Below are 72,089 nucleotides of genomic sequence, written 5' to 3' on the forward strand. Positions count from 1 at the left end.
TCTGTGTCTGTCTCTGTACAATAGGTGGCAAGATGCTCTCCTAAAAGAGGGTGTTTGTGGAAGCCGTTGCCGCTGTTATTAGCGTTACCACTATTATTTAAGATTACAGCAGTTTATTGCATACTGCACAGGCACAGAAAATATTCTTCCTGTTCTGACTGCTATATCTGTGTAGGGGAAACTATCTGCATTTTGTGTTTTGTACCATATAGTTTTTGTAGTTTTATATTCATCTTTATTGGTGGTATTTACCTGTCTGCAGACACTTGCCTTTGTAGAACAATATTTTTTAGTGAATTTCTAGAAACAGTACCATTTATGTGAAGGCAATCTGTCCTGTAACAACCTTCTAACTTCATCTTTATGTATATGCTGAATTTTTGCTGAGTTTTCTGCACCCTGTAAAGTGATAGTGTAAGTAAAGCATGCAATGCGGGTGTCTGATAAGTTCAGAAAAGTTAATTTTCCTATTAGGAAAGACAGAACTAAATTTTAACCTATAAATCATTAATTTGGTCATTCTGGGGAAAAAGAACATGGAGAAGTTGCTCTGAGTTCTCTCTTTCAGTATGCATATACTTTTCCTGAATGATTTTATTACATATTGCATTTGAAAATATAATTTGATTCTTTGCCTTTTATTCCCTCTATAATAATTTTGATTTTTTTTAAAATCCACTAGAATGGATAGCCTGGAAGATGGAAAATAAACGGAGGTACTTTCTCGTCTAGAGAAAGTGAATGGAATTCTCCTTTTCAAAGGAGATCCATGATCAAACTGAAGTCACTTCAATAAGAAATACAAATACTTTTTCTTCAATCAACATAATTTGTTGTTCTCAATTTATTTCCAAAATCTAACAGCACATTTCTAAAAACATATTTTAGTTTCCTTCTTACAGATCTAGAAGATGTGGAATTAATCTAAGCAAACTAATCCAAAAATATGGTCTAAAAAATCTTACTGTGTCTTTCCTATATTTAGAAATGCATTAGAGAGGACTAATCAAGTGATTTCACAGATGCATCAAAACACATCCAAAATCTCTTATCTTTATCTCTGCTGATTAGAACTTGTCAGGAATAATTTCATTCATCTAAGGTATATCAAACAGGACCAAAGCTCAGTCAACTGTGGATTATCGGTAGCTGTTAACACTGATTTTTCTTGAGTGTCTACAACATTGTAATGGTCTGAATTGCAAAAAAATGTAATTTTTAGAATTATGCTAATTATTTGTATTTTGTAACTATAGCTGCAAGCGCAGACATAATTCTACAAGTAATGGATATGACTTTGCCAGCAGCTACGAATGAGGCAGAAGTACTGCTTTACCTTCTTCCTTCCTGCCTTAGCCTGGGGATGGCCAAGGACCAGAGCTGCCCTGGGACCCTAGAAAGATGCTGGCAAGAGCCACCAGACAGTTCAGAGTCTGCGCTCTTCTGCTCCTGGCTGCCCCAGGAGTTTCCACACCAAACAAACTAGTGACCCGTGAGATCATCAAATGGGCAGTTTGCCTGGATAAAGACTGCAGAATTGTTTTTAAAATGCGTGAATTCTCAAGACCATTTCTTGGTATTTGTGATAGGGCAAATAATATTGAGAGAGAAATGAGTTAAATGGACTCTCTAAAGTACATCAGCATGACTCCCCATACAAATGCATGAGTTCCTATAGGATTAGGATAAAGGTTTATAAGAACATATACAACAAATAGACTCTTATGTACTTTGGGCAAAAAGGGGTGAGTTTTCAACTGAATTTGTTTAGTTTGGATAGTTTACACTGACCCAGTGACACATTGATCAGAATAAGTTTATAGCTGCTTGTGTTACTGAAGTGCTACAAAATACTTTGGTAAATCTTGCTTTAGCTTGCAGTAGGACCAGGCATGGCAGACATAAGAAAGGAAAGATTTACTATTCTTATTGTACCTGTGGGGAAATAAAAGCAGATAAGGTTACATGACTTGCTCAAGATCATAGAACAGGTTGGGACTAGCATTCAGACATTGTTCTATGGCACAAACTGATGAGATTACATGATGACTATATAGGACATAAGCTGTTCATGCATGGAAATTTCCAATGCTTTAGCTTATTTATTTCCCACATAAATCAAACTATTTCAAGTTAGATTTCACCAAGTTTATACAAAGTCTTGTTTCAAGGTAAATTCATCTGTTGTTGTGGTCATTCTGATTATTCATATAAATATTATTTCTTATTCTTAAGTATCTGATCATCTTTTTCATATGCACTCTGAGAATCATATGGAACATATTTCTGGTCTAACTCACATAAAAGGTCACTTTCTGGATTTACTTTTCTCTTATGGCTTATTGCTGATGGATTTTTTTCTCTCCAGTCCTTAGATGTTTTCATGCCATCATTTAATGACATTTAAATTCTTTGCAGTCCCTCATGCATTTTCATCCTATACAACTAGTTATCAACTGCAACACCGGTTTTCCAGAATATTAGACTTTATTGTTAATTTTACCTTGCCTTATGTGTTGCTAACTGTTATTGAATGGAATGGTAATGTTATACTGTAATTCATACTGCACACATCCTGGGTATCATGTTACTCAATGGCAGGAGGAAGCTGAACTAATTCATGCTCCTGAATCCACAGCAATATTCAAGGTTAGAATGACACAGGCTGTGCAGGCTATGGCACTCCAGAGCACTGCATGAGCATGCATTTCTTAGACTCTCAAAACTAGAGCTGTTTTCTTTTGTTTAGCTGTCTAATAATTGCAATGTATTTTTGAGGCACCCAGTTAAACACATGTCCAATAAGTGGCACAGCCTAATTATTAAAATATATGTAACAGCTTTCTATTACTGTGCAGTTGCATGTACCTTCAGATAGGGGAGGGAGGAAAAAAAAACCACACACACAGAAAGAAGATGCAGCAAATCTTAAAAGCCTGGGATTTTGCCCAAGAGGAATGAAGCACCTCCTAGCACACTGGTGAACTTTAGCATGCTATTCAGATCCAAAGTTGGGAAGCTAGCACTCACATGAAGAGAAAGGCTACTCCAGAAGCAATTTGGAGCATTTACCTTAGATTCCTACTGTGAATGGCCACCTGGAGAAGCCTTTTCCTGATAGTGTGGCAGTGATGAGCAACTGTACTACTATGATGATTGGGTATCTTTGATATCATATGCAGGTACAGCTGGGATACAAACTACTAGGTATTTGTATAATTATGGTATTTGTAATACTGTTCCTCTGTTCTACACTGTTTGGCAGCTCAGTGTAGCAGCACCTCTTGCTTATACTCTTCCTCAGGTATGACTACCTGCCCTACCTCTTTGCTTGAGTACTGAGGAGGAGGGTGAGCTGGAAATAGATTAATGAAGTGCCTTAAGCCAGTCTGTATGGTGGTGCTCTGCCTTCCTTCTCTCCCTATCTGCTTTGTTTTCCAAACACGAGAAGCATGCCATTGGAGTTCAATGTCTTGGTTCACATTTTAAGATGCACATTAACTATCTACCGTTGCTGGGGTATTGAATGAGTGGGTACTGGCACAGAGCATAAGGATACATGTACGCAGACTTCCTTCTTTTCCTTTCTGTGCCTATATAGCTATGCCCTTTTTCAGATAAGGCATCTGTTCCTGCCCCTTGTTTATCAAGGAGCAAATGATTGCCTTTTCTACTGCAAAGCACAGTGGCTGAAGTAGAGTATGTTGTGGTGGCAGTTCTAAAATAACCTAGAAATTAATGCTGTCAGCTTGGGAATGGGGCCAATTACCCTTTCAGGAGAAATTAGAATACAGCTTTCCTTTCCCAGCCTGGTGTTTTAACCACTACATTACAGTCTCCAGGATCTTTTGCTTGATTTTGCTTCAGCTTGATTACTCTTGCTTCTCTGGCTCACAGAGATTCAGTTTTAATAGATGGGGCAGAGAGTACTTCCAGCCAAGTTACTGGGTTACGAGGAAGGCCTGAGGAAGGAACTGAAAATTGTATTTCCTAGCTATGTTCTTACGTAAAAGTACGCTACTACTTTCATTCATGGAAAATCATGGTGGTGAGGGGAAGTCCCTGATGACTGGAAAAGACTAACATTATGCCTCTCTTTAAGAAAAGCATGGAGAAGGTCCAGGGAACTTTCTAGTTTTCACAACTTAGAGAGGTCAGCCTCATGGCAGTCCCTGCAGCGCTCATCAAGCACGTCCTCTGGGAATCCATTTCCAAGTACGGGAAGGACACGAATGTACTCAGGAAAATGTATTTTACCAGCACCACTGACTGCAATTGACTTTGGGGATGGTCAGAGAACGGTGAATGTAATATACCTGGACTTTAGCAAGGCTTTTGACATCTCCTGCACTGTTCTCATTTGGAAGCTGGGAAAGTACGTGGAGGGCTACCACGGGGTTGAAGACTGGAGACAGCACTGGGTTCAGAGTCATGACTGTGGTCGGCGTCTGTTTGGCAGCCGGTAACTAGCAGGGGACTCCAAACTCAGTACTAGGGCCTGGTATTTTTCAGCGTATTCATCAATACCCTGGCTGATGACAGAGTGTACTGTCAGCAAATTTGCAGGTGACACTGTGCTATGGCAGGGAAAGTGGCTCACATGACAAACAGCAGAGCTTCTGCCCAGGGAGACTCTGTTGAATTTTAAAACTGGCTTAGCAGAAACCTCATGAAGTTCTGGAAGATGTGCAGAGCCCTGCACGTGGGACAGAATAGTCCCAGGCCTCTGTACAGGCTGAGAAGCAACTGGCAGAGTAGCAGCCCTGCTGAAAAGGACCCACAAATACTACAGTGCATGCCAGGCTGAATAGGCCACACACATAAATGATTTTCAGATCACTTTGTGGAGGAATCTTAAATCATACTGTGAGGCCTAATGCAAAGGTGCTTCTCACTCTAAATATTAGTTTTCTGAACTGAGGCCTAAACCATCGATATAGAAATTAGACCCTCAAAACAAGCTCATGCCTTTGCCTAAATATGTCACTTCATAAGAATTCTACTATTTGCTTGAGACATCATAATGTCTTTTTATTAATTCACCTAATGGTTTATCCTGTACTAACTCTATGCTACCTTTATTCATCATCAGCTTCACTACCATTACCTGTCAGAGAAGGGTAACAACACAAAATTCTCTGAATTTATAATTATGTAGGAAAATCAGTAGCTTAAAGTTAGAAAAGTAGTTAAAATAACTATTTCATGTTTAATTTGATGATCGTGACTCATGCCCATGGCTACCAAGCATTTATTTTTAGATATTAATCACTGTCTACTAAAAGCTTTATCAAAGATTATGAACTTCTAAGGATTTGCAGCTACACTCCTTTTGCGTGTAGAATTGGCAGGGAACTGAATGGAATTTGCGTGCACACGAACGGCACGATCGGTAATGGGTAACATATTTTACAGTGTGAGTCATGCAGGGTATTTACCTTGAAATAGAAAGAAAAAAGACAAACTGCCAAAGTATTCCAAATAACGTGTGTAATAGTACAAAACAAACAAACAAAGCTTATATATCAATATGATCACTCTGATTCTGATAACGTTAAGTATCATTCTTGCTACCTTTGTCAATGGGTTTCCTCATCATAACCAGTTCTTTTGTTCATCATTTACTACGTTTACTTAAAACAAACTTTTCTATCTAAAAAAGGTCACACTGAAAAATCTCATGAGCTGGTAAACAAAAAGCTGTTATGCATTCTAAACGACTCGCATATTTTTCAGAATGTTAGAAAAGACTATTAAGCAGTTTTCAATAATTTAACAACTTCAATGTGGGCAGATTTCAGAACGTTAGAGCTTTATGTGCAATCTTTTTACCAAAACCTGCTTCTTGTTTTCTTAGTGTTAGCTAGTACTTAATTATACTAAGTACAAAACTATACCTAAAACTGTGCTACAGAAACCTTCCACGGTATTTTAAGCCTACCTCCTCAAATGTTGCTCAGTTTAAGCAGTAAGGCTATTATAGCCTCAGATCACTGAAGCTACATGAAGACTTTTTTTTTCAGATAGACAATTTTGATATGTCTCATCTTCTTTGTGTCTCTTTTAGGTCTTATCTGGGAGTCGTGTAGTCTACAAAGTTGCACCCAATTATATCATGGTTGGTTTGCTATCTATGTCAAACTAAGTTACAACAAAACCACAAAATAAGCCTTCACTCTTATCCTGATACTGTCTCATTAGCTACAACATTGCACAATTCTATCAGTAATATCTGACTCTTAGCTATAATAATTCACTAGAATGATGTTATTTAAGCTGTCATGTTATGAATAGGAGGTGCTATGCAAATACAGTTGATAACAAAATACCTTCCTTGCTTCTGAAGGTTGACTTTACTGTTTTACTTTTTTTTGTACAGATGACAGATCCTAGCCTAAGCTGCTGTACTTCATGGCAATCTCATTTTTATAACTGCTTTGAACTTTTTTTGTTTAGGAGTCTCATAATTTTCTAACATGATATAGCTCTCAAAGTGACTTTGCTTCCTAATAGTAATTCAGAGGCTCAATGCAAAGCCTACCAACCTGCACCTTTAGGTCATTGATACTTTTGGAAAGTACTTTTGTGCGTAAGACTTTGTATCTTGCAGTATTCTGTCTTCTTTAAAAATCTTCCCAGTGATAAGGGTATAATTATATTCTAGACCTGCTGCATTCTTTTTTCTGTTTTATTCCCTCCTCTCTGTCTCCCTTCCCCCCTCCATTATTCCTCTCGCCATTCCCACCAGTGCTTAATGTTCCTTATGCCAGTTGTAGAACTGATCTTCTGAACTAAGGTTTTGTTCAAACGCAATACCTACAAGTTATTTTTGTGTGTTGATAGTTACTTTGTGTGCTCGGTCCTATGCTAAAACCAAATTATTGTAATCTGTTCAGTTGTAGAATTTATGTATTAGTCTAGAAAGATTAGTATTTTACAATTACTGCCCATAACTCAATCCTTGATTACATTTAATAATCCCTCATTTTAGCAAACCATGCTCTTATTCTTCCTGCTATTGTTTGCTCATACTAAATGTTGTGGTATCTGACAGCAACTTCTCATGTAAATTGGGTTTTTATTTGCGTCCTAGTCTTCAGACAAGAGGAAGCTCCGTTTTCCTCCAGGTCTCACCATTGTCCAATTTCTTTTTTTCTGGAGACATCTACTAGTCTAATATTTGTATCTAGGCTCTGGCTCTTAAGCTGCCGAATCTGCCATTATTTCTTGGGTTTTTTTTAATAATTTCTTTCACTCTGTCAACCTCTGTTTTGTCTCTAGCTAACTCAGCTGACCAGACCTGCAATTCCACCACTCCAAGTATGTTCTATCTATTTCTTCACTGTTAAAAGAAAGAAAGACAGACAGAAAGAAAGATAGATAGACAGACAGAAAGAAAGAAAGAGGAAAAAGAGCTTTCAATTCCAAGTCTCTTGAAAGTTGTGTTAGCATCAGTTTTGGAAGTCTGAGTTTCCACAGTATTTCTGAATGGAAAGGAGATGCAGCTGGGAAAGAAAGGAAAAGCCTAGAGAAGGCTGATACTATTGGCCTAAAGTATGTGGTTAAAAAAATCAACTAAGTAAGGAAACTTTAAAAAAAATTTTTCTCACTACTAATCTAATTTCTGTTTCCCCTCACTCCCAATTGCTTTGCAAATTTGTAATTCACTACTTCCAAAGGTTCCTCAAACTTGTTCTACTGGTTTTCAGAAGCCGGCGGACTTGTTTTGCTAAGCTGTTCAGGATACCGACGGAATTTATTTAATTTTTCATTCTGCTCCTACAAAGCGTCGTGGGACACTCCTTGAAAGGCACCGAATCAGTACGTTGCACCTTACGGTATATTCAGTGCACGCTCCGCAATACTTCGATTGCCTGGTAACTGAAACCACACAGAGCTGCGCGCAAACGAAGGCAGCGTTCAGCGATCGTGCAGACCTCGATCGCGAAGTCAATAGGAAAGCACCTTCTCATAAATAACGGAGTCAGCACCACGAGCTCCAATTCCAATGACAAGTTTTTTGCTTCCTTCCTACCAGCTGGCCAAAACTGGGGAGAGATTCTGGCTTTCTTTGGCCCGGGCGAGGGCCACTTCTCGGGGGCCGGCCAAGGCTCCCCCAGAAGTAACTTCTACCTACTTTTCATCCACACAACGGCCCACGTTTCCAACGGGCAGTTTTTAGGGTCCCACACACAGAGAAAGCTTGAGGAGCATGGCCTCAGCGCGGTGTGAGGAGAGGGTGCGGGCCAGCAGGCCTTTCTGCTCCCTCGTTCGCTGTGGCGCGGCTGCGCCCCTAAGCCCTCGCACAGCCTTGGAAAAGAGATTTGCAGTGGCGTAGAAGGAAGGAGAGAGGGGAGGAAGAAGAAAAAGAAGAAAATGCCCTGAATCACTGCAAGTTATTTTGTGCGGCTGCACTTTTTCAGTCAGTGTAATGAAATTTGCTCAGAAACGGTGTAGAACGAGAAAAGGCAGTGTGAGGAGGAGGGGGGGGGGGCAAAAGGCTCTCGGGTCTAGGCTCGGTTACAAACAGCGGAGCTGAGCCTGGCTGCGCTACCGAGACCTAACTGCGCTGCTCCCGCCCGGCCCTCAGAAGCGAGCCGTCCCGTAACGGATCTCAACGGCTGCTGGGGGGGGGGGAAGGGGGGAGGCGGCTCTCGGGTGCCGCTTGGCGGCGCCCGCGCAGCGCCGGGGCGCGAAACCGCCACGGCGGCAGCGGGACTCGCGCCTGGCCGCGCACAGGGCGGCGGAGGGAGGGCGGTTGTTGGGTCCGGCCGGCCGGCGGGCGAGGGGAGCCGGGGGCGCCCCGAGGCCCGACGGCACGAGGACGGGCAGGCGGCGGCGGAGGAGGAGGAGGGGAGCGGCGCGCACCCGTCTCCCTCCGCCCGGGACTACTTCCCCCGCCAGAGGCGGGCGGCATCCGCGCCCCGCCCCGCCCCGCCCCCCAACGGTCGCACGCGCTGGGAGGGGCGGGGCCGGGCCGGGCCGGGCCGGCGGAGGGGGGGGTCAAGGAGGAGCCGAGGAGAGTAGCGAGCGAGCGAGCGGGTTGGGGCTGAGGCGGGCCGCGGAGCCCGGGTTGCCCGCGGGCTTGGCACGGTGGCGCCTGGGGCGGCTGGCGGCGCCCGGGCGGGAGGAGGAGGAGGCGGTAGCGGCAGCTCAAGGGCCGAGAGGAAGAGGAGGGGCGCGCCGGCCGTTGGCGGTGCTGCCGCGGCGGGGAGAGTCTGGAGCAGCAGCAGCTGCTGCTGCTGCCGCCGCCGCCACCGGGACGACGGCGGAGGTGAGCGAGCGAGCGAGCAGCGGCGGGCAGGCCGGCCGGCCGTTGGGGCAGTTGACGGCCGTTGGGGCAGTTGGCGGGGCGGGCTGTTACCTGCCGCCCCGCGCGCCGCCGGAGGTGGGCAGGGCAGTGACACGCGGGGGGGGGCAGCGGGGTGCAGCGCCGCGGGGCCCGGCCGCCTCGCCCGGGATCTTTGTGTGGAGCCGGGTGTGTGCGTGTGTGCGTGCTGGGGGAGGGGAGCGGGGCACAGGGCGTGTGTGCTCGGCGCCCTGGGCAGAGGAGGCAGATGAAGGGCGGGGGGTAAGTGTGTTTGGGGCGGGGGGGGGGGAGCTTCCCAGCTGCTCACTTGACTTTAGGGTTTTCTTTTTTTTCCTCAAGCGGGCGTGATCGGGCTGCCAGAACGTTGCTGAAGTGACTTTAGAGCCGTGTCTGTGTCTCGGCTGAAAGCAGCTGTGCAAAAGGGGGCTAAAGCGAAGCCCAGGATAAAGGGTGTTGTTTGGGGAAGTGGGGGGGCGGGTGTCGAAACGGAACTCCGCGGGTGACAAGCGCACCGGCAGGCGTGCGGCTGGGTGGGTGTATTAAACTGGGACTCTCGAGTCTGCCGTGCGTCCTGATGTCTGTGAGTCGTGAACAAAGAAGTGTGCAAAGAGCTGCAGGCAGCTCTCGAATGTAAAATAAACTTCAAAAAAAAAAAATTGAATAGAGACAGATTTCAGTGATGAAACCTTGTTAGGTGTAGTGTTTCTGAGATAATGGGATATATTTGTTTGTTCTCAGAAGAAAATACAAGGCTTGCACCTTCTATGGTTTTGAGGCTACTCTCGCATCTGTTTGTTGTTGTTATGTTTTGTAACCTGTGGCTAATTGTAGCTTATACCAAAATTCCTAAAAAATGTTTAATATTAATTTAGTTTCACATTATAGGGTGAAATAATGAATACGAGCCCTTGACTTTATTCTTTGTTGTCTGCATTAGCAAATTACTGAATTATGACTTGCATGTAGGGTTAAAAGTGCTGTCTTCTTTATTTCAGAGCTCTAGGGGAAGATGTTGTCTCTTCTGACATCTTGCGATTAAGATACCTGAGAACAGGTTCAGTAAGAATCCAGGTTCCTGAAGAAGACTATTATGAATGTACTGAAATAAGAAGTTGTAAACAATTCTTTTTCCCTGTCATCTATACCACTTAAGAAACCGTGATCTGAACCACTTCCTGGGCACTTGCCCAGATGAATGAAGTCTGCAAAGCTTACTGTCTGAACTGACCGTTTCTCAGTAAGTGGTACATATCCATGTATATAATACTCTGAAGAAAAATAACTTTCTCTATAAAATTCCCAGAAGGATCATTTTATTGTGGACAGCTTTCTCTGGATTTATATCCAGAGAGATTAATGCCTAGAGTTGAAAGGCATTTAGTATACACTGAAAAGTTGGCTTTCCCTCAGTTTTTCCAGATGTATTGTCTCCTCTGTATACTGGGAACACACACAACTACATAAACTACAGATGTAGTCATGGAGCTGTATGAACTTCTGAGCTGTATGAGAAGTATTATTGAGCGTTGGTATCAGATATTGCTTCATGATGTCAGCTGAACTGTGATGTGTAATGCTAATCATAATAAAGCAAAGCATCCAAATGGAGTGACACCCATCCTGCGAAGAGGCTGATAAGTTTTACGACAAGGGTTAACTGATTACCTTAGTCTCTTGCAACCTGTGTGCAGAAGACTTTCTGTGCAAGATGAATCAGTATTTCCATTCTTCAAGATGTTGAAGGTGTATTGCTGCTTATGACAAAGCCAAGAGAGGAAGCTTTATAAAATGGCTCAAACCAGCTTGCTGCAAGGAAAGCAGTTTTACTGTAGGGAGTGGGTTTTCCACAAGCTTCAGCACTGCCTCCAGGAGAAAGCTAACTGCAGCAGTAGTGCTGCCAACAAACCAGCTCTTGTAGCAAATTCTGGGAATAATACTGGTGTTGTCTCTGGGAAAGGAGCTGCCTGGGGTGTATTGTTGGTAGGAGGGCCTGGTAGTGGGAAGACAGCCCTCTGTACTGAGTTACTGTGGCCAAGCTCACCTGCAAACCTACAAAGAGGCTTACATCGTCAAGCTCTAGCCTTCCATTTCTGCAGGGCCCAAGACTCTGACACACTGTGTGTTGGAGGGTTTATTAGAGGTTTAGTTACACAAATCTGCCGCAGTGGACTGATCCAGGGATATGAGGACAAACTAAGAGATCCTGCTATTCAAAGTCTCTTGCAACCTGGGGAATGTGAGAGGAACCCTGCTGAAGCATTTAAAAGGTAAAAAACCAAACAAACCTAACCAAAATAAAACCCAAACAAAAAAGGCTGACTTCTATTTAGGTTCCTCTTTCCAAAGAGTCTACAAAACAGACAGTTTAAAATATGCTTGTTTTATAGAACCATGGCTTGTTATCTCTATGGATCACTCTCAGAGCTTGCAGACCTACCATGGAAAAATCTAACTTTGTCCTCATAGCTGACGTAAATAAATATTTACTTTTTTAAAACAATTTAATACTAATAGTGAATTTATTTACATTGATGTAGTAATATCTTCAGTTGTACCTTCCACTCTGAAGTGTGTTACTTTGAACTCTGTCCGAAATGCAGGTATCTGGTCAGTGGCCTTCAGGTGTGATAGAGATAGGGCAGTTATCCTTCAGAAACCTGAAATGGACCTTTCAGGACCCTCACAAAAGCTTCTAATATCGGTTTCCGTCAAACAGGAAGCTAGACTAATGGATCTCTGGGTCTGATCCAGCACATCAGTTTTATGTTTGTCTAAAAAATGTAATAGCAAAATAATTCTTAATTAACTCCTTGTGTTACCTCTTGCAAATATGTATGAATTATGCTAATAATCTACTTAAAATCCAAAAATACTAAAAATCCAAGGAGAGGCACTCTAAAGCATTCAGTGAATTAGAAGTTTATCAAGAGGGCTCTCTTCCCTCCCCCTCCACATTTCCCCCCCCTCCCCCCCCAAAAAATACTATTTGAGTATTTGTGTAAGAATGTATATACAAAGATCACTTAGGAGAATCTGCCTTCCTGAGCACAAGTGCTCATCTGCCAGAAGCTTATTCTTTTGGGTCACAGTGAAGGAAGATACAGAAAGCAGAAGGCTTGTCCCTAGCAAAAGAGCTTCAGCTGATGTTGTTGCTAATGTGAAACTTTACTTGGATGTTAATTAAGCCAGGGTTCTCTATTGTTGCACAGTGACTTAACCTTTTTGTAGTGCCTAAAGGTTTAAGGGACTGTATCTGTGGTATAAAAAGTCCTGTCAGTTTTTCTTCTGATTCCCAAGGCAGGGGCTTGGTAAACAAGCACTGAAATTGAACTGTAGTGCTTGATCATATTGGCAAGGTGGTGTAAAAGAACCTTACAGTTCTGAAGACTGTTTTGTTCTTGCCTGGTAGATAAACAGGATGCAAGTCTGCCATTGTTCTCAGTATAGTGTTTTTAAAACACTGCAAATAAACTAAACCCAGACTAATTCTGGATTTTGTTTGTTGCTAAATGAAGATTTAACTTCTAGCAGCTATTAAGGTCCTAATTTGAAGTGTCTTAAGCCATGTCAACTTCTAATGACTAAAACCAGGGTGAAATTGTCTATAAACAGAATAGCAGACTAGCTGTCTAGCTTTAGGCAGACTTTTAAAATCGTGGAAGAGGATTAATCTAATGAATAAAAGTCCATTTATGTTTAAAAGTCTGTTACAAAGAAATCTTGCTAATTGCTGTGGCGAAGTTCTCTCTGAGAGCCTGGATTCTGGCTCTGCTCTGAACATGATTGCCTTGCTCCACAGAACAGGAGCTAGGTGTATGGCTTCAGGTGAAATGCGCTATAGAGATACAGCAGATGACTATATGTCAGCTTTCTAGATGAGATTAATTTTTATGAATGCTTTAATCATTAACTGTTTCAGTATTTAGTTTTTTGTACAAGGTTGATGCGTTTTTACCAGAAAAATAAGATGTGACAAAACATCTGGCATTAGTCTTTCCTTACTCAGATTTTGTAGCAGTGGTTGTGAACTTCTACTGTTATTCCTTTATGTGATTCCTTTGCTGCCCACCTACCCTGATCTGTCTCGAAAGCAGCTGTTGTAGCTAGCCTTCATCCTCAAGTTTCAGATTTAAGGAAGATAAGGTGCTAGACACAAGGTAGTGTGCTGGGAATATAAGTTTTCAGCACTATGGCAAGGGACCAGGAGATGGTTGTTGACAGCCATATGGTAAGCTTGTTTTGCTGCAATCACTGTCTTACAGATACAAGGAACTTTACCCCTGCCCCCAAATACCGTATCGTTTGTTAATGTGATTTTGTTAAAATATGAAGCATGGAAAAAATGCTTATCGAAAGCATAACCTAAGTGTTTGCTAAGACTCATCACTAAGCACTATTGTATTCTGGTCTGGTGTATTTATATACATTCTGTTAAATGCAAGCTGTTATCATGTGAAATGAGTTCTAGAAGGACATAACAGGCAGCTGATTGTCTTTTATATTTTGTCAAGGCACTGAAACAGCATAGAACTCTCATCTCAATGCTCCATTCATGTTACCTTATTTTAATTTTCTTTATTCAATAGACGAGTGCCTTTCTTTAAAGACACTGTCACAAATTCTTGCTCTGCTTTGCGCGGCTGCTCCAGACTGAGTTGCATATTCATGGCCTAAAATGGAAAGACTTCTCTTTATAAGTACTAAACAAGATTACACTATTCTATTTTTATGCCAATTGTCCTAGAAGTAGTAAGGAAAAACGTTTAGAAGTCTTGTAATGTGGTGGTTTATAAGCAATATCATGTTCATTAGTCAAAGCAGTGTGTATTCTTTTGGGAAGAAGATATTCTTTAGGTTTTCAGCAGTCCTAGCGGTCATAGTGATACGTAAGCAAGTAATTATCCAGGGAGTTAAGGCTTTTCTCCTCCTATTTGAATGTCTTCTCTTCACAAACTTCTCATGTATTTATAATATTATAAACTGCCTTAATCTTTTTAGGGACAGGCCTATAGAATTGAAGAGCTGGATGGGCTACTACATACAAATGCCTTGAACAAGCATTTGTTGCTGCACAGGCAGCTCAGAGAAGGAGCTGCTACTCATGGCACCACTTCTGAAGCACTCTTCTCCAGACATGCAGTTCTGGAGCAGAGAGCAGCCTTAATCATAAAGGGAGAATGCCGAAGCTCAAGTTCGAGCTTTAGGTAAAAGCAAAGCAGAAAGTGTAAAGGAAACAGCAAAGAATATTTGAGGTTCCAAAAGTGTAGAAGAGAAATGCATTACACTGAAATGAATTTAACTGACAAAATGTATTAGATTATTCTTACCCTTTAGATAGAAAAAGCAAAATCAGAATAACTCAATTTCTACCATATTTCCTGTAGCATTGCGGATGGGGGTTGTTTTCAGTTTCATTGCAGCATGTTTGTACTTCTAGTGACTGGTACGAATACAGGCAGATATCAGTTATGCAAGGAAGAAGAATAATTCTGTTACTGGCAAACCATAGATAATACAGAAATTCATGTAAAATAATCCATAAGAAGACATTCACCCTTACGATTTCTGTTTACACTTTTCAGAAAAAAGGGAGATGACTTTAACTTTGGACAGTAGGGAGTGCTACAATTGGGATTAGTGGATGAAGGCAGAGCTTGATTAATTCACAGCCCAGATAGTGGACTGCATTAGAAGTGTAGAACTAGTTTTCACTGCCTAGTTGATTTCTTTTCCAGCTATAGCTCTGAGTCTGAAAGATACCCACTGCCAGAGTTTGAGTCAGTTTCAGAGGATTTAGAACAGCTGTCTCCGAAATAACATGATGTAGTTAAGCTTGCACTAAAGTCACTCTCAGTGTATGTTAGTCTAGTACAAAACTTAAGGCAAAATTTGAGTTTTTTAATAATGCTCTCTCATGGATGTTTTTGCAATAAATATAAAATCTTGTGAGATTTTGCACATATCGTTTCTCATATACTGCATCTCGTCAGTTATGTTCAAGTGCTTTTTTTATGTGTGTAGTGTCCCAAAACTTTAGCAATAGAATGTATCTGTATCTGTACATATCTGTACGATTATTTTAATGTAGGATGACCTGCTGTGAGATTCACACTGGCAAAAAGGAATCTGCAAGTAACTATCCCTCATCACTAACATCAGTAGCTCCACCCAAGGAAACAGCAAAAAAAGAAAAAGCTACTGAACGCATTTGTGATTGTATAAGAACTTAGTAGAAGTTTTCTCGAATTGATGCTGTATCTTCTTTACCCAAAATCAATATAGCAGAAGCCATGCCACAGAACGGAAGTGTCCTTCTTCAGGAAAGACACACATTTATTTTTTCTTCAGTGCAGGCCAGTGGTAAATCCAGTATCATGGTTTCTTTTTAAGATTTCCGGACAAGCCCAGCTTTTTGGTTTTTGTTTTTGTTTTTTTTTTTGCCACCTCTGTTTTTAGCTCCTGATCTGAGCTGCTCTTTTTTAAAAAGAAAACCCCCAGGCAGCTAGCTAAAAAAGGTGGCTAGGTGAAAAGCTGTATCCACACCAAAACCTTAAAATAATGGCAATAAAGACTGCAGCTTCTTTCTGGGTTGCATGAGCACACGCTAGTACTCTGTAAAGCTGTCTGCTTCCTATCTCTGGTATAGTTACTATGGGTTTGAGTACACAAGACATTTACATTCAAATAGAAACTGACCAATAATGTTAAGTGATAGAAAGTAAAGCAGTTTTGCAGTTGTGTAGAATATGCAACAATCTGTAGACTTGATTGCAAAATCAAGGTTTATGCTGACTGCAAGTCTGAAGCAGGGGGCTATATTGATTAGAGTTGAAAGCCTTCTTGTTTGAGTCATTGGTTTGGACAGCATTTTAAAGTCCAACAAGTTTTGTGCCGATAGATGCTATGTATATAAAGCTACTTTTACCTCTTTGGGGAGAATTTTGCAATTAATATGCACAATTTGGCAGCACTGAGCCTCTGGTGTTTCCTGGTTGGCAATATGATTGAAATCTTCTTACAAAAGGCAGAACTCAGAGTGAAAAACTGGGATTGTGCATCCATGCTAACGGACATTTTCTTCCTCCATCAGCACTCTACGGGCTTTCCATGCTACTTAATTTTTTTTTTTTCCTTCCTACCTTCCTTCCTCCCTCCTTTCTCCCAGGGCTGGTGTATCATCAGAAAGCTGCAATTTGCAGATATTTGGGTGAGATTTTACCTTTGTCTAAATAGTAAGGGGAAAAAGTTTATTTCAAGTTCCAGTTTGCTTGTTTGAGAGTATTTAAAAAAAAAAAAGTTTGTTCAGCAGATGTTCTGTAATAGTTGTCCAGGGCCTTTAACTCTACAGTACTGAAATGGCATTTTTTTTCTTGTCATCTATCAAGCATAAAGGATGGAAAGGATTTAGAAAATTGGTTGCATATGATAACTAATGAGATGAAGTGTGAAGAAGATGTTCTTTTTGGAACTCCTTGTACATTCTTTGAAGTAAGTAGTAGAATTAAAATTGCTGTCGATCGTGTAGACTTTATTGAGCTGTTGATTACTGAGCTTTTCACTGTTAAGAGTAGCTTGCTCTTAACTGCATAAACTGTTTTTCTGGAGTAAATCTGGAAACGGAATGGCCAGTTGCTCCTCAGTTCTTTCATTTTCTTTTTCTCCTCCTTTATTTATTTACTGTTTACTTTCATATGGTCATTAAAGTGGATGTGAATCTTCCTATTAGCTAATGACTGAGGCAAGAGACTAGAATATCTTGACTTTCATGAAAGCAGGAGGGGTTAGTCTTTGATACCTCAGCCTACAAACTTTTGAGTTGTCCTCACAGTGAAGTAACCACAGAGTATGCTTCTACTGCTGTTAGCACCTGGCAGAAGTGTGAAAGAGACATAATTTCTGATGGCTTTATTGGCACCCAAAGTTCTGTGACAGCTGTGAAAATAGTAATATTAATTTTACTCTGGAGTTGAGGTGGCAGCATGTGGTGTTCAAGCTATCTGTCCGTCTTTATTTTCCTTTCTTTGCTTCCTTTCTTTTTATGAAATGCATTTAGTGAAAGACCCTTTTTGTCATGAGCTTAGGAGGGGTTGAAATAGAAGATAGGCTGAGGGCAACACATTGGAGAAAATTAACAGATAGCTGAGCTCAGGCTACTGCAAACTGGAAAACTATTGGGCTTTCTGCCAATTTATTCTATAGGATGTTTATTCTATAGGACAGTAATTCAGTATTAATCCTTTATAGAAAAGAAATACCTTGACTTTTCACATCCAAGTCTCAGACTGCCTGGAAGTGTTCTGCATCTTTTTCTCCAGTCTTCTGCTTTGTTCTAGAAAGGACTGCTACACAGCCCTTCCCTCTGCAGCTCTAGTACGATTTTGATAGCTGTAGATTTGCAACAGTTAAAAGGTAACACAGAGCATAGATCTTGTCACACTCTCTAATTTCATAGAGCTGTAAATGGTAGAAGCAAAGCCAAGGACTAACTATATCCTGTTTCATGTGAAGAAAGATCTGAATGCATAATAAATGAATTTACAAGACCCTTTAAAGAAGAAAGATATTGAACTTTACAGTGTTTTTATTCATTTACCGTATGTGTAGTTCAAGTATGAGTGACTGATTTCCACCTAGAGAGAAAGGGTTGGAGGGAACCTTAGAAAGTCATCAAGTCCATCTCCTTGCCACAGACAGAAGCAAGCAAGTCTGTTTCTGAGAAATGCTTATTTGCTCTTATGCTTTACAATCCTTTCTGTCAGAAGAATTTCCATACATGTAACCTGAATTGTTCTTGCTATAACCTGGGCTTGTTACTAGTTAGTGTTCTACAGGGACATGGAAAGCAGCCTTTTACATATTTGAATACTATTATATCCTCTTTTGTCTCTTCTTTAAGCTAAATAATTCCCACTTGTTAGTATTTCTTCAGAGGTCACATGTAAGAACATGACATTAAAATGACTCCCATAGCTAAATTAAATTTCCTCTATCCAGAGGGAAATTTTGTTAGCAACACTTATGTTGCTAACACAAGTGTTGCTTGTGTAAATATTTAACATTCTGCTTCTGCACTTTACCAGAATTTTGTCTATTCCTACTTCTTCCACTTGTGCTTGACCAGAATCCAGAAACTAGATGTAGCCCAGAGGAGCTTGACCTGGTACAAGATTGGATTCTTGCTTGTAACAGTAGCCATAACCATTTTCAGTTAAAAGCAAGCTCAGGGGGGAAAGTCTCGTTTCTGTCACACGCCTTCTTGTAGACATCTGATGACTGATGCTTTTTCATGAGTTGTTCAAGATTTTGGGGGTTACAGCCTGCCTAAGAAGTGCAAGGAAGGTTCTAGCAAGGGAGGATTCTATCTTATTTCTGCTTTCTGTGAGAGAGTTGAAGGAGAGTTGCGAATTTGGGTGAACTTCTGTTCTTTCTCTTGAAACTGTACTACTATGCCTCCTTAAACTAGAGGAAACAGAAGAACGTGCCACTTCTCTCCCTAAAGAATTAGAGGGAGAGTTGGATTTGATGGCTGCTCCGAGGGCTATAGAGATATTATTTTCAATCCAAGATGGTAGAAGTTATACAAATGGGATGGAAAAATTCCTCTTCTGTGAACTGCATGCTCTCATTGCATTGACTTTTACGAATTGCTTTCTCTTGTTGTACAGAACCACTGCATGCATTTATTTCCAGAAAGCATCACTGCTGCGTCTTCCTTCTCCATGTAGTTCAAAAAAAAAGTTCTAGGCCCTAAATACTAGAAGAAGGTTCAAGGCTAGGGATTGCCTAACTGAGAGTAGTACAGGGAGACAGCTGAAGTTGCCTTCTAAATCCTGTCCCTCCTGAGGCTTATAGCATCCTTTTAAAAAGTTTATTCTTGGTGGTCTTTGACATGTAATGTTCTGCAAGTCTCATTTTGAAATTCCACTTGAAGGTGGATGTTGGAAAGCCAGGTTCTCAGTTCTGTGTGATTTAAGGGTAGATTCATGAAAGAGCTTAAATCACTTTCTGCTTTTCAAAAAACTTAAGACCGTCAAACATAGGCGTGGCAAAACTTAAGCAGCCCATGCTCCTTTTTATCCTGCTGGTACTATATACTCAACCATGATAGGAGAATTACAATTTGCTTTGAATATCTCCATTCTGCTGCAGAAACTTTGTGCCAAAAATACCTACCTTCAACAACAAGTGGCTGAGGTACTTATTAATTAAAAAATGTTTACAGAAATGGGGTATGATTCTATGGATTTCATCAGAAAAAGTGGACTATTCTGCTGTCTTTAGCTCCCTATTAATTTTCATACAGTGGAAGCTTAAACTTCATGGTTGTGTAGTGAGATACATAAAATATTAAAATAACAGCCAGCCTTCACAGCACTGTCTTTTACCACTTGCTACAGGAAACAGCCACATGTAAGCTGATATCTGCAAGATCAAAAGATTTTCTGAGATTTGATGAAGAAAAAGGGTTAACAAGACAGTCTGTATGAAGGAAATAAGGAACAGTACAAAAAGAAATGTGTTACACTGAACTTTGATACTGTCTCCTGTGTGGTGGTACACTTTGAAGCTGTAAAAAACTGTAGTGTATTAATGCTAAATTTGTGATAAAATACTAGTTAGAACAGTTCAAGTAACTGCGAATACAGTTTCTGTGCCTTTCACTTTTGTGTGGTGTGAGTCTGTTGTTAATTTATAAGTATTCACCTATTTACATCATTTACATTAGAGATTTCCAGTAAATATAACATTTGTATACATTTTTGACTATTCAGTAACATGATTTCTTATAAGCTCAAAAGTGTTAGAGGTAGAATACTGAAAATGATATGAATTCATGGGTGAGGAAAGAAACAATATTTTGATAAGAACAAGGACAAAGCTTGTAAAGAATCTGCCAACTCAGCTTGCATTTCCAACTCAGTGAAACTGAAGTTGTGAAAGATAAATTACTATTTCATAAACTCAATCTTTTGAGAGCATCTTGAATCTGATGTAGCATCTGTTGCTTAGAGTGCACACATAAAATGTAGCTGCTAGTTTTCATAGAAAATACTTCTTTCTCGTGCTCTCATTTCCAGACTACTAGGAAGTTGAGCATTGCCTGAAGCTTAAGTACTTTGTGGCATGTTTCTCTTTAGGCTTTTCCCTTAAATCTTGGAGTTAACAGGTCACATAGCAACAGTTAGTGTTACTACAAGAGCAAGTTGTATGTTCTTCTTTCATTGTATGGAAGCACTGCATACAGACTGAGCATAATACCATTTAAGGTTTTAACCTTTTCAGTCTGAATTACCATAAGAAAGTTTGCCTGAGGCATTTTAATAATGACAACTTACATAGGCCTTTTTGTCTTCTACCTCTATAGGCATTAACACTTTGCCTTTAATCTATGTGGCTCAGTCTTAAACCTTGCAGGTTTTCCTATAAGCTGTTTAGTTAGATGGACCTTCATAGCAATTCTCACTTGTTAATTATTTTCCTTCCCTCCAATTTTTTTATGCACATGTTCATAGCTTGTGCAAGTTCTTTTCTTCCTTTTTAATGAAAAAATGAAAAGGATTTGGAGGACTGTGAAGTAGAAAGGACTTAGTGTGTCTAATGTACTGAGAAATGATAGAATTTAAATATCTCCTTCTGAAAGCATTAGTGAAGCAAGGCATTGAAGAGGAATCAGTTACTTCCTTTATATGACGGTGTGTATAATACACTGGGAACGGTGCTTTATCTAGGAGCAGGTATGTTTTAAATAATGCAGAATAATGCAGAAACATCTCATGACTGAAGAATTACTGCTCAAAAAGAAATATATAGATAAAAAAAAATTTAAATAATCGTGGTGAAATAGCTATTGGCTTATATATAGGTGTTCAAAGATATTGCAGAGGAAGTATTGAAAAGAATGGAGGTTGGTGGGTTCCTGGTACATTTGAATAACATCAAAACGTGATAGGGTAGCATGAAAGAAGCACTGAAAATGAGATCAAATAAAGAAAGCAAACAGTGAAATTTACATAACTGATGGAGTGAATGAGGCAAAGCAGTTGCGGTCAAAGTCCTCTGCGTTACACGTCTGCAGATGCTTCCACACAAAGCAAGGTCCAAAATTTCTTTGTCGTTGATAGCAGATGATCACCTTTGGCTCAGTTTTGGGTGCTATTGTTTGAATTGAGGGGAGTGGGAGGAAGAGTGGAAATGAAGGATCATACACAAATGCACTTGCAGTCCAGGGGCCATCATTATGGGGGTTTTTTTGTTTGTTTGTTTTGGTTTTTTTGCTACTTACTAATAAGAATTGGTAGGGTAGGGAGGGATATTTTCCAGAAGATTTGCAGCAAGTACTGAACATTCCCATTAAGTTAGATTTTATGACCTCAGATATTCTTTTTTTTTTTCTTAGTACCACCTCCTCTTTTAAATTATTACAAGGTTGCTATCCACAGTAATTTTTTCATAGATAAAGAAGATATATGAAGGAATAACAGGAGGTTTGCTGCCAAATTAAGAGAAACTATATCTGCTTGAGTTTGGGGGAGACAAAAACAACAAACAAACCCACAAAACGCCCAAAACCCAGCACCCCCAACTCTTCAAAGTAATTAATGTGTACCTAGAGTGATGCAAGGCGGACGTATACTTTGGATGCTGTTTTGTGGAGTAGGAGGAAGGATGCTGAATGGGACACACTTGAAAGCTGTTGCATCTGCTGTCCATTCAACTAAGACAGTGCAAGGAAAGGTTAGGACAATCTGTTTTACTTGAGGAAAATAAGATGGAAAAAGATACATGATAAAGCACCTCTTTAGTGCATGACTAATAAGGTAAAATCTTAAGAGCTTTTCTTCTGGTATTTTTGCAGAGGATTTTCTAAAAATAAGGGTGGACAATGTAATCCTCTAATTAGAGTTGAAACGTGGGGCGTTTCATAATGAAGTGCAAGAAATGAAAGGCAGGTGTGAGTGTGACTAGGGAATGACCAAAATTTTCAAAATTTATATTGATGTTTAACCTGGTTCTTCCAGGTAGGCTACTCAAGAACCATCTATTATGAAGAAACAGCCTACTCGTATTGCTAGCACAACTGTCCTTTGTGAGTCCTGATCAGTAATGTAATTTTTTTCTTCTGAAATCAAATGCATAGGAAAAATCTAATCTAATTTTGGGATTGCCAAAGTTACTGCAGTAATAACTGTTACTCTGACTGTTTGTATATGATCTGCGTTATGCTATTGTCTTTGGTTAAATAATCATGGAATAATGGAAAATATGGCTGGCTGGACAGTAAACTAGAATATAGCCTGAAAAAAGCCACACAATTGGCTGTGTTCAGTTTAGTTTTCTAGCTGTCTCATCTGTGCTTTTTGTGACTAGTGTTTCTCTCAGGTCAACAAATACAATCATATACGTGGAAAGCAATATCTGTTATTTCATTTGCGTTTATGCTCTGCATAAATCCAGACACAAGTAGGAATTAGTCTGTCTTCCAAAACATGGATTAATACCATCAGCTTAAAATGCTTACAAAGCTACAGGAATTTGTATGCAGTTGTACATTAATGTGTTCAGATAACACTACTTATAAAAGAAGCTATATTTGATTAGCAATTAAAGATTTTTTTTTTAATATGGCTAAGGAACGAACTAATTAATGAAAAAGAGACCACATGTTTCATTTTGCAGTACCGTTGATTTCATAAATAATTTAAAACTAACTTTACATTTTAATATATCCATTTTTAATATTTTACTATATAGATATTGCATATCTAAAGTTGTTAATTTTCTTATTATGGTACCCCACTCCTACATGTTGCATTTCAACCACATACTTCTGAATATTTTCAAAGTAGGATATTATCCTAACTTTGTGCACATATGGAAAATAAGGTGCAGTATAGGCAGTTCTCTCATTTCAACTGATAATATTTTTAATGAATCTGATTTGGTGCTTTCATCTCATACATTTAATGTAAGATAAAAACTTCTTTGATACTTTTTTTTCTTTAGAAAGATAATGTTTGTTTCCACAGCTCAATGAGAAGTTAAATGAGGCTTAATACAAAAGGATGCGAGAGGGGAAAAGCAGTGATTTTTGACCCTTTTAACAACATATGACTTTTATATAACACATGGTAGATGATAATTCCCAAGGGTAAATATAAATAATAGCAACTTAAATAAGGGCTTAAAAACCAGGTGGAGGAGGAGAGGAAATAGGGTTATTCATATAGGGTCATAGGAGGGACAGAGGAAGATAAGTGAGACAGTTAATCAAGTGCATTAGGTGTCTTTATACTAATGGAAAAAAAGTATGGGCTATAAACAAGCAGAACTGGAAATGTTAGTACACAGTCAAGACTGATTTAAATGCTCTAACAGACCTGTCAGGATAACTTGTGTAACTGGTATATTAAAAAATGTAGCTTGTTAGGAGAGAAAGGTAGGAAAAGCAAGGAGGAGTTGCTCTGTATATCATGCACTTGCATGTAGTTCTAGAACGTGAAGATGTTACAGCTGCTGAAGACCTGTGAATAAAAGATGTACTCTACTGGTGGTGGTAGTGTCGCAATTGTAATATCTACTTAAAAGTCTGTTGGTGAAAGTCTTATCTTTTATTGACTATAAATAAAGATACCTACCAACTACTCTACTGGACCATCTTGTGTAACTAAAAGTTCATCTACTTTGACAAAGTATAGTGGTTGGTCTACTAAGAGATATCCCCACACCTATAAAGCATATATTGCCTAAAATATGGATCCAGACCGGCAAGATCATGTAAATTAAGCTTTTTAAAGAGACCTAGTGGAGTTATCTGAAGCATAGGACCTGGACAATGGTGTCTATGTAGCTGAAAATTTTTTAGTGGCATAACAAATAGGAGATGGACAACAGTTGGGAAAGCTGGATATAAACACAAATCTGCCAGTGAAGTATTTTTAATGCAAAAGAGGAGAAAATAACTAGAGGAAAGACTTACAAATTTGATTCTTACAGATTGGAAGGAACTAGCTAAGAAAATGAAAGGCAACCTTTAGTGAGAGTGACTATGAAATGGTCTTAAATACACAATGTTTAAAAGGAAAGGAGAAAGAAGGACAAACTAAAAGCAACGGACTTCAAGAGGGTGTATGTCAATGACCTTGGATGATGAAGGAAAATATAAAGAAAAAACAATTTAGCTGGAAAGAACACCAAAGTCTAAACAGAGTAGAAGAGACGGATTAAATGTCAAATTTGGTGAAACTGAGCTCCTCATCATCCATATGTTAAACACAAGAGGGAAGTCTGCAGGAAGAAAGTATATCGATTACTAAATAAGAATATAAAGGAGTAACATGAGCATGAGGGCAAAATCTGAAAGTTCAAGGCAATGTTGATATTTCCTGTTAGATGCGTTTTGTTTGATAATAAATAGTTCTATTAAGGTGTTAGTAGAGAGAAGATGACGTATACCAAGTGTTGGTCCAGTATTCATTGGAGGGGAAAAACTGGCAGCACTGAGAAAGCTGAAAAGTTCAATGACTGCATATCACCCTTTTTAAAACAGTCATTTTGCAACCAGACAGCTAACACAATTAAAATGATCAACAAAGTAAAAGATTACTGCCTAAAACAGGAAAAACAGAATAGATGTGATATTTTCCGTTACCACATCATGTGATGTTAGTGTAAGAACTGTTACTGGTTGTCTTCCAATAACTTCTTCTGGATGGCAGAATGTTCCAAGCCTTAAAAGAAAAAGGACAGATATTTAATGTCTCACTTTAAAAAGGGAGCAAAAGGAGTTGGGGAATTATAGACATCAATTTAAATAAAAAGACAAACTATTTGCAAGCAGCTGGAAGAAACAAGGAGTTGAAAAACTGCTAACATGGTATGGTATGGCTTGTCTTTGAGAAATCTAATCTGATTTTTTTTTCTACTACAGTGTAATAGTACTTCTGGAAAAGGAAGAAGCAAAAAATGTCATATTTTGTCTTCAGAAAGGCTTTGATGATATTTACATGACATCTGCATAAGCAGGGTATGTTTTAGGTAGAGTTATATTTGGCTACGTGTAATATGAGTTGAGTAACTACCCAGAGAGTAGTTATTGGTGGTTCATTTTCAAATTGGCATGTCTCATCAGATGGGGTTCCATAGGAGCCTGCCCTGGGTCTGTGTCTTCTCAGTGTTTTCCTTAACTATCTAGTTGACGAAATAGCAAGGAATGATTATAAACTTTGGACAGTACTGGCTTCCTTGTCATGACACTTTGCTATCCATGGTGAATAGGACAAGAAGTAACGGGCTTAAATTGCAGGAACACAGGTTAAGGTTAGACACGGAGGTAAAGGGAAAAATGTTCCTAAGGACAGGAGTATTGAAGTGCTGGAACAGATTGCTGAGGGAGATAGAGTATTGATCACTGGGCATCTTTAAGAATGTGTTAGACTAGTATCTATGAGGAATGATGGATGATGAATACCTCTTCCAGCTTTAGGCAGGAAAGTGGACTAGATGACCACTCAGTTACGAAGGACAGAACTGGAAGAGAGAATAAATTACTATTTTATATTACTGCATTCATGAAAATGTTTGCATCATTTCCTGCACCCTGCTTTTTTTGCAATTGATAGGGGATGCAGAGTTTTGCATGTCGGACTCTGAATAGTTAGAACGTACTGTTCTAGGCAGTCCGCCTATTACGCCAAAATATTTGTTCTTATGGTTTCTATTTTCTGTGTTTTCTGGTAAATTCACAAGGAAGGCTGTAGATCTATCAGCAATGTTTTATAAGCAGAAATCACCTATATGTTCATGTGAGATAATAAGAGGTATCTAACCAGTATACAGGAGTCCAGCATGCTCTGCTTGTCTGTGACTGATGGCACTCAGAAGGTGGTTCTGTGATAGACTCTGCCTTTGTCAGACCTGATGCCCTGGAGCTGGCTTTGGTGCTTTCCTTGTGAGACTACAAATCTGCTTTACAGTTACAGATAAAATTCAGGCTACTACAAGATATTGCAAAATGAGGTAATGAATCATGCAGCAAGACTTTTCTGCTGTGTCTAGTCCCTCTCTTCTGGAAAGACCATAGCCTAAATTTACACGCACGTCCTGTTCCTGGGGCTTTCCTAATAAGTGACTCTCAGTTTAATTTTCTACTTTCTACCTTTTTCTTCATAAGACTAGTTTCAGTCAGTTACAACTGCTAGAGCCAATTCCTCTTTCTGTGCAGCCTGTGAATTTTCTGAAGAATCAATAATTTGCTTAAAATGCTAATGTATGTTATACCATAGCCCATAAATATACATAAAATCATTACTGTAGTTTGTGAGAAGGTTGTAATCAGTTATAGATGCATGTTATCATATGGAAAATTATGGAACAGCTACCCCAGTAGGCTGATCAAAGCCATATGATGTACACAGGTATATGTGCATAATGAAACTGGACAATTTAACTTTCCCTGTACTTAGCAATATTTTCTGTATTGCAACATTTTAAGCGTAGAGGTATTTTATGCTTCAAAACCATAATTTCAGAATATCACCACTGTCAATTAAGAGTGATAACATGTGTGTGTGTTTTTTGGAATATTGTAACCTCTGTGACCAGCTGGACAACTGGTAAGACACAAAAACCTGTATTGTGCATGCTACAGTGACAAGAATTGTGGCGTTATTGTCCAGGAAGCAGTTATTGGGTTTTATGAGAACTCCTTTAATCTTTAGTTGGAATGGATTAACATCCAGGTAAATAGACTGTTGTTGTCAGTGATCCATAGGACATAAATGCCCTGTTACAGGGCAAAGTGAAACCCACTTATCTAAAAACAGTACTGCAAGTAATCTGGTTTTTTTCCTTTCTGTAGGAATTCAGCTACTGAAAGTATTCTCAGAAGAAGGTTAATATTTCATCAACTGAGCAGCTCGAATTGTCATTTTTGTTAGAAGTGAAATCTACCTTTTCTTCTTTTATTGTGACCTATGTTCCCTATTCAGTTTGGAAAACAAAGAAAAATTCAACTCTCAGCTTACTTGTATATTTATTGAAGCTCGTAATAATCTTTAACAGATTTATCCTCACAGGCTTCATTCTTTTAAACGCCTGTTAGAAACAGTGAAGCGTACAGTCTCAATGGTTTATAGTCTGATAACCAACCACTGGATTGTTATAATATACAAATAGATGTTCATCTGTATGCGCATGAGACAGTGGGGAGCAAGGTATGATATTTTGCTGTATGCTGTGATTTGTGATAATTTTGTTAGTATAGATGATAAAGTACAAAATTCCAGATTTTTTTTAATCTTCTGCCCTTAAACTTTGGATTTATAAATTTATAAATTTATAAATTATTATTTTTATTATTATTATTTATTATTATTATTTATTTATTTATAAATTTATAAATTTTAAAGCTTTTAAGCCTATTCCATGAGCAGGCGAACTAATGAAACCCTGTTGCCTACAAATTTGTGCCCTGTGTCCTTAGGTGTCTCGTAACCTGAGCTCCCTGCTGCGCCTCCAGCTCTTCCTACCTGTCCTAGAGAGCCTTTGCCTTCCCTGCATGTCCTCGAGTTGTGGGCTGGGGAAGATGGAGCTTGTGCTACACCTGATTCAGAACTAGCTTAGGCAGGATCAGTTTTCTGCTTACTGTGGTTAGGATTTTTGCTAGGTTTCTCTAGGTGGTGTTTAGACAAAATCCCACTACTTTATGTATTGCTGGCAAAAATTGCTACTATACTGTGAATATAGTTGGCTTATTTACAGTTTCATTGACTGAATGCATACTCGATTTTCTATACTTTTTGATACAATATGAATGGAAATGAGCATCTTAAATACTAAACTGCTGTGAAACATCATGTTGTTGAAAGTCACACCTAAGAAGATGATTCTGTATACTTTTCCGAAGGTTAAGACTACTGTTTGAAGAAACGTCTCTTTTGTTTTAGATTAGATATTGTTAAGCTTCTTTTTTTCTCTATACGTATATAGTAGCATCTTTCTTCCATTATCTTAATCTTCAAAAATTCTGTAGATCAAACGTACCACTGACCAATTTTGCAGTAAATACTGTAGGGCATTCTGATCTCATAATGAGAACAGCACTGTATAGCCTCTTTCATGTAAGATGATTTTTGATGAGGTTCAACTGGCAATTTTTTGCCAGTAGAGCAGTAAATTCAGCTAAATCCAAATGTAAATGTGACCGCTGATATCAGTTAACCAGCTCCATCATGTTGCTGGTAGTCTTCCAAATCGCCAAACCTATTCTTCTGAGGTGTTACGATTCAATTTTTTCAGCATATGTTTAAAATCCTTAAGGAAATACTTCTCTGGAGTTTGCAAGTATTATCTGTTATTCAGTGTCATCACCTATTGGGAGTGCAGTTTTTAGTAACTCGGGATAGTTGTAAGCATTATGACATTAATCTTAACTAATATATGTGTTATTTATATTAATGTTATCTCACTGGTAATGGGTTGGGTTTGGGGGGTTTTTTTGTTTGTTTTTTTAGGGGGGAAGGAAATGCAAGTGGACTTATTCAAAGATCTCAACACTGAGGTGCTAGTGATCCCAAGTATGGGAATCTCCACTTTCGTAAGACCTTAGAATTCTCATAACAGAATCTGGGAGACAGATTAGCTTAGGTATAGCATAATAGCAACCTTACATGGCAGATGGGGATAAGAGGCTTTTAGCACCATTTTTAAGCATCACTTTGAGAAGCATACATTAATTCTTTAGTGCTCATGTCCTGTAGGTTTTTTCCTTGCATTGCTGCTAATGAGAGATTGCTCTTTCCAACCTGACAAAGTACAACAGTTAAAAACACAACCCAAACAACAGATCTAGCCATGTTCAAAGTGGTGACATTGCACACTTAAAATCTGGTCCAAAAGAGAAAACTACACAGTACAATATTTTTCTGTTGGCACCTAATAAAAATGTAAGCAGAGAGAGTGGGAGTGGAGGACAACATATGCAAAGTCTGAGCATGAACTAGTTGAAGTTGAAAAGTAAGTGCTGCTTGCATACTCCGGGGTAATACCGGTCCTTTCTTGCTAGGCAGCCCGAAGCAATCTATGTGGGCAGAACCGTATCTCTAACTCGTTCAGCTGGGTGTAAAAGAGCGTATTCTGTGGGTGTGAGACCATGTCTGAGTAGTGTGTGTGCTCCACTGCCTTACAGAGTTGCTGGTGGAGGTTTGCTACCCTGCGCTCATCTGAGCGCACTACTACTTTGAATGCATTTAGACTGTTTAGGAGCTCCTTAAGAGATGAGGTTTATACGCTTGCTGTATCTGATAGTCAGCAGTGAACACAGGCAGCTGGACAGAGAAGAGACCCTTTTTAGGAATAAGCTATGTTCATACTGTAATAGATGGCAAAAGAATTTAATGGAAGAACAATGTTCCGAATATTCCAACCTCAGGAAAAATTAAGTGGGTACTTAAGTCTGACCTTCCTGTACACCAAAGTCAATCAACTATGGGAGACACATTCATAAGAAACTAGGCTTTATTATTTCCCTTGCTCCCTAGAACTGCTCATTAATTGTTGTCTGGCATGTATTTTGCTGGACACCTGTTTCAGCTTTGTGGAGGTTTCTTTTTAGCAAGTATGTGCATTCCACTGTGACTCTTTTCAATCTTTGTGGACAGTACCTCTGTCCTCCTTTGTTCTTTGTGTCTCTATATTTTTGTGGATTCAGTCCAAAAATCTTAAGGCTAATCATGAGCAGAACTTCAGCGTTGCCCGTGTATATTCCTTTCACGTGTAGAAAACCCTCTTTGCATGGGTTTAGTCAACTCAGTAGCAATCGTAAAGAATTCTGTGGGGTGATTCATTGCTCCAAGGACTGTTTGCTACAGTATTATCAAAAAAAAAAAAAAAAACCCTGGTTCTGGATAAGTCAGTCATTACGTTACGTCGCTTGCCATTATATTGTATTCTGTTAGTTTAAGATACCTAATTTTGTTGCTTTCTCTAAAAAAAATTTGTTTTTACTGACAATTTTTTGTTCGTACATTTTGTTGTTTTAAATTGAGATTTCTGTTTCAGAAAAATATATATTTTTATTATAACTGTACTGAATAAGAAAGTCCTGAAGGTGTAGCTGTTTGTTGTTATCATTTCAGAAATTAAAATCAACATTAATCTTTTGAGTGGCCCACAGCAAATTAAGCAATTTGTTACAACAGTCACTATTTACAAAAGGAAAATAATATCATGTTGTTTTATGTCATGTTCTTATGAACGCAAGGTATTAGAGGGGAGTGGGAATTACTAAAATGTATATGGTGGCATGCATGACTTCACTCTGGTACATCACTATCCTTAAGTGATGTATCCTTAACACTGTTATGTTATTTGGCATCTACACTGAGATCATAGATATAAAATGTCTAGAAAGAACAGGAGTCTAGCTAGTGATTTGTAAGGTCTCTTGTAAAGAAAGCCTGATCAGTGTCTCTTCAATGCCACACTTCTCTTAATATTGCTTTAAGATAGGAAAAGCCATTGTCTGTCTGTGTCTGTCTGTCTGTCTGTCTCTCTCTCTCTCTCTATATATATATATACACACATATGTGTATGAGTTTTTTTCCTGGTGGAAATTGTTATGCTAAGAATCAGGGGGAAAAAAACAAACAGTATTGTGAAATGGGAAAAACGTTCAGCACAGGGAGACGAGGGTGTATGGGATAGCTTTGTATGAAGCGCAGTCAACACGCTAGGACTCTTCTGCCTGGAAGGAGATGAGTCAAGGAGGGTATGATACAAGTCAGTAAGCTACAAATGAGTTTGAGAAGGTGAATATGGAATAATTGCTCACTGTCTTTTCCAGTGCAGAAGCTGAAGGGTGTCAAACAAAACAAGGAGGTGTTGGGCTTAAAACACCAAAGGAAGTGATTTTTCACACAATATATATTTAAGCTGTAAAACTCCTTACCACAGAATGTTATAATCTATGGAAGAAAAATCACTTAAGGACTGTTAAATACAAAGACCAAATCTCTTATTTCAGAAAGCTCCTGGAACCACAGTTTGCTGGAGTCTGAGAGTGTGTTCTGGGAAAAGGTGATTGCATGCTTGCCCTGTCCTTACATTCTTCCCTAGACAGCTACTTTCAGCCCTATTTGGAGGCTGACTGAACCTTTTGGTTTGACCTACTGCAGCCAACCGTTACAAGTTGTAGGAAATAAGCAAAATAATTTTTTTTTACTCTCTTTCCCAAACATGACACTTAACTTTCCTTGGTGGTATTCCCAACTGGCAAAAGCTAACAAGAACTTTGTCAGATATTACTAATATATTTTATATACCTTAGTATTTGGTAAGGTCACTGGAGTTTTAGGTGAGCTTGTAGTTTAAGATATCATTACCAGTTGTTTACATCTTGAAATAATTTTCAAGCTTGAAAACTCATTTCATAGAGAGAACTATGTGAAAAGAGAATTGATATTGATAGAAGCAATGCAGGGAAACTGCTTTGATATAAATATTTGAGGGGGCCAGGCAATGGTCTGGTGGGGGGAAGGGGTGGAAAAAGTGGTAATTTCAATCTGCCTTCTTTCATGGTGGGATTGGCATCACTTAGAACAGTAGTTTTAACCTTACGGCTACTTTAATTTCCTGTTCTGTAAATTGGTAGCTGCTTAACTTCCTAGCTTAGTGCACAGTGATTTTTAGTTGCACTTCAAGTATTTTCTGAAGGAGTGACTGGCTTTGTGGAAATACTAAAGAATTCTTGTGAATTCTTCAAAGTCTTTTGAATCTGCAAACATAGAGGCCAGTATTAGGGATTTAAAATTCATCTAGTACTGAATATTTCAAGAATACAAGTGTTTTATACTTCCTTTTTATCCCTTTGGGAAATTTGCACCAAGTGTAATAGATCACATAATCTATTAAGCTAGATTCTGCCGTTACTGTCAGAACGTGAAAAGATGCACAAGTCTTTCCATTTTTCATTCTTCTCAGTCAAAAAACGGAAAATAACAAATGTTTTACAGATACTGTTAACTGAACGTTTTTGAAGAGTGGGTGGTGTTTCCATTATCAGGCAGGATTTGCCAATACTTTAATTTGAATGTTTGGTAGGTGATGAATAATGTGTTGGCCAAAGTGTTGTGAAGATTAAATTTATTCAGTTAAACAAATGAAAGATTATTATTATGGTCTTGAGTAAAAATATATATATATATACTTACAACATGCATGAGATTAGAACTCTTGTTATTAGCCATGCAATGATATGTGGTAGTGTAGATGCTGGCATACTTAGCATGCAGGAAAATCCGTTTTTCAGTAATGGAACGTGGTGACCTCAATATAAGTAAAAACTAATACATCCAAGCCCTACAAAATACCTTAGTTTGCTACTAGATGCATTTACGTTTCATCTGTGAAGACATGGCACCAACATGCAAAAATTCAGTTCTTTGTAACACTGTTACTCATTCAGACAAACTTTCAGCCTAAATATTTCAGATGTGTTTTATTTAGACTTTTGCTTCATAACCAGCTGTTGTTCACTGTTAGCTTCTAAGAAGCTATAAAAGCAGATTTGGCAGACACAGGTAATGAATTTAAACTTTAGGCCAAATAACTTCTTAGTAAACCAAAATTCTTCTAATGAGCCTTGAACAACATGATTTTACAGTATTGTTATATATCATAAGTTCATTAATAAGTAATACTGCATAAGCAATAGCTGCATTATTGCCTACTCGGATTGCATCTTTAGTGATTTCAGCCTGCCTCAGTATTTTCTGTGGTAACTATTTACAAGATTCCTTTGACCATTTAAAAATTAAATTTGCATTTTAAAGTCGATCAGAGCTTCGACATGAATGCTACTTAATGTATTGTTGAATGTACTTAAAATACTGATTCTGTTTCATGTTCCTTACAGGTGCATTCTACTTCCCCTTTTGGGAATGAAGCCCCCTCAGCAGAGCCTCTTCCTGCTTGTAGATTCAGTTGATGAGGGCTGTAATGTTTCCGAGGGTGAACAGACTTCTACAGGTTTATCTGGAACAGTAGCAGAGCTTTTAGCTGGCCACTTTGAGTTCTTCCCTCCCTGGCTGCTCCTTCTATGTTCTGCCCGCAAGCAGAGTAAAGCTGTTACAAAAATGTTTACAGGTGAGTACAGATCATAAGAAGCGTTTGTTACCTGTTCCCTTTAACAGGGACATAGTATTTACAAGATCATCAGTGATGGTTGAAAGCACTGATGCATGCCTAATTCTGAAAAATGGTCATGACAAAAGTGATAATTCTTAAGAATGTATACTATATATATATATATATATATATATATAAAATATATAATGTATAAATAAATAAAAATATATATAGAGAGAGGTGTATTATATCTTTGTAATACAAGTGTTGGTAACTGAGTTTTTTTCCTTGCTTTGCTTGTCCTGAAGATCTGTGAAACAGGGTAAATGATGTGTAATGCATAAGTATGTCTGCTGTATACACCCAGTTCTACAATCTCAAAAGATTTTTTCATCTCATGTTGAAATTTCTTTTCTTTTCAGAAGGCAGGGAATAACCTTTGAAGGCAGAACTTGAGAGGGTAACAGTGTAGATTGGGATTCCCAGAGTATGCTTTTGGCAGAGGCTGCACAGCGAAGAATTCCTTACAAGTTCTTCATCCAGGCTTTACTGTGTCACGAGAACATTTCTTCACTATACTGACATTGTTACTGGACGTTTTCTGAAATTTAGTAAAAGGCAATATCTACACTGGATTCCAGGCTGATTCATAAAGCCTGTGTGTTTTAAGGCAACAATTAGGACAAAAATGTGATTATAGAACATAGACCCATAGGCTTCCTCGTTTCCACAGTGGCAAAAGGTCAATGTGATAATTGCATTTTGGAATGAAGTACTGTATTAATCAGTGGCAGACATGAACAGTGGTATGTGGGAGAATCTGAGAACCAAAGGAAACTCTGGGGTAGTTTCATAGGACTTCTTTGGATGTTCATATGGGAATAGTTTTGTCAAAACTTGGCTGATTAGATACATTGTCATTGCCAAAAACCAGACAAAACTTTCTTCAGAACTGTTTTATTTCCTTTCCACTGAATCATATTAATATTGCAGACTGGTCCTAAGAAAATGCTGTTGTCTTCTAAGTATGTTTCCAGATGGAATTCTTGACAGGAAAAATCAGCAGAACGAATGGATATGTCTTTAAAATAAATTTAATTTGAATGAGTTAAGTTCTCATTTCCACGGAGAATGATTTGATGAATAGCATAATAAGGAAGTTGACTTGGAATATTATAATGCCATCTTCATTGTGGAAAAAGTACAGATAAGAAAGAATGAATCTCAGAATAATTGGACATAAATTGAGATGAAATGTTAGGGTCTGTTTGGAGGAAGTGGTGTTTTTTTCCCACTATGAGAGAAAACTATAGCATTATGGCCGATGTGACAGTTATCCACTTAGTACGCTGTTGGATAATTTTCGTATTTGCAGCCATTACTCAAGTTTGCGAAAGATTTGGTGATAATGCACGGATGATGGTTGAATCTTCTTCTAACTTCAGATACAATGCAATTTTGTGTTGCAAAACTCAAGATAGTTTTGATTTTGTGTTTTTAGCCTGAAAGGGATAGACTGTCATTAACACTTCTACTGAGGCAAACTCTTCTTCTCCTTTGTCGTATTTGCATGTTTACTTTTATCTGAGCCAGTTTTTTTTAAGCTGGTTAATGTGGTAGGCCAGCAGAATGCAAGATTTGTGGTGAGTGTTTTTTGCACTTATGATAGAAGAAATGGTGTATAACGTGCTCTGCTCTTGGGGACACTCTTACACTGAAATTCTAATGCTTCCAATTTCCCAGCAAATAGGCATTCACAAGTCTATCTATAATATGAGCACTGTACATTTTCTTCAGATGTTTCTTCAATCTGGAACAAAAATCACTTTTGCTGTAACTTAATAAGGTAGATTGGAATCTCTTCAGCATCATTTTAGGAAAATGAGTCCCATCTGTAGTTTTATGTGCTAAAACCTTTAAAGTAAGTCATGAAAGATATACTGGCTGATACTGATTTGTTTATAAACAATTTATATCAAGTTTCGTTTAAATTTTTCATGTAATGAAAACTTCTAGAGACCTACTGAAATAAGAGCTAAACCTATTTGTCAGAATATGTTTCAGATGATCAGGGTAGGGTTGCTGCTGTGGCGTGGTCCTGGTGATGGTTTTTTGGGGGGGGCGTCCGATATAGATGAGAGTTCTGCAAGCTTATCCCAACCAAAAATAGTTTGTGCATGGAAGAAAGAGTCCACTGTTCGGGCCACTGTTATCTTGCTGCTGCCCATGGTAAATATATCATTCCTACCACCAGATAATGTAAGAATGAGAAGGAAAGAAGGAAGTTTATTCTAGTCCTGTTTGTTCCTTCACTTTTTTTGATGACTTATTCATGAACGTTCAATAATTCTCCACTGTCTGTATCTGCAGTGGCTTGTGTTCTGGGCCCCTGCGTATTCTAAGATTCTGTAGTAGCACAGCGTGCTACAGATTTTTCTCCTTACTCCAGAATCTCAGCTTTCATTAATTTAAAGCAAAAAAAAAGAAGTATTTTTTGCCTCTTGTGGCTGCAAAGACAACCTCAAAAATATGAACCAAATGTAAACTGATGCCTGCGTGAGTCTGCGGTCACCCTCCACAGTGAGCAAAAGCCAGCCAATGGAGTGAAAAAGAGGGGGAATGGATAATGCATGTCCTGCTGCCTCCTCTTGTATGTAAACTGTCACCAGCTACCACATCATGCCTGCTTGCTTTTCTTATGGATCTTTTCCTTATTTAGCCATTCACTCCTATGTCATAATTATCCACATCATCTCCTACATTGTAGTTTGCTGTCATTCATCAACAAGTATGGACTACTGAATGGTTGCATTAAACACATTTTTTCCAATCTTTGATTATAATTTGTTAGGAAAAGTTATATTTCTAAGTAACTGAAAAATCTCTCTAACCTGAAAGTGGCACAGAGCATATAATTATTTTTTTATTTATTATGCTTCAGCTAATTAGCTAATACAGGGGTTTCTTCTAAAATGAGGCTAAATCTTAAAAGTACAGTAGATACTCTTAAACTAAAATCTGTTTTTACAGATCTATCATATGGATTTAAAAGCTTTAGATATTTTAAAATCAGGCAACTTTAGATATGATTGAGTGAAAAGCATTTATTTCCTCATTTAATAGCACAAAAATAAGTAAATGTTCAATACTTTTATGCGCAAATGCACTATTTCTTGAGACTTTTTTAATAGACAGTTACTTAATTTCTTCTTCTGAGCTACACACAGAAAACAAATATTCATGTATTTTGTTGGCATCTGGCTTAATTACACCCCTCAATTAAACATTGACATTCTCTCTCAAAAGAACTGAATCTCCTGCTTGAGGCATGTGTGCGCCAGAATGGTAGAGTTCAAGTGGATGTCACGTTTCAGGGAACCATAGTTACCATAAAGTTAATGTTAGATATTGGAAACAGCAACAAAAAATCTCCCCAAAATGCATATGAAAGGGTTTAGACCAGCATCAGAGACAGCTTACACTCCATTCACCTGCTTATCCATGGGCAAAAGCAGACAATGGGTCATTCATCTTTCCCTCATCCATTCATCCATCGTTCAGTTCCAGACATTCAGATATTATTAAAAGCTGACGTTTATCCAGACGTATTCTGGATTAGAAATCTTGGGAGCGTAGATCTTTCTAGTACTTTCACTATTTGCTAGTTTTAGTCCTAACTGATGTTGAAAATAATCATTCTTGTAGCTTCTCCTAAAATTCAGAAATGGGCAAGAATATGAAAACTTTGGAGGAATGCAGTAAAAATCATGACCAGCTTCTCTGTCTCCAGTTGGTTTATTCAAGCTACTCTGTCAGTCATACTGGTGAATCCTCAAATCAAGTCAGTTGCCTGATTTGGAACTGAGCCTTTCCTTTTCACTTGTCAACTCCAAAACATAAACAGCATGAGACTCCTTTGGGAGAGATTGTTTCAGAAAAAGAAAATCTGAGTTGTTCTCTGATTTTTCATTGGAAGTTGGAATGTATTCAAATAGTTTCATGTTGCTTTAAGGTCTTTATGTTGGATTTTGACCATAAAAGAAAATTTATACAGCTATTTGATAGCTGTATAGTTGTAAAATTTATTCCTATATTCAAAACATTTTACTCAAAAGGCTTGGGACATAATTTGGGCAGCCTTTTTCCCTATTAGCACAGGGACGTGATGCTAATTACTTGGTACTTCACCTCTTCTCACTCTTTTTTGATTACCACTTTGAAAAGTTGATATTAGGGAATATCACATTAAATATTTCCTAGTAAAAGTTCTGTGTGCCTTTTGAAGAAAACTTTCCCTGCTATATGTTTTTATTTTTTGTAATTAAAGAGGGAATTTTTTGTTTTTTTTTTTTAATGGACTGTTATCAGTAAATCTAACTAAATAAGCTTCTGTGCGTTATCTTGCACCGTGAGAGTGGCAGAATTCAGTCAAGACTTTTCCAATGTCTCTAAGCATCTGTGGTGGATGTGATGAAATGTGGAACATAATATGCTGCCAGTGCCCTAAGTTAACTGTGCTCCTTTAGTTTTCAGGTGCTTTTTACTCTGCTGGATACATTATTCTTTTTGCACAGATGTGCATAAATGGCAATAGAAATTCCTAATTTAATACGTGCTTAGATCAGCAATGTATATTGTTAATATCAATATATTGCCATGTTTTTAATCATTTGGATTATTTTAAAGTTAACAATGCAGTTAAACAAATGAAATATATTAAAGCCTATTTAAAATCTATGCAATAGAATTTATTTAGATAATATCTTAATAGAAGGATATTTTTAAGTATTTTGTGGAGCCTACTTTTTTTGAGGTATGTTTTTTTAAGTTTGAAAAGGTTGACATATTGTAGAAGTATTTATATAGCCAAGATGCATTTTTTTTTTCTTTGAATGACCCCAGACCTTGCCAAGAAGTACATTTGGAACTGATTTGTTTACAGAGCTGCCAGGAATTCAATAAATCAGGAAAATCCATACTGGAGCTCCTATTGGGTTGAAAGTGATGTGTTGTAAGAAAAATCTTAACAACGCAAAAAGCAGGGTCGTGGGACTGCAGATTCTGTCTGCTGCGCTCCCTTTTTGCTGAGCTTAGGTAGTTCATGGGAATGCATCTGAAACAAAACTAGCTTTCTCGTTATGTTTTAATGCTTCTTGTCTGTGAAAGTGACTTACTGTATCTAATGGGGTTGAAAAGCAAATTTGCTGGATCTTTGTTTGGAAGTATAAAATGACCTTATTTAGCTAGGTGCTCAGCAGAAAAACACAGCTTTGTTGTACTCTTTCAAACTAGCAACAGGAATTTCAGAGTTTTTATTAAACTATTATCTATCTATAAAGCCTTTTAAAAATTTATTTATTATAGTGTGGCTTGGTGCAGTGGCTAAAATTAACACCCTCTTTCTGTTCAGAAGCCTTTACAATGGAAGCTTATTAATCCCAACCCTTAAGGAACATATTCCTGGGATATGGCAAAAAACTGTATGACTGTAGTTCCTGTTGCTATACAGGCTTGTCTTCAGATATATAGATATAGAATTTCACTGAGAAGGAATATTTTGAAGTATTTCAAGAGAAAAAACAACCTTTAGTTTGCGTGAACATACACCAATCAAATTATTTGGATGACTGAGTTCTGCTCTGAAGTCTTCTGCAATTTATTTGCTTGTCTGGAGTGTTTTAGGCATTTGGTATGTCTCAGGGGAGTACAGAGAAGGGCAATATTCTCTACTATAGCATGGAACAAAGTAATGGTACAACCTCATTTAAAAAAAAAAAAAATCCTGTCTTACTTTCTCTCCACCAGGGTTTGTGCTTGTTTGCTTGTTTTCATGATCACATCCAAAATGGCTCAATTCACTTTGCTACCTGTTTTGGGAAGCAAAATTAAAATTTATATTTAAAAAAATAGGTTGAATTCCAGGATAAGCAAGAGTTCTCTGCTTTTGAAGCAATTGAATTATAGGGCACACACACTCGGGCTCAGACTGAGGTGCTTGAACAGTTATTACTCTGCGAGTTCATATGAGAAGGCTATGAATCACGGAAGGTGAAGAGTATTCAGTTAGCTGGTCAACACTGAGCATTATCAAAAATCTCAGGATTGCTGCCATGTGCATCTATCAGAGGTTTTCTTATTTGGGGAATGTAATCGACTGTTGCAAAAAATTGAGAAATCATTGAAGTTATTTTAAAAACAGAAGTAACTTACGTATGCAGATATATAGGAAGGAAAGATAAGGGCATGGGATTAACCTGAGAGACTGGAGATGTCATGAGGAGAATCTCTTACAGGGAGACGCGTTCAGATGGAGTCTGCAGAGCTTTGTGCCTTTTCTCGTTCAGCCGAGTGACAGCTACTGATTTGGTCGGGAGAAGCATTCAAGGCACTCTTAACAGAGAGGCTTAAAGAATGAGAAAGTCAGTGGAGATGATGGTTGTGTTTGCTCTGGATTGAGCAAAATGGAGCTGTGCCTTGCACGCGTGACGGTGAGACAACCGAAGCTACACTGAAGTGCCTGATTACAGCTCTGAGTGTGCATACGGCTATAGTTGCATGGAGCCAAGCATTGAATCGAATGCATGAAGCCAGCTCTCCGTTTTTAATTCCACTGTTTTCACTTTTATATCTTCTGAACAATCATAATTTAGAAATAGCCTTTCATTTAAAAGGAAAGCTTAGAATCTGCAGAATATGAGGGCACTAGCTGTCCTTACTCAGTGAAGTTTCTTACTTATATGCATGAACTACAGGTTTTGCAAAGTTGCATACAGAATATTTTAATCAAATGAGTAATAAAAATCAATGAATGACGCCATTCTGCAGGTCAGTTTAGGACATTACTATAAATTGTGATGAATTATGGTGGATAAAGCTAGTTCTTTATTTGTTTGGAGAGCTAATATGATATACCTCTGTACAACAGAGAGCAATCCCCCAAAATCTTGTTTTCTGTCTCCTTACCTTCTCATTCAAAAATCTGCAAGTTAGATACTGTTATTAGTGTAGTCTTAGTGTGAAAAGTGACTGTGCAAAAGTGTTACTTTGTCTTACCAGTTCATTTTATTTGGGGGAGAAGCATACTTATATTTTAAGTATTCTACTGATTTAGTCCTGTTAGATTTGTATAGCCAGCATAATTGATGAAGGAAGTAGGATACTAAAGCAGTATCATCACCAGAACTTGCCCCTCAGTTCTAGTCTGTTATATTTGTACAATGTTAATGGAGACTAAACAGTTAATGGAGTGAGCCTAATTTTGCCTTTACTGAAGGCATTCAGGAACAAAAGCACAGTTTAATTTTCAGGCTGAATTTTTGGCTAAACAAGCTCGCAGACTGAGCAGTTTGATCCATAGAATATTTAAATATAATAAAAACGTTGATCAGAAAATGACACTTTTCAGTGTGTCACTTAAAACTATTTGTTCTATGGAGATAGGGCCCAAATTGAATTGAATGTGTTACTGTATGATTGCTCTTCCTTCAGTATAATTTAGGGGCTAATAACTGCTTTTGGTTTGAAAAGCAACATTTTTTCGACTAGATTAGCTGACTCTAAGGAAACATATGCAAGTTGCTACACTGGCAGATGCAATGTGAACCTGCAGAAGTGAGGTACAGCTCTGGCTTAAAATACAATTTTAAACTTGGTAGTTTAAGTTGCTATTTCAGTGACTTCTGTAGGTTTCCTGTAGCTTCCAGAAAAGTAGTGTTCAAACAACATAATGTTTCATTAAACAAAGAAGGTAGGTCTTTGGCAAAGGCATAAGTTGGTAGTAGCAAAACAAATGTTTAAAATGACAGAGATCAACTGCATAGTCCATGTAACATCCTTTATATGCTCTGTTCTGCCTCTTTCTTGAGAGCTTGCTTGCTACTGAAATTGCCCTAGAGACTGTTTTTCACCTATTTCTAAACACTGCATTCCTGTGCTCTGTGAGGGTAGCACACAGTCAGTGTATGTGTGCGGGTGTGTATGTGTATGCATCTAGGGAGGAGGTAGACCCAGTGTACATATGCATGCACAAAATAATTTCCCTTTTTTCTTTCAAGTGTAAACAGGTTGGAATAACAATGGGATCATATGATGATAAGAAAACCTGTTTCCCTGTACAATGAGTCACTTACCAAAGAACCAGGGTGTTTACCTATAATACAGTCTCTATTTGGAAAAGAACTTAATATTCAGTGCACAGGGTTATAAAGATATTTAAAGCTATTTTTGGAGTGTCTCTCTTTGAAATCATAAAGGCTTTTAAAAGAAAATAAGGCGATCACGTTAAGTGATTTGATATATACGTTTTATCATACATATGTACCAGGTTTGAATAATCTCTTCTATAATATATGTAGTAGTTGTCTTAATCTAAATAGCTGAAAATTATTTCGAGGTCCACTGTAAACTAAATTGGAGACAGGATTATTCCTTTAATAATATTTAATAATCTTATTTAGGTTGCAATTCTGGTTTTGGTTTTTTGTTTTCACTTAGATGTTTCGTATTGCTCAAGGCAGACAAGCAGTGCCTGATTCAAAGTCACTTTGAAAATTTTCCCATTTAGTAATATGATAAAATAGTAGATTATGATAAAGCAATGTATGTATCTATTATCAAAGTTCTCTACTATTAACATAAATTTACATTCAGTGTTTGTACATGCAAAATACGTTATAGTTGCTGTTCCCTACCCAGAAGTATTTCTCTCTTCTCTTTTTTTGTTTTTGCTTTTTTTCAACTTGGAGTTACTTATTTTTGATCTAATTTTAATTAACTTTCTTCTCTTCTAATAGGTTTTCGAAAAATAAGTCTGGATGATCTACGAAAGGCTTATATCGTGAAAGATGTGCAACAATATATTCTACATCGTTTAGATCAGGAAGAAGCACTGAGACAACATCTCACAAAAGAAACTGCAGAAATGCTGAATCAGCTTCACATCAAAAGCAGCGGTTGCTTTTTGTATCTGGAACGTGTTCTGGATGGTGTTGTGGAGAATTTTATCATGCTACGAGAGATCCGTGATATTCCAGGAACATTAAATGGCCTATATCTTTGGCTTTGTCAGAGACTTTTTGTGAGAAAACAATTTGCAAAGGTCCAGCCTATTCTTAATGTAATTCTTGCGGCATGCAGGCCATTAACCACAACGGAATTGTATCATGCAGTATGGACCAAAAATATGACACTGACTGTGGAAGAGTTTCAACGCAAGTTGGATGTCCTGTCAAAAGTCCTTATTGATGGTCTTGGAAATACAAAAATCTTGTTTCATTACAGTTTTGCAGAGTGGTTGCTGGATGTAAAGCACTGTACACAGAAATACTTATGTAATGCAGCAGAGGGACACAGAATGCTGGCAATGAGTTACACCTGCCGAGCAAAGGATTTAACACCATTAGAAGCTCAAGAATTTGCATTGCATCTAATTAATTCAAATTTACAGTTAGAGACTTCAGAGTTGGCTTTGTGGATGATATGGAACGGCACACCTGTCAAAGACTCCCTGTCAACCTTAATTCCTAAAGAACAAGAAGTATTGCAGCTACTGGTAAAAGCCGGTGCTCACGTTAACAGTGAAGATGACCGTACATCTTGCATCGTTCGGCAAGCTCTGGAAAGGGAAGATTCCATCCGTACCTTGTTAGACAACGGAGCCTCAGTAAACCAGTGTGACTCGAATGGGAGAACGCTCTTAGCCAACGCAGCGTACAGTGGCAATCTCGATGTTGTTAACCTGCTTGTTTCAAGGGGAGCAGATTTAGAGATAGAAGATACTCATGGGCAAACGGCACTTACCTTAGCTGCTCGACAGGGACATACCAAGGTTGTCAATTGCTTGATTGGATGTGGGGCTAACGTTAACCACACAGATCATGATGGCTGGACAGCTTTGCGATCTGCAGCATGGGGTGGGCACACAGAGGTGGTTTCTGCACTCCTTTATGCTGGAGTCAAAGTGGACTGTGCGGATGCAGATAGTCGAACAGCGTTGAGAGCAGCAGCTTGGGGAGGACATGAAGATATTGTGTTAAATCTGCTTCAGCATGGTGCTGAAGTTAACAAAGCTGATAATGAGGGTCGAACAGCTTTGATTGCTGCAGCATACATGGGACATAAAGAGATTGTGGAGCACCTGCTGGACCATGGTGCAGAGGTAAACCATGAGGATGTGGATGGAAGGACTGCGCTATCTGTTGCCGCACTTTGTGTACCAGCTAGTAAGGGACATGCTTCAGTGGTTAGCCTTCTAATTGACCGTGGTGCTGAAGTTGACCACTGCGATAAAGATGGCATGACTCCACTGCTGGTAGCTGCTTATGAAGGACACGTGGATGTTGTTGATCTACTTCTAGAAGGAGGAGCTGATGTTGATCACACAGACAACAATGGTCGTACACCTCTTCTGGCAGCAGCCTCCATGGGCCATGCTTCGGTTGTAAATACTCTCTTATTTTGGGGTGCAGCTGTTGATAGCATTGATAGTGAAGGGAGAACAGTTCTGAGCATAGCCTCCGCACAAGGCAACGTGGAAGTGGTACGGACTTTGCTGGACAGGGGACTAGACGAAAACCATAGAGATGATGCAGGCTGGACACCTTTGCACATGGCAGCTTTTGAAGGTCACAGGTTGATATGCGAAGCACTTATAGAACAAGGTGCTAGAACAAATGAAATTGATAACGACGGACGTATACCTTTCATTTTGGCTGCACAGGAAGGTCACTATGATTGCGTGCAGATTTTACTGGAAAATAAATCTAACATCGATCACAGAGGCTACGATGGGAGAAATGCTCTCCGGGTTGCTGCTTTAGAAGGTCACAGAGATATAGTTGAACTGCTGCTCAGCCACGGAGCAGATGTAAACTACAAAGATGCCGATGGCCGGCCAACGCTATATATCTTAGCATTAGAAAACCAGCTTACAATGGCTGAGTATTTTTTAGAAAATGGTGCAAACGTAGAAGCAAATGATGCTGAAGGAAGAACAGCACTCCATGTTTCCTGCTGGCAGGGCCATTTGGAGATGGTACAGGTGCTGATAACATACCATGCTGATGTGAATGCTGCAGATAATGAGAAGAGATCTGCTTTGCAGTCTGCTGCTTGGCAAGGTCATGTGAAGGTAGTGCAGCTTTTAATTGAGCATGGAGCTCTGGTTGACCATACGTGTAATCAAGGTGCTACTGCACTCTGCATCGCAGCCCAAGAGGGGCACATTGATGTTGTGCAAATATTACTGGAGCATGGTGCTGATCCAAATCATGCTGACCAATTTGGACGCACTGCTATGCGTGTTGCAGCTAAAAATGGACACTCTCAGATTATTAAATTACTGGAAAAATATGGTGCATCTACTCTGAATGGTTGTACTCCATCTCCAGTCCACACAATGGAGCAAAAACCCTTGCAGTCAGTCTCCTCTAAAATGCAATCATTAACAATGAAGTCAAATAGTTCAGGGAGTACTGGTGGAGATATGCAGCCTAGCATGCGTGGGTTGTCCAATGGGCCAGCTCATGCATTCAGTTCTCCTTCAGAATCACCTGATTCTACAGTTGACCGTCAGAAGTCATCTTTATCAAATAATTCTCTAAAAAGTTCCAAAAATTCTTCTCTCCGTACCACGTCCTCAACTGCAACTGCTCAAACAGTGCCCATTGATAGTTTCCACAGTATGTCATTTACAGAGCAAATACAGCAGCATTCCCTGCCACGCAGCAGAAGTAGGCAGTCTATTGTTTCTCCTTCTTCCACAACTCATTCCTTGAGTCAAAATCATAATTCACCGAGTAGTGAATTTGAATGGAGCCAAGTAAAACCTAGTTTGAAATCAACTAAAACAAACAAAGGGGGGAAAACAGACAACTCCGGCAAATCTGGCTCAGGTGGAAAAAAAACAAAACAAAGTAGTTCCTCTCAACCAAAAGTGTTAGAGTATGAAATGACTCAGTTTGATAAACGAGTACCCGTTGCCAAATCTGGGACAAGCGTGCCACATAAATCAATGCCAGCAGAACCACAGTGCAAAATTTTGGTCCCACCAGCTCAGCAAGAAGTTGGTCGATCTCAGCAACAGTTCCTCATTCACCAACAGAGCGGGGAACAGAAGAAGAGAAATGGAATTATGACAAATCCAAATTATCATCTTCAAAGCAATCAGGTATTTCTTGGTAGGGTTTCTGTCCCACGAACAGTGCAGGATAGAGGGCATCAAGAAGTATTGGAAGGCTATCCACCCGCGGAGACAGAACTCAGCCTTAAGCAAGCCTTAAAACTTCAGATTGAAGGTAGTGACCCAAGTTTCAACTACAAGAAAGAAACACCATTATAAAAGGTAACCTGTGTAGTCACAAAGGAATCAAATGCGTGTATTGCACTGTGTGCGTTTTAAGTAAGCTCAGAATACATTTCACCGTAGTTTATCATCATAATTGCTTTCTTAATAAAGAAGATGAATGTTAAATTCCTAACCTAGCAGGCATTTTGTTTTGTTGTCATTTAAAAGCGTCAGCCTTACAAGATTTGGATAGCCGTTACATTCTCTGCTGAATTCTGATGGGTCAAATCCTGCCCCACAGTCTTTGATATGTAACTGAATAAAATAGCATATTTCATATAGAGCTGAACTGCAATTTTCTTTTGGAATATGAGGAGAGTTAGGAATTTTAGTATGTGATATTTTCAGAGGTAGTCATCCATGAATTCATGCAGTTCTGTCTGTTTTGGGTAACTGTAGTCATATCTACAAAAATGCTTTTCCAGAAACTTTTGAAGATTCCTGCATGTTACAGACAACCATTTTACTTTTTGGACTTTAGCTTTCAAACGTGAAATCTGACTAGCATAATTATCTACAAATTTAAAAGTTAAAATACTACCTGAGGCATTTATTTTATGTTTCTGTTACTGTGAAGTAACCCTTCTTTAAAAGAGATGGCCTACCTCATAGGAAGATTAGAATTTATGTTGTGGTACCAATTTTCTTACATTCCTCCGTTCTTAAGAATAAGATGAAAATCATTGGAGTTCGTTTTGATTCTTTTATTTTCTCTCCAATACCTAATGTTATGCTGAAGATGGAATTCTGTGTAGCTTTTTCAAACATATACTGTCAGTGAGTCAGCGAAAGGAGAACCGATTTTCTCCCTTATCCTGGTGAGGTTTGTTTGTTTTTCTTTCTTAGGGTATTGAGAATGTGTTAACAATGAATATTGTGCATTTGAAGTTCAGAGGAGCACCATCTTTACGAAATGCGTATGCTCTCCCATTTGCTTATTTCTAAATTATATTTTTTTGTTTGTGTGAATACTGCACTTCTGACAGACGAGACTGCTGCTCTTTAGAACAAAAATGTTCTCGGCAGCTGACTCAGTTCTGCTGCAAGTCATCAAAGACTGCAGATTTTTTAGGACAATTGCAGATGTTTCGCAATGTCCAAATGGGAGATTTTAAGTTGTCAAAAGTACATAGTCAGTGTTTGTCCTCAAATGCCCTGGAAATAGAATTCAGTTTAGTGGGATATGTTTTTCTAGGTTTAGCTGAGATGTCTTGTAAATTTTGAAGTCACAATGTTGTGTAGGATCCTAAGATGTTTCCTTGTGGGTAGCATTTTGGTGAAATCAGAACATTTTGAATAAGTGTTCCAAAAAAACTGTATACCAGACCAGATGTAGGTTTATAAAATGCAAATATTAGCATTACTTACCAAAGGGTCACATGAACTCTGGAGCCAGCAGAAGTGCAGAGGCAGGACTATGGGAGCAGGGATTTGGGGAATAAGTGGATGAGAGAAGATGGGCCTTAACTCTTACTGATGAAAGTCAAAAAAATTTTAGTTTTCTACAGTTCTACATCAGGTCCAAAATGGGATTCAAATTTGTTTGTGAATTTTTTCCTACTGCCGTAGAATATACTAAAATATATAATTAACGATTGTGTTTCATAACTCTTCTGTACGTCAGCCTGCCTTTCAGTTTTAGTTTTAATCATGTTAAATTTTATTGTGTTTAGTTCAGTCCTAAGATGTACTGATTTGTTCTGACCTGTCACCAAAAGACCAATACTGTTTAGAAGCAGAGATAAAATAATCCCTTTTGCACACTCTTTAGAATTTTCTGTCTTGGTTGATTTTATATTTTTCGTTTAAATTTTAAAAATGTGAACTGGCACGTACAGTTTTAGAACTCCAGTTGGGCTTTACCTTCCCTGGAGCAAGTACTGCTTTTTTCAAAGTTCAGGGTTTTTTTCCCATGAAGTGCCTGTTCATGTACAGAGCATGCAAGGTGACGGATAACCAAATGGTTCCTTTTGCTCTCTCTAACAATGTTACACAGCTTCATTTTAAATATGGCATTTCAAAGCAATTTTGTGTAGTTTGGTGCAGTGGAATTATTTGGTGCAAGCCATAAATTACCTCTTTTTTTGCCAGGTCTAAAGCACAAAAGCAGTCACTTCCCTGACCAGTGAATCACCCTGGTCACCTGTACAGAATTATGTCAAAAATATCCTATCAGTGCATGTGGGGAATGGTGCTTCCTCCTGGGCTGCCCCTTCTGAGTTAGATTCAGAAGCTTGTATTGCTGTGAGGACCATGGAGCGGCTTGGATAGTAGAGCGCATAGGAGAGCGCGTGATTTGGTTTAGACAGGAAATACTTTTCATCGCCAGTACATTGTTGAATGTTTTTAACCTGAAGTGGAAATTATGTAGCTGTCTTTCTGACCTCGTACATACTAAGGAATATTTCAAAACTTAACATTTTTTGTTTTCCACTTTTAGGCCGATTCCATGATGCTCTCAACAGAAGCGCTTCGCTCAGAATGGTTTATCAGCTGGCTGGGATGAAAGCACACAATGCCTGTTTAGTCCATCTAGAAATTTAAGAATGTGATTATTACAGTGCGGTTACCTTAATTACTGTAACGTGCCTACATTTTAAGGCTGCCTTCTCAGTATAACCCTCTGTGCTTCAGAAATTTATTTTGTGTACTTTGTATTTAATACACAGAATGAGAATGAGCACTTTTTTTTTAATTGCAGAAAGTCATACGCTGTATTTCTCTGACAACAGCTGAAAATTATAAGAGCAAGGAATTCTGACTTCCTGTTCCAGAACGCTTGGAAGAGGTGCATGTGCCACAGTGAACTGCGTATGGAAAGGCAGTGCTTTTTGTATTTATTTTCCTGTGGCTAAAGAAAATAAGCAATTTCTCACATTTGCATTGCTGTAATGTATGGGCAGTTTCCTGTGTACTTCGAAAAGTTCTCTCACATACAAATCTTGTGACAGTATTTCATAAATACTGTACTTGTGTGTTCTTTATACAATGGCTATTCAGTGGCAGCAAAAGCGTCAAACTGCAACCTTCTGCAGTGCCTTTGGGATTTTTATGCAACAGAAAATCCAGTATCTGGTATTACAGCACCAAATCTTCATGGCAGACTGTGACCACTGAACATGATAGGCAAATCTGGTCTTGGACATCTGATCTTAAATAGTCCTAATTATTGTTATGGTAATGAGGTAACTTAATATGGGTATGTCTTAGGTGCTAAGTAAAAACCTCTGGTCCTGTCTTCATGTATATCTTCATATGTTAGAAACAGTTAGCTCTTTATTTTTCCAGGTAGAAGGACTGTGTTGAGAACATCAATAAAGCAATTCCGTGCAAAAAACTACAGAAGCTTTGTTAATTAGACTGAGAGAATATGCAATGAGAGTATAATGGAAAAACAAAAGGTTAGTAGCACCATTGACTGTGGAATACAAAGATTACTGCATTAGCACTGTCCTGGGACGGCAATTCTATATAGGGCAAACTGATGTGGATGTACTTACTGCTTCCAGTCCTCAGATGGATTGTGTGCAGCCAGTGTGAGTATCTCTGTACCTGGAGCATGGTTAATCAGCAGCCTGGCTAGTCCATCTACAGATAATAGAAAGCTGGTTCTCCACTCCTACAGGAGAAAAATAGTACTTGCATAAGGGAGTGCAAAATCAAGGCCATTGTGTGTAAGAAGTGAGCAGTATGAAATTTTCCTTTGAATGTGCACAACTTACTTGCACAGCTCTGAGTGACAGAATGAAGCAAGTGATTGTTTTCTTTTTTTTTTCTTAAAAATGCAAGCTATATTCTACTATTCACCATTATACAGCCTTTCCTCTTTAGAAAATAAGGCTATTTTTATACATGAGTGTTTCTTCTCAAGGCTTGAGAGTCATCTTTTTCATAGTCTAATTCTGATCAATCCACAAATAAGATAACAGAAAGCTGAGGTTATTTTTCATAGAGGATTAATTAGATGTATGGCTATCCTTAAATTTTGATAAATGGCCCCTGGATGTATATCTAGTACATATTCTGAGGCACTAAAGGGCTCAGTGGCTTATTATTACGATTAACAATCACTAGAACATTTCTGAAGTTAGATTTTTTTTTTTAATATCTTGCACCTCCGTTCTTATTCACTTGTTACTAAATGTAAAAAGAAAATCTTTTATAGTGAGGCATTCAGTGCATAGTAAAATTACATGTTAAAAGTTGACACACAGCAATATTGATTATTCTGAATGTTTCATATTATTGAATTTCTTGTCCCTGTGGGACAATTATAAGATTAACGTAACAGGAGTCTTGCAAAATGGCCTTAAGAGGGTTAGTGGCTAAGTAAAGAGGGAATACCAAAACGTTCTCAGCAAACTTATTCTGAACCTCAAGTACAGTACGTATGCAATACTGTGCAAGAATAAAACTTTGCTTAGTTATGAGATGTATGTTTTGTTCTGTAGAAAGGGATCCCTGAATGCTGACATTTTTCTACTGACCTTGACTGTCATTGGGATTATATTTATTTAATTTTATTGTGTTATTAATGCACCTTGTGGACAGAGGACATAAAAATATGGCCAGTTTCACGAGGGGCCACAATTTCTAGATAGCCTGATGGTTTGTGTGTGAATAATATTTACATTTGAAACAGTTTGGGGAAACCCTATATCCAAATCAGCTGAAAGTAGACCTGTTGAAAATGTTTTGAGAATGAAAATAACAATTCTTACCAATTTTGGGTATCGCTTTGGAACAGAGCATGAATTGCTTTAAAACATCTAATTTCTTAAAAGGTCTGAGGCATTCCACATGGCTGTTGCTTGTGATTTTTAATATCATTTGTGAGGTTTCTGCATACAAAGAAAAGTTGCTGTTCCCCTAGTTGTTCTCTCTGTTCTGGTCCGCTCTTTTACGTCTGTACGATCAAATGGAAATGAAGGGAGTTGCGCAGCTGTGACTCAGCACAGTTTCTTCTGTCATTGTAACAATTCTCACAACCTAAAAAAACCTGAATAAAACATGAACCCTGTTTCTCTTCACGTTTCACTGATCCTTCCAAGGTCACCTCTGCAAGACATCTACAATTCTTGATGGGAAAGCTAGGGAAAAGACTGTTTTGTGGACACCGATATCAATACTGTGTGCATGTGGGGAAACTCTTCAAAAGAGAAATGCATTAAGAGGTATTGAGGCACAATGATGCATTTTTTTTTTTTGTCCTGTGATCAGTATTGAAAGCATTACCATTTATTTAAAATTAAGAAGATATTTTCCCTCATCAGTTACTCTGCTATGCAAAAGTCTGTTAAGCTTAATATTCCCCCTCTGAACTCCTCAGTTAACTTGGTTTGCAGATGGACTGTTTTTCCTGGAGTGGGTTGTAAATAGCCTTTAATGTACATTGAATGAATTTCACATTGTAAAATTTTTATTTTATTCCTTGTATTATATTAAGCGAAAATCCCTGTGTATATGAAAGTGCATAATAAATATATTTGCTTTTCAGCAGACATCTAATTGTTTTAATTTTACTACCTTGTTTCTTGGGAGTCTCAGGAAGAGGTTATTAAACTTGATTAGCATTTGTGTAGTACTTAATGAAACACAATATATGTGGCAGTAGGCATTCTGGGCTAGCAAAACCCAGACCTTGAAGTTAATTCCTGCGTCCCTGCTTATCACCCATGTGACTTCTTCACATTTGTCTGTGTTAACCTGAACATTTGCAGGAAAAAATTGACTGTATGTGCTTGTGCTTAAAATGATGTTTTTGCAATATATACCAGGAGGGCCAGTAAGTTAAATATTTCAGGGGCTGTTAAATATTTACCACTTGAAATATATTTTTTAATTATCTCTTTCCTCAGTTTCTCTGTAGTATTTTCAGTTTAAGTAAAACCTTGCTTCCTGTCAGTGCCTACTCATTTTTCTTGAACTTGTTACTAAAAAAAAGTAGAAACATTAGAAGGGAGAAGTTTTCCAGTCATTACCATAATTGCATTTCTCCCTGTAATCTTGTCTCACTTCTGCTTTAGGTTACATTCTAATTGTGAGTTTTCAGCAGAAAATTGTGAGTGTGGAGTCTGACTATTTGCCTTCTGCAAATGAAGATTCAGGTTTATCTCCATGTATTCAGGTCCACACTCATTACAGATGTTGATGCTCATGGCTTGACTGATTTGTAAGATAGGAGAATGACAGACAGAACTGTTGGTAACTATTCACTTGTTTTCTGTGTAGTATATCTGTGGTTTCCCGTAATAACTATTGACTGACTTTTGTTAAATTCTTTATGTGTGAAATAAGAGTGGCTATTTTTCACAGAAGCAGGGTATTATTTCCCCTAAATTAATCTTTAAATAAGTTATATTATATTCCATAGTCGCACATTTTCTTCATATAATCACTGTAATAATATTTAAATAAAAATTTTCAACACACATTTTTACTCTCTTATTCTATGGAATATAAAGAGGCTGAATAATGCTTCAAATCTTCTGTGAGATCTTTACAACAATTTGGCTTGTGTATTACATGTATTTTCCAAAAGAAAGCTGGGACTAGTTGGCACGGTGAACAAATGCAAAGCTCTCCAATTGTGGAGGCCCTTTGAGAGCCAGTGATGAGAATTTGGCGTTGATCTAGATCCTAACCGTTTTGTGCTAAAAAGAATCCCAGAAATGTACTGAGAAATTTCGCTGTTACTGGTTAGTTCATCTTTGACTCCTGAGTGGAGGCTGTTCTGAAATTGCCTTGTGGGGGGCTTGCTGCAAGCAGTGCCAACAGGGGACTGACAGAGCTGCAGCAGCTTTCAGTCATTTCTTTTCTATGCTCTTGAAAACCTGGGAGATGGAGAGGATGAAGCAGGAAATGGCTATACCAGACAGAGCTAATCAAATTTTTTTCCAAAGGAAAAATAATTGGCAGTTTTTTAGAATCTGAAAGGTTTCCTGAAATTATTTCTGGTTTAACTATTTCTTTTTTTTAGCTGAAACACAGTCAAAATTTCAAGCTTTGAGTCTGAAACCTTAAAAGTCCATTGGCAGATGGGTATTGGATCTCCAGGCAGAGGGCAGTCTACAAGGAAAGCATATCCAGAGCCACTGGACGTATCAGGTAGAGAGCCATTTAAAGCAGGAGTTATTTATCTTTGCTAAAGGACTGTGTTTATTCAGAACACCATCTGTTGTTTCTGGAAAGAAAATCTATTTTCATGAGAAACTTTGTGAGGAAATCGGTTTTATAAAGAAGTATTATGCAGCTCTGTTGACTAGCCTGTTTATCAGGAGTAAAACCTTTAGTTTCGAAGTCTGTAACTGTGTTCAGAATGGTTCTTACCTCATGATACTCTGCTGCAGAGATTTTTTTGCTTTAGTTGTTATTTTAAATAGGCCAGACTCCAGAAACCTTTGGTTCAGTCTATTCACTATGCCTACATTTTTTGAATGGTGACAGTTTACAGAGTTAAGATGAGAAGTCTGACTTGCGTACCACAAGCAAGCAACAGCCTCTTTTAAATGCCGATTTTCAGATTATGGTCTACAAAACTGCTATGATTCAGGAATGAAATTTAAGGGCTCCATGAAAAGGTAACCAAAAAAAGAGCAAACCTATTATCAGAAGACTTGGATTCATAAGGGGGCCTGCCCCTCCTCACAAAATGTTTTAGGCTTTTGCAAATCAAAAATGCTTGGAAAGCACAGCTCTATGGTTTCAGTTAAATACAGTAACCTGTTTAAGTTGCTTTGTGAGTTAACAATAATGCAAAAGGTTTGAACACTGCCATCCCAGACACCTAATGCAGTTTCTTCAGTCAAAACTCAGAACCTGAATTATCATTTGATTTAAAGATACAGTTGAATTTCTAATGAAATTCTGTTCATTATGGACTCAGTACAGAGCATAAAAACTTGCAGCTAAGGGGTGCATATCAGTAGATGCACTCTTTCTGAATGCAAAGCTAGTGTTCCCAGGAGAGAAAAAAACATTGCACAGAATAGTGGTGGTCGGATTAGCTGGTGGGGGGTGTAATGGAAGAGTCAAGACTTGAATAAGTTAATTTAGAATAGGTGTTTGTAATATTTTCATTTGATCATATGTTTAACAAAAAGTCTTCTATTTATTGCCAGAAAGGTGGTGGTGATCTATCTTAACAGATCTATCTTGAAAAAGATGTCTGTTTTATTGGGAATTGCCAAAGGGCAGGAGGTTTCTGAAGCATCCTTTGCGGGATGCTTGGTGCCCTTATTAAAGGGGCTTGCAGGCAAAGAACCTCTCGGTTCTGGCTTACATTATAGCTTCCTTGATGAAGTTACTACCCTAAAAATATCAGGATTCCAGAGACAAAATTTTGGGGGACAATACAGAATAAACGGGCGGATTTTTACCTCCTTTGGAATATTTTATTTTCAGTCTGCATGTCCTGGAGGAAAGAGAATAAAAAATGATTTTTCAGGTAAGTAATAAAATCCTTTTTCTTTCCATCATGAGTTAAGAGTTTGAGTGCAGCTGTTGTCCTTAGTATGTCTTGGCAAATATTCATTGGCCTAATAAGGAGACTATTTAAAATTCGGAGCTTTGTTCATAGATGTTAAAGACAGAGCGGACCTTTATTATGATTTATTCTATCTTCTTTGATTATACTGGCCATTCAGTTTGCTATTGTATTTTCCACAAGTACAGAACAATCCAGTCTTGCTCAGCAGTATATCTGGACAAAATGCAATGCTATAGTGCTTGAGATTGCTTTAATAATAATAATGTAATAAGCATAATGTTGATGCTTTTACATATTGCTCTTCTATAAGGTATTACTTTTTACCGGTAAATCCCAAAACCCTTTACAGAAAAGGCAAGTGGAAAATTGCGATAAAGAAACATGTTAGCTCTCTCAGTCACTTAGGCCCAAAACAAAGACAGGAAAAGCTCCTGGGTTTCTCCTGATTCTTAGGGCCGAGCACTAGGCAGTTTTGCCTCCTTGAATAACCTATTATCTGGCATTAATTCATCTACTTTTTTTAGTTGCTCTTTCTGCATTTGCAGTGTAACTCACTGAAGACTGCCCACACAGCTGTGTGCAGCCAGCTCAAGCTGTTTGGCCAGCCATTTGAGCGATGTCAGAGATGAGGCAACCTAGATTTGGAAGCCTCTCAGATAGCAGATTTTATTAGATTGGGCAAAGTACTACATTGCTGCAGCTATGTGACTTCTAGGTTGTATCTGGCATGGGCTTGAGTAGCAAGGCATGTCAGAGAACTCACTAAGCTGCATGTATAGCCATGCTCATTTTGCTACTGCAATCAGATCTTTCAACAGCCCCTCTTAAAAAGTCAGGCTTACCTTGAAGCCTGATTGACAGTTATGGAAAGACGCCGTAGTTTTTCAGATTATGTGAGAAGCAATAGCCAGCGTGCATCCCAGCCATCATGTTTTGATACCAGTTTTTCCTGCTAAAGTATTCTGGATTGAATGGAAAATAAACAACATGGATGTTTCTAGCTATAAAGCTCTGATAACATTCAATGTCTCCCTTGTGCCTTGTTTAACAGTCCAGACTAGTCATCTGTCTGTTTTTGAAAACCATCATTTAAAGCTATTTGTGGTATTTAGAGGCAAGGTCTTTTATAGGACAATGTTCAAGGAATAGAAATTTTTCGGAAGCTTGATGGGACCAAGCTGTCTGCATGACTTTCAAGTTATACTTTCCTAAAGGAAGGGGGGTAGAAAGCAGTTTGCAATGAACCATTGAAGAATAAGTTTTGGTTTCAGGAAAGAAAACATGGAGGGAAAAAATGGTTAACGTGCTCTCAGAAGTCTTTGAAAAAAAATTCACTAACTGACACATCTGAAAAAAACTTTTTCATTATAACAAACCTCAAGATTATTAGTAGGTGCATAATTAAGAGCAAGAGTCTTCATCTGCCCACAGAAGGTATTCAGCATAGGCCAGGGACAAGGCAGAAGTGCCTTTACTCTGGGTTCTGTTGCAGCGTTTGGCCTCGTAACAACGTACTTAATCCAGTCTCCCTGCCTTCTGTTGAGATGTCCCAGAAGAGGACTGGATGAAATTGTTTTTAAAAGATTCTGCTAATTAATTTTTTAATGTGTGAAATTAATGAACAAAATTATTCAGGGACATTCTTATTTACAGGAAGTGGAGACTCTGTCCCTGAGCAGTTGCACTGATTTCCATAGCAGTACTACAAGAGTACAGTTGCATTCACTTCAAGGAAAGGTAGCAGAATCTGAGCCTAAATTGATATTACATTGCTTTTTGGCTCACTCTGGCAGCTCATTTGCATGAAGTCTATTTGTATAAAGGCTAAGACTTCCCATTTGTCAAAATCAGATGATGTAAGAAAGCCATTTCAGGCACAATCAAAGATCCATCCCACCCAGCAATCTGTGCAGTCAGCAAAAGCAGATGATGAGAGAAGAGTATAAGAACAGGGTAAACGTCAAATGATTTTTTTTCCCCCCAGAATGATCTGCAACAATTTGTGGTTCAAGGATTTCCTGACCCAGAGACAATGTATTTGTCTTCAATATTTTATACATTGATCAATATTAAACAAATCAAATAGAAATAAGTGGAACAAATGGGAAAAGCCCATTACAATTTTAAAGAAGTATTAAATATTTATTCTTTAAGGGTAAGACCTCTAAGCAATTCAGCCCCTTAACACAAATGTTAATCACTAAGTAGATTTATACCAAAGCTGTGTATGTTTAAGACAATCTTGTTTGCTGTGGAAGAAATGTAGGGCAGTTCATATTCATATTAATATTATACAGTACAAAAAGTAAAAATATTACCTAAGACAAAAGAACTTCCTCAGATCTGCTAAAAACCTCTTTTGCAAGAGGCAAGAAAAAACATTAGGCTATCCAAAATCCTTGTAGGGAAGCCAGTAGTTCTTTTTGCATAGAGACAAGACAGTCCCAAGAATGAAAACAGCAGAGTTATTCCTTTCATATTAACAGTTTTCTGTGTGAACAATTTCGAATATTGATTCACTACCTCTTCAACTGTTAGTCAAACCCACTAGGGGCTGGTAATAAGGAATGCACACTCTATCAAAAATGGATCTTTTCTTAATTAAAAATGCGATTATACAGTATCCCGAGCACTACATAAGGAATGGAATGTTATTTTTGAATTATGCCTTGTAGTGACATGTAACTGTACGTAGCCGAAAAATAGGACTAAAACTTTTTTTAAGTTAGGCAGTCACCTATAATTCAGTCAAACCTTTTGTGGGGCTGAGAGAAGAGAAAAGCTAGCCGAAATTAAGCCTAAACTATAGGAGTGCATCTGATTTCAAGCAATGATTTGAAAATTCTCGTGTCCCTCTCAGCTGTTCTGTTGTATGCTTCCACTGCTATAGTGAAATCACTTCCACGCCATCACTGGCCGTACGTAAAATGCTCTGTTAGCCACTCTTTACTTATATCTCGTAAGACCATTGATCTGTTCCTCTTCTACCAGCTTTTATTAATGCCTAGAACAGTCATCAAAGAAAAGTTTCTCTGTATTTTGCAGATACTTTATGGTTTGGTCAACAAGGCTGAAGTTGAAGGCTGGCTGTCGTGCACTGAGTGGGCTTCTTCAGAGCACTGACCATAAGAGTCTTTGAGCGTGGAGGGATCTTGAGTATGAAAGCTTAGCTGTTGATCTCAGACATTCAGACTGTAATGTGAAAGGGAACATGGATATACTATGAAGAAACAGAGGCATCTGCCAACTGTGCTTGCTTCCCTTTTTAGTCTTCAGTGAACTGAAACAATGTGAAACATCAAGCCTCTACAGTATGTGGAGCTGTGTTATAGTAACAGTCCTGAACACAAAAGGGAATGCAGAAGCAAGAAAATATTACTGCTGTGCGTAAGTACAACTATGCAGCACAATAGCAACTGGATGAAAAGGAAAATGAATGTGGCAGCTTTACTCCCTCCTGTATTTCCTGAGCTCTCCATTTGCCAAGCTTTATTCTCAGGATCAAGCTCAAATCCTGCAGACATAATGACTGCTTGTATTTTCAATCTGTTTTCATTTTACTCTGTGATTTTTGTAGATCACATGGACAATGACTAGAAGTTGCCAAGTAGCGTCAAGCTGGTTTAAAGTTGATGTTCTCCACGCTCAGAATTTACTCCTCTAGAAATAAGACAAGATCCCACGTCTTAGGTAACGCCATAGTCAAAGTATTCCTTGGTTCCTCCAGCTTTCCCACTCCAGCATAATCATCAGCGTGCAGGCACTGTTCCTCACTTAGCAAACCTGTGCTCTCAGTTAAACCTGTTCTGTTCTTCATTAACACACCCTGATTAGGGGTCAGAGTGTTACTGAGCTTGGAGCTGGATAAACACAGAGCAGAAAGCTATCTCTCACCATGTGAGTACATGTTAAGTACAAATCTCAGGCAACACACAGACGTTCTAGAGAAGGAAACAATGAGATAGCAGAGTTGATACAATATTTTTTCTCACAGCTTAAGTTTTATCAAATTTTGAACGCCTCAAGATGCGAGAGATATTTAAGAAGGCATTTGGAATAGAAAGCCTCAACCTTTTTGAGATGTTTATTACTGTCCCAAGTGGCACAGGATAAAGTGCAGAGCTGCTTGTTTGAAAATCAAATGGCATGGTGGCTGGCAGAAGTTGGCCGCACAGGTTAGCCAGAAGTGAGAGTTGACCTTTTAATAATAAATGAAAGAGGAGAGGGAATCAAAGACTGAGAATCAACACCAGCACCTCATTTTTAATATGGTAAAGAAGGGGATACCACTGAAGGAAATCAAAGAAAGGTGGCATAGCAAGAGCCATGCTAGAAAAATTATTCTTGGACTCCAGATGGACACAAGATGTGAGAGGAAAGGAGAGAAGCTGTCATATCCAAACGATTATCTGAGACTCTGACAGAAGAGGTAAGAGCCTGAAAAGAAAGGTCTGAGTTGAAGACCCATGTAGAGACAGGGTGAGGAGAATAGACCTTTTTACAAGCGTGGTCTTGGGTGTTCCCGGTTTGAAAATCACTGATCTGAGGAAATTGTTTGGATACCAGGGTGTTACTGCAGCATCAAGGTCGAAAGTAGGCTAGCATATTGTGATTACTCCCACAGGATGTGGACTTTAATCCGGACTTTCAAGAGGTTGAAATTTCACAAGGCTATTTACATGTTTCTTGCATTTTGGGGCTGTCCACTTAAGACCATTGTGCAGTTAACAACAGCAATAGCTTGTTCTGTTCTGCACTCGGCTGGAACTGCAGCATGCTCACTGCATCCAGGTCTGAAGCTTTCTGGAGCAAATTAGCATTCCAAATATGCAATCCTTCTGCAAGTAAATTCCCAACATACAACTTATACTGAAGACTGCAGGGAGGGTTGTCTATCTGAGGTTAAGGTCAGTCATTCTGTGCTATTCAAAGAGCTTGAGCCCATTTCTAGATACGAGATGTGGCCAGTTTATGTCATGCAATCAGTTCTCTGTTAGTTGAGATTAATAAAAAACTGAGGTTCTCCAGGTATTCTCCCTCAAATGTTAATACTACAAGATGTGCATGGGAATGTACTGCACAAATATCCACGTTTAGGCCAGCGAGTTTACTAGCCCCAAAGCAACACTGGCTTTCCCTGACCTGTGCTGGCTCCTCTGGAGCTAATCAATTCAGGCACAGACTAAGCTGGTGTAGCCAGCTGAGAGCCAGTGCGCCTCCTAAAGTAATAAAACTTCCTTTGAGAGAGCATGAAACAGAGATACCCTGTGTGGCTCAGCAAGTTCACCATGGCCTCTTAGCTCTAGCTCAGTGCCATGTCTCACGCTCGCAAGGGAGCAAAGCCATTTGGGGGCTTTTGCTCTGCTTTGCCTGGAACAATCTGGGTTTTTACTTGGCATGGCACCTGCCCTGGGAAGATCCCATAAAAGCTGTTAGAGCAGGCAGGGAGCCAGAGGCACTGTGCTAGGCCACCTGTGGTCCAGCACTGGCCGGGGCAAGCAAGTTCTAGTATGACCTGAGCCAATTCTCTGTGCTACTCCCCAGCAGTCCTGCTCCAGAAGTGTGGGGAAGAAACACACTGTGTGCCGTTGGATGGGGCCACCTGGGCTCTGGCAGTGCAATGCTCCCAAAATGGCCTTTGAAGCACTAGAGACCTGTTCGTACGGCTCCTCGCCCGGGCTAACGAGCCCTGCCACATCTGCACTGTCTTCGTGTCTGTGCTGAAGAGAACCAGCCCAGGTTATGTGACGTGGTAAGTAATTAGACCTGGCTGGATTTACCACAGGGTGATGGAGTGACACAGCACGCTTGGAGGGGCCTCTTAACTGCTGAGCCTCTTTAAAACCTTGGTGGTCCGATGCAGTTTGAAGAACCTCTGCCTCTATTTCACATATATTTTGTATCAGGTCTTTTTGTTTCAGTTTCGTCCATGTTTTTGTGGTTCCCAAGATCAGTTTCCAGCAAGATGTGTGTACTGAGTTTAGCATGGTGCCTGTCCGCTTGCTTTTTGAGGTAGCTAGTTATCAGCTTTTTGGCAGAAAATTGCCCTCTGTGATTATGTTATTTAGGAGAAACCAGAACAATGTATCTATTCATTTTATATGCCACTTTAATCCCAAAATATCTGTTCAAAGTTAAGTTTACTGTAAAGTGAGAATCAGTTTACGTTAAAGCAAACCGAATAGAGTATGACTGGATACTGTTTAGCTAACTTGTTACTATGTAAATCCTACATAGACCCTGAAGGATCTTTAAAAACGCAGAGCAAGCTGACTAAAAAGGAAACCTACTTCACACAGCAAGAATCTCCGTATTGCTTTTAAAAAAAAAAAGTCCCAAACCCCTTTCCTGCCACCAGATTGCATGCATATCAAAGAGTAGAGTGCAATTTCATTTGTGAAAAAAAAAGAACATTTTTCCTAACTGTTTGTTTTTGTTGTTGCAATAGAAGCTTACAAAACATAATTGTGAAAAGATTAAAAAACTGAAAAGACTCAAAACAGCAGACTTAGAGCCAGTGTGAACTGCTTTGTCACCATACTCAATTATCTCTTGCTGCATGCACAGGTGTAGAAATAATCATTTATAGCTTACTGATGAAATTGCTTTATTACTAGTTGCTAGTATAACAGTTGTGTAACTGAAACTCCACTGAAAGAATATTTTGTCACTAAATTCAAAACTCATGACAACATACTTCAAGAAACATTTACAGTCGCACTGTAGATCTGTGACAAATTAGAACGGAATACTGTTTGGACAATCCTTGGCATTAGCCAGATGCAGTAGGATTCACATTTCTCCGTTGTAAAAGAAAAAGACTCATATATTCCTTTTTCATCCTGAGGGACAGATGAAAAACTGATTGCAGGCTCTTTCACTGTTCTTCTTTCATTCTGTTTGGCCTGTCTTGTACTCAAGCTCGGTTAAAGAGGAAAGAAAGATGCTTGCATATGAGAGATTAAATATGTTCAGACTGTAATCATTAGTTAGTCCCAGCTGTGGCGCTGTGCTAAATTTGCGGTGTGTTTCAATCCTGAGGCGTGATTACAGAGCAAGCCCCAGAGTCTTTACTCCATCCCATTTTCACACTGGTTGCTCTTGAGTTCCACTTGCTTTGTAGGCTTTCTTAACCACACGACATAGGAGACTGCTCTAGCAAATTGCGCCTGCTTTAATTTGGATTCTGTTTCAAGGATAAATACACTCTTCACAGACCTTAATATATTGAAGATATGGGCCAATGATATAATGTTTATATTACAGTATTTTGAATAGTATAAATTCTGGTGAGACTCAAAGCCAAATATAACTGCAGTCAATGCAGAGTCAAAGAAACTGTTTTCAGACTCATGCCAGCAAATTGTGATTAATGTCTAAATTCTTTGCTGTGGTGCAAGCTCATTTCTGAACATGTTCCCCATTAGCTCAATGAATATCCAGTGCAGTCGCTGGCACATGTTGTGGTGTGACTCAGTTGTGTGATGCTGACTGCAAAATGTACCAATCTCACTGAAAAGCTGTGCAGAGCTTACTTTGCTCTACCCTAACTTCCAAACTACAAAATACCTTTTCTGAACTGCACTGAGGAGTTGTAATTTTCATGTCTTTTTGGCATCTGGACTTCCTAAATCTGTGGTAATACTAGGTTTTTCACAGTACGCATTTTGTCTGCTTTTAGCTTGCTCTTTTATCCAAATCCCTCAGAAGTATGAACAACTGCATTTTAGTCTCTCGTTGTTCTACTCTCTAACTTTGCTTTGGCCAGCATCCATTACAGAGAAGTGTGGAGTCACAGATATGATTTGGCGTTATGGGAAGCAGTGGTGAGGTTTCAGAAGCTAGTGAGACAGGACCAAAGAGAAAGAGCGTGAGGGAGGAAACTCATTTCCTCTTCTTGCATATTTTTCTCTTGATTTAATCATTCCAAGGACCCTATAGATATCAAATCTGAGCAAGGGCATCTTATCTGCTCACTTATAAAGTTTCAGAGCTTCTGCTCAGCATAAACAAACTAAAGAATGTGTACTTTCCCAGAAGACATTAGTTCATATTTTCTTGAGCATTTCCTGTCTCCCTTGGTCAAATCGAGGGGAGTCAGATTCATGACCCTAAAAATATGCAAGCTTGGTAACCCTGTAGGCCTAACAGGTACATAGTATAGCGATTGATGCCTTGTCTAGTGATAGAGGTGCAAGGTGCAAACCATCTCTGATCACCAATAAAACTCATCAGAGTTATAACCACAGGTGTAAGCAGATTTCCTTTATGCTACTGTACATCTGGAGTAGGTCCACTGATGTTAACTTTAGATTGATATGTGATTAAGTGAGTCCAAAATTCAACTCATAAATCTGCTTAGCAAGTCTCTTGGTAGCTGAATGCAAAATTTCCTCTATGGTTATCCTGCAAGACAGCAACAAGGGAAGGTGCTAACTTAATCATTTGGAGAGTCAGGAACTGGCAAGGTTGTAATGTAACCACAGTTTCTTCTGCATGTTGTAGGTCAGTGTATGAAAGCTTTAATCAACCCAGATGTATTGTAAGTGCAATGAAATGGGAATAGCCTGATAATTATCCCCAGTAAGTAATGATTTCACTTCTCTGCCCAATAGGTTTAAAAACAACCTTTAGTATTGAGGATAATTCTGTTTATCTGAGGGAACAAAGACGCATCAGGCCAAATGCTACTCTTACATTCTGCAAATATGTTAAGTGAAACCTGAGAGCACGCTCCTGCTTTACATCGCTGTAACTTGAAGCAGAATTGGTTTTTTTTCATGCATTTAATATGAGAAACATGCATCTGTTTGTCCTATGCTTAAGCATATCACCCTCTTATCTCACTAATCAATACGAAACTAAGCTGTACACTGAAATTTTATTGTCATGTTTTCTTCTGGGATACTAAGGTGCTCCTGAGCAGGAGAACCACTGTTCAAAATCAGTGGTGAAGGAAAAAAAGGTAATCCCTATTTATAGGAAAATGTTATGGTGAATTCTGCTGACTTGATTTATAATAATGAAAAATAATGTCTTTTTTCCTCTAAAATAAACATAGCTACCCATTCTTGTAATCATAGTAATCTGTTTGGTGCTAAGTAATCACAGACTCTGTTTAGAACTGACTGCAGAAGGAGATCCAGTAATTAGTATATGATTGCTGTATGCATAATTCAGGAGTTATATTCTTTTGTCCTAAAGACTCTGTAAATATCACCTTTGATTTAATTTTAATTACAGTTAATGTAAGTGGTAGAAGGTCATACAAAATTGGAATCTAATGTAGCTTTAAAATGACTAAAAGAAACATTTTACAGAGCTTTTAGTGCTGTTATTTACTGCACTACCATCATTTTTCTCTGTTACTTACAGCCACAACTCTGCCTTAAGTCGTATCACCTTATGCTGTGATCAGATTTCACAAGTGAAACAGAGTCCCACCAGACACGTGCTTGGATGGGAGTCCTTAAAATTACCATGCTGCAGGCAATGCATCTGAGTCTAAGCTAGAGGCTTAATGCTTCTTCTTGGGGTCTCTTTAGATGGATGCATCTTACGTTATTTTCTGCACAGCTGCAGTACGAAGGGTACAGAGAACACTCCCCCTCTTCCTCGTCTCTTTTTTTGTTTTTTTTTTTTTTTAAATCCCCTTTTAACCTTGCAGCTAGGGCTCTCTCCCTAAAGACAGAAACTGTAGGTTTGAATCTCTTCAGACCAACAGCCAAAAATAACAAGAGAAACGTGTTGAAAACAGAGCGAGAGATGAGTACGAGTGCAGCTAGCACCTGTCAGCATTGCAGCCCCGCACGTTGTGGTAGCTTAGCTGCTGGATTGTGTGTAGCCATAAAGTCCATAAAGGAAAATGAGTCCAACCACGCTGGAAAGCAATAGCATCGTCCATTTTACATTCACGCGTCTACGCGGTAGCGGTGTGCAGAGCTGTCCTACGGTCATCGATAGACAGACTCTCAAGTCAGCCTTGCTCCTGGAAATCCCCTCTGCCCTTCTTGGGCATAAACGACAGATCTTTCCTCTAAGCCGTTGCCCCTTACCTAGAGCGCACCGAAGAAGAGGAAGGCTGACGCCCACACCCGCGAGCAGGGCCGCAGCCAGGGCGGCAGGTCCCTGATGCGCGCCGGCACACCTGCCCCAGGCCCCTGTTACGGGAGACCGGCCAGCTCCACCGGGGCCCTCTGGTTCACCCTTCCTGCGCTGGGGGAAGGACGAGCTATCCGTCTCCCTCCATAACCCCGGGTGCGAGCTGAGGTTTTCTTCTCCTACGCCCCGGCCATAATGATGAAGCCCATATATTGCTCCTGGTATTTCTAGCGTAAGGTAGAAGGTACTTAGAGGCTCCTCACCTACATGAGACCTACAGAAAGTGCCAGTTGGCGTCTTTCTGCTTCTGGGTCCCTGTTTTATTAAACAAAATGTTTAAGCCAATTATATAAACTCCTGGGCAATTGCTGGCTCCGTTCAGAAAGTGACAGGCACAATGAGTGTTAATGAGAACGCAACTTTTCTTCTCAGCCATAAAACTAGGCTTATTGCCTCAGGGTCTCACTGCGTAAGCTCTGGGGTGTATTTTTACTTCTTTCGGTTTGCTTTAGCATTGTCTGGCAGATAGTGTTTGACAATAACCTTTCGTTTGGGGAGAAGCTACCGCAGACGGTAATCAAGGCAGCAGTTTGGTTAAAAACAAATAAATGAATAAAAGCAATCAACCACTGGCAGTATCCTTTTTAAGAACAGGAGATCTTCTTATTAAGGTGTTTGAGAAGATATTGTTAATTAGGACATCTCTCAGAGAAGGAATATGTTTTAGCTGGTGCTTTAAGCTAACACAAAAATAAGCCTGGAGTCTTTTTCCTCAAGAAAATAAGTCTCTTTTTTAAAAATAAAGAGGAGATGCTAGAGATATTCATACTGAAGGTGACTTCTCAGCAAATATTTTTAACATAATAAAAACAGAGAGTAGGGAGGTTTTTGGATTATAGATAAGCTCAAATTTCATTTTGAAGGGAAAAAGCCTTTTGCTTATTTCTTAAATAAATGTTTGTGATAACACAAACTCCTTTGTAATATTTGTTTAGAAATGGCTTGTGTATAAATAGAGTAATTTAATAGAATAATATCCTGATTTTATGCACCACTATTGGATCAAAAGATTCTAGTCTCAGTAGATAGCTGTATATAAAGCAGTTTTAATGGTAGTCAAATACCTAATTAGTTACTTTGTAATGCTTAAGGAATATCTTTACCACTTCAAGAATTGCTAAGGAGAAGTAACAGGAGAAGTAATCTTTGACAATTTAAATTAAAGGAACTCATTCTAAAATATGAATTTAGATGGGCTTTTTCCTTTTAAAAAAAAAATTCTTTTATTTTAAAAAAATCTTTTAAAACATTGTTCCTTTAAAAAAATGAACTAAATTAAGAAATAGTTTGAACTTTAAAAAGGTTCTGAGGGTAGCAGCATCTCAGTCAATGGATTTCAACATGGATCGCAGAGGAGGTCAGTGTCATAACTGCTGTTTTACAGGGGGGAAAATCAAAGCCCTGAGAAGGGATGGGAATTACCTAAAATTACCCCAGCAACTATTGAGAGATCCAGACCTCCCGAGTTCCAGTCCAGACTCTCTCCTTGAAGCTATGCTAGTACAAAGACATAAAGCACAGAAATGCTGCAGCTAAGGAAGAAGCGCTGTCTTGTTGCATGTGAAGGTGCTATCAAAGTCATCCCATCCAGATGCTGGGAAAAAGAAAAGGTAAGAGTGAATGATCAAGCTTTCACTGTGTCAGAAGAGGGACAGGATATCAGTGTGATCTCCATCTATTTTGCATCCTAAATGCTTGTAATGTCATTGCGTTGACGATTATCAGGGATTCTCACACAGAGAAAACACATTTCTTAGTAATCTAATAAAATGGATGACTTTTAGTGTTGCACTGAAGGTTTCTGGGTGAAGAACAAGGAAAAATGTGATATTTGTGGTATGGGAATATCCAGGCAAGATTTTCATAGCTTGTTAATTTAAGCTGCTGGGCAACATTGCAAGCTTCATTTATATTTGTTACTGTGAATATAGTATTCCTTGGATGGCGAGAAAAGAATTAATAGCATATGCTTTCTCCAAAACACATTCATCCTCCTCATAGAGATATGCTTGTGCAGGTGCATGCGCACACATACTTTTTTTTTTAAACTTTTTATTTAAAGGGCTCTAAAATATGCTATCCATTGTTATGAGTAGCAGATGAAAAAAGCATTCACAAATATGCTTCAAAGGGGATTTCTGGTCTGCTAGGAAACTGATTTAAAGCTCTCAAATTTCAACTATCTATCTTCAGGATAATACAAGTTGAATATCTCTGAAGAGACCTCTGCTTAGCAGCTTAATGCTGACAGTATGATGTGTTAAGGATTATGAATTCCCACTTGCATTGTGCTAAATTGCTTATGACTTGGTTTCGCAGAAAAAAAAGCTTTCACATTGCCCTGGCTGCTTTTAACGTAGACATACTAGTTCATGCCAGTTTTCCCAGAGCTATTCTGTAGGGGGGAAAAAAAAGAAAATGGCATGGTTTAGAAGTGAAGGCAAAGTGTTGAAGAAAATTAGGCATAGCGATTATGATATATGTATTTTTAATTAAATTTCATAGATTTAAATGTTATTCAAAGAGAGTATAATTTCCATGGCTAGCAATTATTTTACATAATTTATATATCTGCTAAAAAAAAAAGTTTGGGCATAATTTGAGAAGTTTTATAACATTGGAAAAGTTTGCAAGAGTGACAATATTGATATCCTAACTTCAATTTCAGCTATCTTTGCTCTTCATTTAATCTATTTTGCTTTAATCTCTGCAAATGAAATTGACTTAAAACCTCTGATTTTTGTTACTATCCAGGCTAATTCTAGGTCCAGCAAAATCTAAGGTGATTATGCCTGAAGGATCATAGAAATCGCTCTGTGTTTGGCATTTGCATTAATATAGGGTGTGCTTTGTAGTATGTATGTGAAAGTGCTACTGATTTATCTTCATATGCAATCTTTTTCTATAATGTTATGTTTTGGTGTTTTGCTTATATTTAATTTCTTCTTTGTATATGTGGAACACAAATTTCCGTTAGCAGTAGTCAGTCAGCCAGCCTTTTAAAGAAAAGCTTAAAGATATTTCTACTAGGCAAAATTTCTGAAAAGAAAGGGACAACAGATAAAGTATCCACAGCAACAATTCCTCTAGTAGAATTGTTTGGCTATTGAAAATGTATAACCATGTAATTATTTCCATCCTGGTATGAAACATACAATCATCTGGCATCTTCCCTTCTCTTAAAAGGGAACAAACGTTGCATGGATTTAATTAGAAAATTATTTAATAAAAATATTGCTGAGGTTCAGTGCAAGGAGAAATGTGAATTCAGAATTTTTTTTCCTTCTCCCAGCGTATAAAACAATCACATCATTTGTATCTTTTAGCCTGCCCGAAACAAGAGCTCTTGCAATATAGAAAGGCCGAACACGAATCAGGAAAACTATTGCATAAATAAGTTGGAAGACAATGCCAAACAGAATACATTTAAAATAATAAAGTTAGGAATGACTCTTTTTCACCGCTGAACTTGAATTTTTCGTTAATATGGCCAAGAAAATAATTCTGAGCAGGTTCCATGACCTCTTTAGCAATAGTCATCACACAGTATGGTTTATACCATTATAGATTGAATTAGAACAACAGCATACTGAAATGTGGAAGGCTATGTGGAAAGTAATGTGGAAGTAGTTTAAAAAGCTGATCATAATAGTGTATTCATTACATAATGATTTGTTAAATTTATATAATGAATCATTACATACTTTAGATATATCTGACTGTGATTCTGGCAAGTAGCAATTTATAACTTAGGTGTTGTGAGATTGAAATTAATGGAAAAACTATCAGGAGACAAATGTGAATTCTTCCAGAAAATAATGCTACCATTTGCAATAAAGAGTATTGAGCCCTAGCTTCTAGGGCTAGTGCACTCACAGCACTGGAGTTTTCTCCACAGCAACTCCATATCTGTAGTCTGGAGTCAAAGATGCAGCCTATAAGAATATTTGTTTCATAATCAGAATTATTTTTCCAGCACTTGATCTCTGAATCTGGTTCCAATTTTCCTAACTGTGTGCATCAAGAGTTATTCCTAACAGATATTCTCTCCTCTAAATGCCTGAGTCAGTTTGAAATTGTCACATGTCAGCAAGATCCATATTGTCTTTGACAGCAGTGCTGAACTGCTGGCTTGAATTCCTTGGCCAGGTAGAGTTCAATAGCTGTGTTCACACTGTAAGGCCTCTTTAGAAAATGCCAGTTATATCTATACTGTATGCAAGAGAAGAAATTGTGTTTATTCAGTGAGGAAGCCAATTAGCCTGGACCGGTTTGGGCAGCATGGAAGATCTGGGGGACCTGTACTTGAGTACAAACCCGGGGATGCACTAGCTTGGCAGTGTTGAGTTATACATGCTTACAGTGATAACTGGGATTTCTGCTGCCATTATGTCCATTTTTCTGGAAAAAGACTGCCTTTGGCTTTCAGATGGTTAGTATCATGTATATGGCTGAATGGCAGAGCTGAGATCAGCTGCAGAGTCTCGTTGGAGGCCTGTAGCTAGTGGTGTCCTCCAGGGGTCAATACTGGGTCCACTGTTGTTCAATGTATTCATCAATGACCTGGATGAAGGCGCAGAGTGCACTCTCAGCAAGTTTGCTGAGGATACTAAACTGGGGGGAGTGGCCGACACACCAGAAGACTGTGCTGCCATTCAGAGGGACCTGGACAGGCTGGAGAGATGGACAGAGAGGAACCTCATGAAGTTCAACAAAGGCAAGTGCAGGGTCCTGCACTTAGGGAGGAATAACCCCCGGCACCAGGACAGGCTGGGGGTTGACCTTCTGGAAAGCAGCTCTGCAGCGAAGGACCTGGGAGTCCTGGTGGGCAACAATTTGACCATGAGCCAGCAATGTGCCCTTGTGGCCAAGAAGGCCAATGGTCTCCTGGGCTGCATGAGGAAGAGTGTTGCCAGCAGTTTGAAGGAGGTGATCCTGCCCCTCTACTCAGCCCTGGGGAGGCCTCACCTGGAGTGCTGTGTCCAATTCTGGACTCCCCAGTGCAAGAGAGACATGGCACGACTAGAGAAAGTCCAGCGGGAGGCTGCAAGGATGATTAAGGGACTGGAGCATCTCTCCTCTAAAGAAAGGCTGAGAGAGCTGGGCCTGTTCAGCCTGCAGAAGAGAAGACTGAGGGGGGGATCTCATCAGTGTGCACAAGTATCTGAAGGGAGGGTGTCGAAAGAATGAGGCCAGTCTCTTCTCCATGGTGCCCAGCGATAGGATGAGAGGCAACAGCCACAAATTGAAACTTAGGGAGCTCTGTGTGAACCTGAGGAAAAACTTCTTTCCTGTGAGGGTGACAGAGCACTGCAACAGGTTGCCCAGAGAGGTTGCAGAGTCTCCTTCTCTGGAGGTATTCAAAAGCCGTCTGGACATGATCCTGGGAAAGGTGCTGCAGGTGACCCTGCTTGAGCAGGGCGGTTCGACTAGAGGATCTCCAGAGGTCCCTTCCAACCTCAACCATTCTGTGATTCTGTATTAGCCTCGAACTTCCTAGAATTGTTTCTCAGCTGGTAAATACAACTTAGAGGGTTGAGCCTGGGGATTTCAGTAAATGCTGTGCCTGGAGAGTTAAAATGTTGTCTGTTGCACTATAGATTTAAAATAGTCTTCCGATCATGTTGCGATTTCTGATTATTCGTTGTTGGTACATAGAATTTTTACTTGGTGTAATGAGCAGAGCATCTTTTGATAACTACTAGAATATTAAGCAGAATGTAATTTTATGACAGCTGTCAAAATAGTTGGTTCCATATACCTTTATACCTAGCAAAGCATTGGTAACTGAATCCTGGCTACAGCACGTAATTACATTGCTTGATGCATTGTTGGGCATTAATAGGGTTCCTTCCATCTGTCTAATGCTTGTCCAAGAATACCATCATTTTTTATTACAGCTATTTAAAAATTTCTGGTGCTTTTCCAGATTTGTTCTGGGTGTGATAATACAGAATTTCACCTAAAATATTTTAAAGGAAAACTAAACATTATGAGGTAGACAAGCAGACTATTTTTCTCCACACAGTCTCAGATTTATGCTTTTGCTATCATAACATAATTTTAGTTTCATTAAATCTGATTTTTTTTAATTTTTATGTTCTCAAAATCTGTGGTCAAATACAAATATTTTTCAGAGTCCAAGGGCTACACAAAACAAAAATGGAATGAATCCTTGATTTCCCACATTAACTATCTGTCAAATTAGCCCACTGTATAGGCAAGTGAAAGATCTGAAGAGGTGTTGGTTGTATCAGAGTATAAATTAGTTCAACAGAAGGAAGGCAAAAGTGCGGTCCTGAATCCCTCATCCTCTCTAGTCCTTTGCTTCTCCTGCAGTAGCTGGAGGCATAACTTATATGTAAGTTAAGCAGGAAAGATTCAGCATTTGCTCTCGGTGTTTGCAACATCATGATTCTTTACAAGGGAAATGCAGAATTTTATGCTCAGGTCTTGGTACCAACAGAAATTTGAGGTCTCACTAGTGTGATTATATTCCTCCAGGCTGTAGTTTTAAAATCCTTCCTATGTCCTCACATGCCAGCAGCAATCGTGCATACAAGTCTATCCTCTCAAGGGGCCACTGGCCATATGGTGGCATAACTGCCTGTGCAAACACCAGTGACTAATTATAAGTAAGTGCAATGACAAATTAGGCCTGCATAAGAAGCACTGGAAAACAAACGTATTCTGCATACCTCATCAGGGTCAGGCTGGCCTTTGAGGCCAATTTTCTGTACATAGTTTTCTCCCTTTCGGCATCGCTTCTCATGGCAATGGTTGCAACTTTTCCTCAGTTGATGACTCCAGACCTTTTCTGTGGCACTTAATTTGGCCTAGCGCAGCTGGCAGCAGTTCACAGACACTCACTGCACTCCAGTCGTTTGTTCACTGCCAGACTCGGGAAAACGTGGGAGCTCCTGAGCTGGGGATGCCAGGTGTGTGCCCTTGGAGAGCTGACCACATCCAGTTCCCTCTTAGGTCTTCTCAGTCACCAAATCAGGCTGGGAAATGAAAGAGACTACAGTACAGAATAGTGACCCTGCCTTGATAGCAGACGGTGAGCTCAGCAGCCAGCAGTGATTTGGTCTGAACTACAATGATTATAAATGTTTTTGTAAAAAAGTTGAAGGGGTGTTTTTTGCAAACACTTTTGTTTTGAATTTGCTTATCCAATGTGAATGGTTATCCAAAGAGAAAGAAACTCCCAAGCCTATATGTATCTTTGCTGCTTTCTAGGATATACGTTTCCTTAAAATTTTTAACACATACATTCTTATCTTTTCCTTCTTTGGGATAAACCACTCTAAAATTCAATCCTGAACTACAATGAATTAATTTCAGCTCAGATTCATTTTTTCACCATATAATCCCTTACTTTTAAAGTTACAGTGCAGTTGGGAGAAAGAAGCAAAGCACGTTTGCTGTGCGTTTCTGCCCTATGTGGACAAAACAGTAAATGTCTACAAACAGTAAATGTCTACAAACTTAGGAGGAGACATCATATCAAGTTCTCATATTATAATACTCAGACAAAACCACCAGACACCAGCGTCTTGTTAAAAGTTAGTTCCTATATAATAGGAAAATGTTTTCATTAGCATATTAAAATGACATCTTTATGCCCCAGATCAGGAGGGAAAGTTGGAGCAATACTAGTTGGA

At 38.8% G+C, this 72,089-nt stretch overlaps 1 protein-coding gene across 2 annotated transcripts; it reads left to right on the plus strand.

Moving 5' to 3' along the window:
- Positions 1-9,011: 9,011 nt before the first annotated feature.
- ANKRD50 (ankyrin repeat domain containing 50) lies at positions 9,012-51,277 on the plus strand. 2 transcript variants are annotated; one of them, XM_068941612.1, is made up of 5 exons: positions 9,012-9,274; positions 10,306-11,577; positions 33,222-33,451; positions 42,226-45,773; positions 48,217-51,277. In XM_068941612.1, exons 2-4 carry the CDS (start codon positions 11,099-11,101, stop codon positions 45,768-45,770), a joined length of 4,254 nt encoding a protein of 1,417 aa, XP_068797713.1. In that variant the 5' UTR covers positions 9,012-9,274; positions 10,306-11,098; the 3' UTR covers positions 45,771-45,773; positions 48,217-51,277. The 2 variants fall into 2 exon arrangements, with proteins under 2 accessions (XP_068797713.1, XP_068797714.1); XM_068941613.1 differs by having other exon boundaries at positions 9,064-9,388.
- The last annotated feature ends 20,812 nt before the right edge of the window (positions 51,278-72,089 follow it).

Source organism: Struthio camelus, chromosome 4 (assembly GCF_040807025.1).
Source record: "Struthio camelus isolate bStrCam1 chromosome 4, bStrCam1.hap1, whole genome shotgun sequence".
In the NCBI taxonomy this organism is placed as follows: domain Eukaryota; kingdom Metazoa; phylum Chordata; class Aves; order Struthioniformes; family Struthionidae; genus Struthio; species Struthio camelus.

Bases quoted from the DNA above. Each gene is read 5' to 3' on its own strand.
- ANKRD50 (XM_068941612.1), top strand. From the start codon at position 11,099: ATGGCTCAAACCAGCTTGCTGCAAGGAAAGCAGTTTTACTGTAGGGAG. The intron at 11,578-33,221 runs GTAAAAAACCAA...TGTTCCTTACAG, and splicing joins CCTGCTGAAGCATTTAAAAG to GTGCATTCTACTTCCCCTTT. The intron at 33,452-42,225 runs GTGAGTACAGAT...CTCTTCTAATAG, and splicing joins TGTTACAAAAATGTTTACAG to GTTTTCGAAAAATAAGTCTG.